The 66183-nt window shown below is 68.1% G+C and overlaps 2 protein-coding genes and 1 long non-coding RNA gene across 3 annotated transcripts; 2 read left to right on the top strand and 1 right to left on the bottom strand.

Moving 5' to 3' along the window:
* Positions 1-11702: 11702 nt before the first annotated feature.
* HIF3A (hypoxia inducible factor 3 subunit alpha) lies at positions 11703-46681 on the bottom strand. The gene is given in 15 exon segments (XM_086769146.1): positions 11703-11730; positions 21896-21970; positions 22261-22434; positions 23109-23236; positions 24490-24637; positions 25941-26047; positions 27301-27485; positions 28226-28335; positions 41152-41212; positions 41214-41237; positions 41769-41792; positions 41794-41829; positions 41831-41906; positions 46204-46366; positions 46369-46681. Coding segments are annotated over 14 exon segments (1563 nt in total). The 3' UTR covers positions 11703-11730; positions 21896-21956.
* A 9163-nt stretch (positions 46682-55844) lies between these two features.
* SNRPD2 (small nuclear ribonucleoprotein D2 polypeptide) lies at positions 55845-58919 on the top strand. Its single transcript, XM_086769167.1, has 3 exons — positions 55845-55981; positions 57589-57768; positions 58522-58919. Coding segments are annotated over exons 1-3 (357 nt in total). The 5' UTR covers positions 55845-55979; the 3' UTR covers positions 58697-58919.
* Positions 58920-59702: 783 nt separating this feature from the next.
* On the top strand, positions 59703-60382 carry LOC147596926 (uncharacterized). Its single transcript, XR_015261295.1, has 2 exons — positions 59703-59786; positions 59819-60382. It is a non-coding gene; the product is annotated as an uncharacterized LOC147596926 (long non-coding RNA).
* The last annotated feature ends 5801 nt before the right edge of the window (positions 60383-66183 follow it).

Consider the following 66183-nt stretch of genomic DNA (forward strand, 5'->3'; position numbering starts at 1 on the left):
TGTTAACTTTAAATGACATGTTTCTTTAGAAATCCATTGTTTCTGTTTTGGAGGCTGTGCTTCTTGACTCTCAAATAATGAATCCAAGAATCAATATCTTCAAATTTAGGGGCTGTATATATTGCTAGAAGCACCTGATATGGTTCTTTCCATTCTTATTGAAGAGTTTCTGATTCCCAAATTTTCAGGTACACGTAATCTCCTGCTTAAAAATGATGAACTGGGGAATCTAAAGAAAGAGGCTCTGTGGCAGTTCCATATCCATATCAGAGTTCTTCCAAGGGATATCAAATACAATTCCATTTCATTATCCCCAGTAGCAGTCACATTTTGAACAAGGGTTAGAGTCTGATAAGATTTTCCATACATTAACATATGGACTAATTTTAGTCCTAGATCTGGATTGAATCTTGATTCTCGGAAGTGCTTAAGGAAGAGCATGAGGCCATTTTAAAGATATTTTCTGACAAATTTTACTTGTCTATTAGATTGTGGCCTTCAAGGAGTGTGTAAATTCAATTTGATTCCCAGAATTTTCCTCAATATTTGAATAATTTCAGACACAAAATGAGGACCTCTATTTGATTATATTCTTTTGGGGATTCCAAACCACGATATTATTTCTTTTAACATATTTTTAGCCACTTCTCTTGCCTATTGGTGCGACAGGAAAAAAAAATCTTTTGGTCATATTTACTAATACCAATAGATATCTATATCCATTTTGTTGTGGCAATTCTGAAAAATCAATCTGCCAATAATTTTCAGGCAAGTTTCCCATATATATGGTTCCTGGAGGTGGTTATTTAATATTTCTCGGGTTATTCTTTAAACAAGTTTCACACTTTTTGTTACTGATTTTATTAGCTTTATCATCCTAACACTAATCACCTGTCTTCTTAAATCACTGATCATTGCCTCTGTTTCCCAATGAATTTTTCTATGCTTTTAGCTTTGATTGTGGTGAGACCACAACTTGATTTTTAGGACTAATGATCATTTTTCATATTTATTTGAATTGATTTAGCTAATTCCAAATCAACCTTACTGTAATTTGGGGTTTGTTGCTCAAATTTCACTTCTTTAACTAGTATTATTGTCATGATGCCTTTTTCTGCTCTCTTCTTTGCCTTTTTATTGACTAATTTATTTCCAATATTCACTGGGAAATTCCCAAATTGGTGGGCTTTGCAGTGCATTATTGCAACTTCTTTGTGTTTCTGCACCACTTGGAGCAATTGCAGAATTTCTTCTTGGTGTTTAATGGATGTTCCTTGTGCTGTCAGCATTCCTCTTTCTTTCCATGTGGCTCCATGGGCATGTACTACTCCAAAAGCATACTTTAAATCAGTCCATATATTCACTTTTTATGTTCTGTCCATTTTAGGGCTTTTATGAGGGCTAGTTATCAATTCCGCCTTTTGTGCTGAGGTGTTCACTGAGAGCGGCTTTGCATCAATAACAGAGTTTGTTATTGTATATCCAGCCAATCTTCTTCCATTTCTCATGAGGCTGCTTCCATCAGTACATATCTCGAATTCTGGGTCAGGTATGTTCACTCTTCTGTTACTTCTGCTGGAATAAACTTGTTTGATGGTCTGTAGACAGTCATGACTTAGAACTTCTTCTTCTATTGAACTTAAAAAGATGGCAGGATTTATTGTTGTAGTTGTTTTTGATTTGACATCATCTTGTTCCAACAGGACAATGTGATGTTTGAGCATCCTGCTTGGGGATAACCAGTGTCCTCCTTTCTGTTCCAGAACAGAAAGTACCATATGCGGTACATAAGCTGTTCTTGGGTGTCCCGTTGTCAGCTTACAAGCTTCTTAAGTCAGGAGGACAGTTGCTGCTACAGCCCATAGACAACCTGGTCATCCTTAGCTAACATTGTCCAATTGTTTGGAGAAATAACCAACCGGTCTTCTTCATTCTCCATTTTTCTGAGAAAGCATTCTTCTGAGGGCCGAATGTTGTCTTTCATGAACAAACAGTTCAAAGGGTTTGGTTAAATCGGGCAACCCTAGAGCAGGAGTGAACATCAGAGCTACCTTTACATTCTGGAATGCCTTTCGAGCTTCAGGTTCTCACACAAGGGGTCCCTCCTTCAATTCCTTTAATCCACAGGTGACACCAGCCAGCCATTCCCAGAAACGTTTGCAGCTCCTTAGCTCCTTTTGGCTCCGGCATTTGGCAAATTGCCTCTTTTCTCTCATTTCCCAGTTGTCTTTGTCCCTGTGTGATTTCAGATCCCAAATACATGACAGTCTCTTTTCCAATCTGTGCTTTCTTCTTGGAAAATCTGTTATCACTTTGGCCCAAGAAATTTAGCAGGTTAGTAGTCAAGTTGAAATATTCTTCTCTGGTTTCTGTGGCTATTAAAATATCATCTACATATTGCAACACCAGTCTTTCAGGATAAATTATTTTGCATGTTTCTAATTCCTTAGCCAATTGATTTCCAAAGATCATTGGGCTATTTTTAAATCCTTGAGGTAGCACTGCCCAGGTGAGCTGAGTCTTCTGCCTAGTTGTGGGATTTTGCAGTTCAAAGGCAAAATATGCCTGACTATTTTTGTCAAGAAGAATACAGAAAAAGGCATCCTATAAGTTCAATACAGTGAACCACTTGTGATTTTCTTTTAAAGCTGTCAACAAGGATACAGGTTTGCCGCTAAGGGGTGAATATCTTGAACTATTAAATTTATTGCTATTAAAATCTTGTACTAACCTATATTCCTCACTTTCTGGCTTTTTCACAGGTAAAATGGGAGTATTGAATTCTGATTCACATTCGACTAATAGTCGATATTTTTTTAAAAAATTTTCAATCATTTTCTCAAGGCCTCTTCTAGCTTCTAATTTTAAAGGGTACTGGTTTTGTCTTACCAGTTTGGTGCTCTCCTTTAGAAAAATCTTTACCGGTTCTGCTGCTTTTGAATGTCCGGGAACTTCGCCAGCCCACACCAAAGGGTTACTGCATTGTCCACTTCTTGAGGGATTTCATATGGCTCTGAAGTTGTCTGCAACATAAAAATTCTTGCCTCTCTGGCTTTTGATTAGGGTATATTTAATTGAATGTCACAGTTTTAAAAATTAATTTGTGCTTTCAATTTGCTCAATAAATCTCTCCCCACTAAGGCAACAGGACACTCTGGCATGTATAAAAATTAGCCAGTTCCCCATTTTTACCCACCTTAAAGTTAAGGATTGAATGAAAAAATTATTTTCAGCTTTCCCTGTGGCACCAATTTTGTCTACATGCTTTTTACTCAATTTTCTTCTACCAGTACTTAAAATGAATAGCTCCAGTATCAAAATAGAAAATCCATGGTTTGGGTCCCCAGCTGGATTGTAACCAGGGGTTCTGCTGGGGAATTCTCCCCCAGTCCTCTTTGCACCTCTGACAAAGGCATCTGCTGTGCTGCCAGTTTTTTGTTTCTTTTTCAGAATAAGGACACGCATTTTTCCAGTGCCACCATGCTTCACACTTTGCACACCGATATTCCCAATCTCTCTCCTATTGCAGTTATTTTATCCATTCCTCTACCACACCCCGATCTCATCCCCGGTTTGTTCCCCTACTGCTTGTCGAAGTGGTAGGGGGGGCAAGGCTTGAGCCGCTCCTTGTTCTATCTGGTCTTGTCAGCTTCCAGTTCTCCCTGCAATAGGACTGAAACCCTCATAATTCAGCTGTCCCACTCTACAGCTCCCACCAGGGGTTCGGTGTTCTGGCCCCTTTTTCTACTGTTTCATTTGTTAAACCTGCATCAACACTTCCAGACCACACATAAAGATAATACAGAAATTTAACACATGAATTCTATGCTTTCCTCTTCAGTTCCACATTTTAAACATCACTTTCTATACTACAAGCCAGGATCTTTTCAACCTTTTTCCTTTTTTTTTTTTTTTTTTTTTTTTTTTTTTAAATGCCAAAACCATCGGATCCTTGGGGACGTATCTGCAATCTTTCTGCCACTTGGGATGATTTCCCAAAGTAAAGAACAAATCAACATCGGGGACCACATCTCACTTTCCTTCCCTTCTACAAGATAACATCAACTGTAAAATATTGTATCAATTTTTTTTTTTTCTAGTTACTGGGTCTCCCCTTATATCCTCCCAATGTTTAAGAACACATCCCAGTGGAGACTTCATTAATATTTCCCCTACCATTGAGGTAGACATAGAAGATATGTGTTTTCCCATATTTTACAAAGGAGTTTTTGGTACCAAAAAGACAATAACACTGTTCTACAAACAAAGTCAATCCCGTCACCAAGAAAAGTTTAAAACCCCAAATGCAATACTGTATATCATTCAAGTCCCTACACTGCAACACATGCATACAGACTTAAAAAAACCAAACCAAAACAAAAAAAAAACGCACTGAAGCAACAATTAGCAGCTTGTAAATCACTTCTAAAACACCCTGGGGCCCCTTTCCAAGCTATGTACAAATCTTACCAATACTCCCCATACTCTTACTCTTAAACAATTTAGACTAAATGCCAAATACCAGATAAATGCAAATGACAATTGTCCCAAATACAAAAACCAAACAAATGCAAATGACAATTGTCCCAAATACACAAATATCCAACCCAGCAATAGCTTTCGCTTATGACTTACGGGCAGACGCCTAGGCTTCCAAACCAAACGGGTACCCTCTAAGCCCCAACCCTGCGAAGCTTTCGCCGCGCCTTACGGGCAGGCTATCCAGAGCAGACAGATTTCAAAGAAGAAGTGCCTTACCCTTTTCTCCAGGGAACGTTGCGAGGAGCTTTGTGAGTCGAGAGCGATGGGTCTCCCCGAGAATACCTCGGTGCCGGCTGGAGTTCGATCAACACTCGATCTCGTTCAGTCTCACTCGCAAGGTCCCATCTGGGTCGCCAAAACTGTTACCGAAATCCGGAATAAAACTCCTTAACAGCAACGAGAAGTTAAGAAGCAGGCACTTCTTTATTGCAGCGCTGGGCACACGGGGGATCGCTCCACCTAGCGTGCGCACCCATTTGATCAACAGCACGGGTTAAATACACATTAATTATACATATTCATTAAATTCCAAGAAATAATATGCATAAACATAAGTTTTCTGAGAAACCATTACATCATTTCCCTACCCACTCGCGCATGCCCAGTCTTTTGAGTCGAGGGTCTTTTGGTGGTCTTGGTGGTCGTCAAAACGCCCCCTCCTCAGATTCGCTGGTCAAACTCCTCCTTGAAATCTCCATATCTGGTCTTGAGAACAGGTCGCGGTGCTGCTTGATTTTCCTGGCTCCAAAGTGATGGCTCAGGGCCTATTTCTGCAGGTGGTGTTTGGGGGTGTTTGGGACTTACCATTGTATTAAAGATATGCTAGGCTAGCTTCTAACAAATGCGCATTATAAGATCTCTAGGGTCCCACTCCCTTTAGGAACAAACGAATTTTATGAAGATTTAACCTATGTGACTACAGTTCTATAGTTAGCAAGAATCACCTCATATTGATATTTAATTTTCAATGTTTATGTCATGTAACAGGGGGATGAGGATGCAGAAGAGGGATGAAACAACGCTGCTGGTCCAGGACCCATTGCTTCTCCTGCTCTCAGATCTGCTGCGAGAATTTGACGGTTTGGATGAGTTTTTCTCTCTCTCTCACCCCACCCTCCCTTCCTCCTCTGTACCTCTGGTCACTTCACTGTCATCCACTTAAGAGAACAGATTGGCGTCTTACACTCTTACAGTAGGAGGCTTTGAGGACACACAGCCTCACGCGCACACACGTGCCTGTCCTGCGCTTTCGGTTGCATACAGACCCTGCGGTGCATGTTGCCAGTCTGGCCTGCCGCCGGCTACGAAGAGGAATTCTTCCTCACCTGGAGAGGGAGGCTCCCTCTGGGCTGCAGCAGGAGGCCGATACCAGTCAGACGGCATTTGTTTTTTTCTTCCTTACCTTTCACCAGCCTCTCCAGCTTCCCGCTGCAGCAGCTCCTGTCCACAGCCAGTAAGTCCTCCCATGGCTCGCACTGGCCCCTCCACGGCCACCCGGGGCAGGGCAGCACCAGCCCCTCCAGCAGCACCCACCCCTTTACAGGGAGGGGCCGTCTCCACCACCCTCACTGCCCGCACCTGGGGCTCCTCCAGCCCCAGCCCACAGCTGGAGCCCGGCAGGAACTGGGGGCCATCGCCTGACCCCCACACTGCATCACCTCCTCCCCTGGGCTCCTCACCTCCCATGGCCCCGGGCAAAGGGAGCAGAAACGCAGCCATGAAGTCAAAGGAGACAGCGAGTGTTTATTCAGTCACGCACATAAGTCCGAGCAGCGAGTCTGCTCTGGAGCTTGCAGCCTCCGATCCCCTCTCCGTGTCACTGGAACGACTGCCAAGTCATTCCAGGAGCCACGCTCGTTGGTTCGGCAGGGAACGTACGGTGGGTCGGCTGCGTCCTGGAGCACCGGGCTGCCGGGCAGACTTGGAGGCTGCTAAAAACAAAGAGCAGGGCACGGAACACCACAAGAGAAGAGAAGAGAGGCAGCTTGCAAGACAGAGGGGCGTAGCGAGAAAGCACGAGGCAGGAAACAGGATAGCGAGAGAAGGATGGGGACAGAGAAGGACAGGGAGCCTGACAGAGGTGGGCAAAGCAGCAGTGGAGAGAGGAAGAGAGGCAGCAGAAAGAGGGAGAGGGAGCGGGACAGAGACCAGCAAAGAAGGATGGGGAGCAGGATGGAGATGCAGGAAAAACCTGAGCTGGTGTCCTGGTTTTGGCAGGGATGGAGTTAATTTTCCCTCTCAGTAGCTGGTATGTTTTGGATTTTGTGTGTGAAGAATGTTCATAAACACCCTGATGATATCAGTTGTTGTGAATGAGACCAAGGACACCGTCCTGCTTTCCAAGTCTCGCTAATTTGCAGATGCAGGAAGCTGGGAGAAAGACAGACAGCATAATTGATCCAAACTGGCCAAAGAGAGTATTCCATGCCATAAACGTCATGCTCAGTATATAAGTGGGGGCAGGCGAGGGTGGGTATCTGCCTTCCTGGCATCCATCCTTCCTCCTCGTTTTGCTGGCATCGTTCCCCCTACCTTGCTGGCTCCCTTTTGCTCCTTTGCTTGCTGCTCGGGTTTGTTTCCGTGATCGCTGCTCGGGACGGGCTGTGTCGGTCACTGGGACATCGGGTGGTGAGAAAACACATATTGTTCACTTTGTACATTTTTAATATCCTTATATTCTGTTATTATTGTAGTTTTCCCTTTTATTTTAGTAAATTGTCTTCATCTCAACCCAGGAGTTCTCCTTCCTTCCCAATTCTCTCCCCCATCCCCCTGGGGAGGGGGAGAGTGAGCGAGAAACTGTGTGGTGATTTGGGCTAAACCATCACAGCGGGTCCTGAGGGAACTGGCGGATGAAGTTGCCAAGCCACTGGCCATCATATTTGAGAAGCTGTGGCGGTGTGGTGAGGTCCCCGATGACTGGAAGAGAGGGAACATAACCCCAATTTTTAAAAAGGGGAACAAGGAGGACCCAGGTAACTCCAGGCCGGTCAGCCTCAGCTCTGTGCCTGGCAAGGTCATGGAGCAGATTCTCCTGGAAACCACGCTCAGGCACATGGAGAGCAAGGAGGTGGTTGGTGACAGCCAACATGGCTTCACCAAGGGCAGAGCGTGCCTGACCAGTTTGGTGGCCTTCTATGACGGGGTGACGGCATCGGTGGACAAGGGATGAGCAACTGACATCATCTACCTGGACTTGTGCAAAGCTTTTGACACTGTCCCGCACGGCGTCCTTCTCTCTAAACTGGAGAGACATGGGTTTGATGGACGGACCACTCGGTGGATAAGGAGTTGGCTGGATGGCCGCACTCAGAGAGTGGTGGCCAACGGCTCGATGTCCATGTGGAGACCGGTCACGAGTGGCGTCCCTCAGGGGTCCGTGCTGGGCCCGGCCCTGTTCAACATCTTTGTCAGCGACATGGACAGTGGGACAGAGTGCACCCTCAGCAAGTTCGCCGACGACACCAAGCTGTGTGGTGCCGTCGACACGCTGGAAGGGAGGGATGCCATCCAGAGGGACCTGGACAGGCTGGAGAGGTGGGCCCGTGCCAACCTCATGAAGTTCAACCAGGCCAAGTGCAAGGTCCTGCTCCTGGGCCGTGGCAATCCCAGGCACAAATCCAGGCTGGGTGGGGAATGGATTGAGAGCAGCCCTGAGGAGAAGGACTTGGGGGTGCTGGTGGATGAGAAGCTCAACATGAGCAGGCAATGCGCCCTTGCGGCCCAGAAGGCCAACCGCATCCTGGGCTGCATCAGGAGGAGCGTGGCCAGCAGGTCGAGGGAGGGGATTCTGCCCCTCTGCTCTGCTCTTGTGATATATTTTTCATGATGAGGGTGGTGGGACCCTGGCCCAGGTTGCCCAGAGAGGCGGTGGATGCCCCATCCCTGGAAACGTTCCAGGCCAGGTTGGCCGGGGCTCTGAGCAACCGGATCCGGTTGGAGATGTCCCTGCTCCGTGCGGGGGGTGGGGCTGGGTGGGCTTTGGAGGTCCCTTCCCACCCCAACCAGTCTGTGATTCTGTGGTTCTATAGAGACAGGCAGGAGGACCTGGAGGATCATAGAGACGGGCCAAGACGTACCAGAGCGGCCACCATGCAGCCCGCGGCCTACGCCGTGTCCTCCAAGCCTCGGGGGTCCCCACGGCCACTCGTGGCCCCCGCCACATGTCCCCCCGTGTCCCCACACCCCCGTGTCCCCCCCAGGCAGAGGCAGAGCCCTCGGTGGGTTCAGCGCAGGTTTAATGGGGGGGGGCAGGGTGGGGCTGTGCGCGGTGGGGGGAGGGGGTGGGTGACACTGTCCCCATGCGACACCCCCGCGGGGGTGCGTGTGCGTGGGTCTGCGCGTGAGACACCTCCCCGCCACGTGGGCTGCACACAAGCACGTGCGAGTGCACGGGGAGGGGGAGGCAGCAGTGTGGGGGGGTGGTACAGGACCCCCCAAAGCAGCGTTTCAGGGGGGCAGTGGGGGGGGGGGGGCCATGCTTGACCTCGCACGAGGGGCCAGGGGTGTGCGTGTGGGTCCCAGCGGCTCTGGACAGCGGCGTCCGGCCCCCCCCCCTCCTCGTGCGAGGGCCTTCGTGCAAGGCCCAGGCCCCTCGTGCAAGCTCACCCCCTCCCCGGCTTAGGCACAAGAGGCGAGTGAGGGCATTTTGGGGGAGGCACGTGGGCTCGTGCACGAGGGCAGCTCTCGCACGAGGGCGGCTCACCCCCAAGGCTTTTGCACGAGGCCCTCGTACAAGGCTCTTGCACAAGGGCGGCCCTCACAGAATGGCTCTCACACCAGGCTCTTGCACAAGGTCTTCACATGAGGCTTTTGCACAAGAATGGCTCCTGCACAAGGTCCTCGCACAAGTCTCCTGCATGAGGATGGCTCTCACACGAGGCTCTTGCATTACGATGGCTGGCATACAAGGCTCTTGCACGAGTGGCTTTTGCACAAGGCTCTTGCACAGGAATGGCTCTCGCACGAGGCTGTTGCACAAGGTCCATGCCACGAGCCTCTTCCACAAGCGCGGCTCTCGCACGAGCCCCAGGCACAAGGTCCTTGAAAGAGGCTCTTGCGGGAAGACGGCTCTCGCATAAGGCTCTCGCACGAGGGTGGCTCTCGCACAAGGTCCTTGCACGAGGCTGTGGCACAGGGCAGCTCTCGCACGAGGCTCTCGCACGAGGGTGGCTCTCGCACAAGGTCCTCGCACGAGGCTGTGGCACAGGGCAGCTCTCGCACGAGGCTCTCGCACGAGGGTGGCTCTCGCACAAGGTCCTCGCACGAGGCTGTGGCACAGGGTAGCTCTCGCACGAGGCTCTTGCACGAGGGTCTCTCTGGAGCCCTGGGGCTGCGCAGGGCGGAGCAGTACAAAATGGGGGTCCCCGGGGGGGGAGGGTGCTGCCCTGGTGGTCCCAGATTTGGGAGGGGGGGGCAAGGTCCCCCCCAAAGGGGCATTTTCAGCCCAGCACCAAATGGGGGGGGGATGCCCCCCCGGCCCCCCTGGGGGGGGCCAGGCCGAGGTAGGATGGGGGGACCCGTGGTTGGGGGGGCTTGGGCGGCCCCAAAAGTGGGGGCTGGGTGGGAGGATTTGGCGGGGGGGGTTGGGGGGGTCCCAAACTGGGGGGGTGCAGGGATTTCAGGTGGGTCCCCGAGGAGGGGGATGGGGGAAGTGTCCCCCTTGTCAGGGGGGCATTCAAGCCCCCAGGGCTGGGGGGGACGGGAGAAATGGGGGGAGGTGGGGGGACTGGGGGGCCCCGAGGGGGTGGGGACACTGGGGGTACCCCAGGGCCGGAAGGAGGGGTCATGGCTTTCGGTGGCCCCCCCGGGGATGTGGGGGGGCCCATTTGTAGGGGGGGGGTTGAGGGGGGGTGGGTTTTTTTCGGGTCCCCCACTGAGCATCACGGGGTTGGTGTTTCAGCCCACCCCCTTGGATTTTGGGGGGGGAGGTGTTTTGGGGTCCCCATCAAGGCTGGGGGGGGGGGGGTCGGCGTTTTAGACCCGCTGCTGGGCTTTTTTGGGGGGGTGGGGCCCTTCCGCACGCATTCCCCCCCCCTCAGTTGGTCTCCAGGCGGGGGGGGGTCGCTCTCCTCCAGGGTGGCCGGGGGGGGCTCCGGCAGGGCCAGGCCCTCTGGGGGGGGCACACACGACACATTATTGGGGTGTCACATCCCCCCCGAAACTGTCCCCCTCCCGCAGCACCCCTGGTTGTGCCCCTCCCCCCCCATTTCACCCCTCTTATCCCCCCCCCGTTACGGCCCCTCCCTGTTACTGGGCCTCCCTCCCATTATTGGGGACCCTCCCTCATTATCGGGGCCCCCCCCGCTACTGGAGCCCCCCCTCACCGAGGGGCTGCTCCTGCCCCAGGCGGGGGCTCGGTCCCGGGGGCTCCTCCCCACTCAGCCGCAGCCCCTGCGGGGGGCACGAGTGGGGCGGGGGGCGACACCAGTGGGGGGCGACACAAGGTACCCCCCGCGTCCCCTGCCCCCACTCTCAAGCCCCCCCACGTCCCCCTGCCCCTCTCTCGCCCCGCCCCCCGTGTCCCTGCGCCCCCTCCTCCCCCTTCGTCCGTCCCCCCAGTGACCCCACACCCCGTCCCCCCGCGCGCGGGTCCCTCCCCCACCCCCACGCCCCCCCCCGCGTCCCCCCGTACCAGGCCGAGGCGGGGCATCAGGTGGGGGTCGAGCTCGGGGCGCTTCAGGGGGGCCCCCGCGTCCTCCCCGCTCGGCTCCCGCGCCCTGCACGGCACCGTCACGTCGGGCCCACGGCCACGCCCCCCCGCCGCGGCCACGCCCGCGCCCCGCCCACACAACGCGCTCACAGGCGAGAAGCCCCGCCCCAGCCCTCCTTAGCCCCGCCCCTTCGCCCCAAGCCCCGCCCCGCCAGCCCCTCCCGCCTCTTAGCCCCGCCCCTCCACCCTCCCGAACGGCTCGGCCCCGCCCACCTCTTCCTGGCGGGGCGCGGCGTCGGGGCGGGGCCCAGGGCGGGGTCGCTGGCCCAGCGCGGGAGGGCGGGGCCGGGGCGGGAGGGGGCGGGGCCACGGCCCGGGAAGCTGCGGGCGCGAGGCCGAGGAGGCGGGGCCTCGGCCGAGGAGGCGGGGCCAAGAGGGCGCGGGCCACGCCCCCGCGGCGGCTCAGCCCCGCCCAGCTGGAAGTCGCCGTCCATGGGGATGTAGGGGGCCAGCATGGCCAGGTCCAGGGGGGCCGCCTGGGAGGGCAAGGGACGGGGTCACGCACAGCCCCTCCCCCTGGCATGGCCACGGCCCAGGGGTCGGGAGGAGGGCACGAGGGGACAGGGGCACGGGGGGGTCAGGGGCTCGGGGGGGGACAGGGGCTCAGGGGGACAGGGGCACGGGGGGGACAGGGGATCGGGGGGGACGGGGGCTCGGAGGGGGGACAGGGGCACGGGGGGGACAGGGGTACGGGGGGCACAGGGGATCGAGGGGGGCACAGGGGCACGGGGGGGGACAGGGACTCGGGGGGGACAGGGTCTCGGGGGGGGGAAAGGGCCACGGGGGGGACAGGGGCTCCGGGGGGGACAGGGACTCGGGGGGGACAGGGGCGCGGGTGGGGACAGGGGCACAGGGGGGACAGGGGCACGGGAGGACAGGGACACGGGGGGCACAGGGGCTCGGGGGTGACAGGGGCTCGGGGGGGACAGGTGCTCGGGGGGGACGGGGCACGGGGGGTAGAGTGGCTCGGGGGGGGAGAGGGGCACGGGGGGACAGGGGCACGTGGGGGGACAGTGGCACGGGAGGACAGGGGCTCGGAGGGGGACAGGGGCACGTGGGGACAGGGGCTCGGGGGGGACAGGGGCACGGGTTGGAAAGGGGCTCGGGGGGGACAGGGTCACGGGGGGGGACAGGGGCACGGGGGGACAGGGGCTCGGGGGGACAGGGGCACGGGTTGGAAAGGGGCAAGGGGGGGACAGGGTCACGGGGGGGGACAGGGGCACGGGGGGACAGAGGCTCGGGGGGGGACAGGGGCACGGGGGGGGACAGGGGCTCGGGGGGGACAGGGGCTCTGGGGGGACAGGGGCACGGGGGGGACGGGGGGCACGGGGGGGACAGGGACTCGGCGGGGACAGGGGCTCGGGGGGACAGGGGCACGGGGGGACAGAGGCTCGGGGGGGGACAGGGGCACGGGGGGGGTCAGGGGCACGGGGGGACAGGGACTCGGCGGGGACAGGGGCTCGGGGGGGACGGGGGCACGGGGGGGACAGGGACTCGGCGGGGACAGGGGCTCGGGGGGACAGGGGCACGGGGGGACAGAGGCTCGGGGGGGGACAGGGGCACGGGGGGGGACAGGGGCACGGGGGGACAGAGGCTCGGGGGGGGACAGGGGCACGGGGCGGGACAGGGGCACGGGGGGACCGGGCAAGGGGGGGACAGGGGCACGGGGGGGACAGGGGCACGGGGGGGGTCAGGGGCACGGGGGGGACAGGGGCACGGGGGGACAGAGGCTCGGGGGGGGACAGGGGCACGGGGGGGGACAGGGGCACGGGGGGACGGGGCACGGGGGGGGACAGGGGCACGGGGGGACAGGGCAAGGGGGGTACAGGGGCTCGGGGGGGACAGGGGCACAGGGGGGGACAGGGGCACGGGTGGGACGGGCTCGGGGGCGTCGAGGCACGGGGGGGACAGGGGCACGGGGGGGACAGGGGCTCGGGGGGGGAAAGGGGCACGGGGGGGACAGGGCCTCGGGGGGGGACAGGGGCTCGGGGGGGAACAGGGTCTCCGGGGGACAGGGGCTCGGGGCGGGACAGGGGCACGTGGGGACAGGGGCTCGGGGGGTCAGGGGCACGGGGGGGGACAGGGGCACGGGTGGGACGGGCTCGGGGGGGTCGAGGCACGGGGGGGACAGGGGCACGGGGGGGACAGGGGCTCAGAGAGGGACAGGGGCACGGGGGGGACAGGGGCTCGGGGTGGACAGGGGCACGGGGGGGACAGGGGCACGGGGGGACGGGGCACGGGGGGGGACAGGGGCACGGGGGGACAGGGCAAGGGGGGTACAGGGGCTCGGGGGGGACAGGGGCACAGGGGGGGACAGGGGCACGGGTGGGACGGGCTCGGGGGCGTCGAGGCACGGGGGGGAAAGGGGCACGGGGGGGACAGGGCCTCGGGGGGGGACAGGGTCTCCGGGGGACAGGGGCTCGGGGCGGGACAGGGGCACGTGGGGACAGGGGCTCGGGGAAACAGGGGCACGGGGGGGACAGGGGCACGGGGGGGACAGGGGCTCAGAGAGGGACAGGGGCACGGGGGGGACAGGGGCTCGGGGTGGACAGAGGCTCGAGGGGGGACAGGGGCACGGGGGGGGACAGGGGCACGGGGGGACAGGGCAAGGGGGGGACAGGGGCACGGGGGGGACAGGGGCACGGGGGGGACAGGGGCTCCGGGGGGACAGGGGCACGGGGGGGACAGGGGCTCAGAGAGGGACAGGGGCACGGGGGGGACAGGGGCTCGGGGTGGACAGAGGCTCGGGGGGGGACAGGGGCACGGGGGGGGACAGGGGCACGGGGGGACAGGGCAAGGGGGGGACAGGGGCTCGGGGGGGACAGGGGCACGGGTGGGACGGGCTCGGGGGCGTCGAGGCACGGGGGGGACAGGGGCACGGGGGGGACAGGGGCTCGGGGGGGGAAAGGGGCACGGGGGGGACAGGGTCTCGGGGGGGGACAGGGGCTCGGGGGGGAACAGGGTCTCCGGGGGACAGGGGCTCGGGGCGGGACAGGGGCACGTGGGGACAGGGGCTCGGGGGGACAGGGGCACGGGGGGAGACAGGGGCTCGGGGGGACAGGGGCACGGGGGGGACAGGGGCTCGGGGGGACAGGGGCTCCGGGGGGACAGGGGCACGGGGGGGACAGGGGCACGGGGGGGAACAGCGGCACGGGGGGGACGGGGGCACAAGGGGGTCAGGGGCACGGGCGGGACAGGGGCACGGGGGGGACAGGGGCTCGGGGGGGGACAGGGGCTCCTGGGGGACAGGGGCACGGGGGGGACAGGGGCTCGGGGGGGACAGGGGCACGGGGGGGAACAGCGGCACGGGGGGGACGGGGGCACGGGGGGGTCAGGGGCGCGGGGGGGACAGGGGCTCGGGGGGACAGGGGCACGGGCGGACAGGGGCTCCTGGGGGACAGGGGCACGGGGGGGACAGGGGCTCGGGGGGGACAGGGGCACGGGGGGGACAGGGGCTCGGGGGGGGACAGGGGCACGGGGGGACAGGGGCTCGGGGGGACAGGGGCACGGGGGGGGACAGGGGCTCGGGGGGACACGGGCTCGGGGGGGACAGGGGCACGGGGGGACAGGGGCACGGGGGGGGACAGGGGTTCCGGGGGGACAGGGGCACGGGGGGGACAGGGGCTCGGGGGGGACAGGGGCTCGGGGGGACACGGGCTCGGGGGGGGACAGGGGTTCCGGGGGGCCAGGGGCACGGGGGGGACAGGGGCTCGGGGGGTACAGGGGCTCGGAGGGGGACAGGGGCACGGGGGGACAGGGGCTCGGAGGGGGACGGGGGCACGGGGGGGACAGGGGCACGGGGGGACAGGGGCTCGGGGGGGGACAGGGGTTCCGGGGGGACGGGGGCTCGGGGGGGACAGGGGCACGGGGGGGGACAGGGGCACGGGGGGACAGAGGCTCGGGGGTGGACAGGGGCACGGGGCGGGACAGGGGCACGGGGGGACCGGGCAAGGGGGGGACAGGGGCTCGGGGGGGACAGGGGCACGGGTGGGATGGGCTCGGGGGGGTCGAGGCACGGGGGGGACAGGGGCACGGGGGGGACAGGGTCTCGGGGGGGGACAGGGGCACGTAGGGACATGGCTCGGCGGGGGACAGGGGCACGGGGGGGACAGGGGCTCGGGGGGGGACAGGGGCACGGGGGGGACAGGGGCACGGGGGGACAGAGGCTCGGGGGGGGACAGGGGCACGGGGGGGGACAGGGGCACGGGGGGACGGGGCAAGGGGGGGACAGGGGCTCGGGGGGTCAGGGGCACGGGGGGGGACAGGGGCACGGGTGGGACGGGCTCGGGGGGGTCGAGGCACGGGGGGGACAGGGGCTCAGAGAGGGACAGGGGCTCGGGGGGGGAAAGGGGCACGGGGGGGACAGGGTCTCGGGGGGGGACAGGGGCTCGGGGGGGAACAGGGTCTCGGGGGGGGGAAAGGGCCACGGGGGGGACAGGGGCTCCGGGGGGGACAGGGACTCGGGGGGGACAGGGGCGCGGGTGGGGACAGGGGCACAGGGGGGACAGGGGCACGGGAGGACAGGGACATGGGGGGCACAGGGGCTCGGGGGTGACAGGGGCACGGGGTGGACAGGTGCTCGGGGGGGACGGGGCACGGGGGGTAGAGTGGCTCGGGGGGGGACAGGGGCACGGGGGGACAGGGGCACGTGGGGGGACAGTGGCACGGGAGGACAGGGGCTCGGAGGGGGACAGGGTCACGGGGGGGGACAGGGGCACGGGGGGACAGGGGCTCGGGGGGACAGGGGCACGGGTTGGAAAGGGGCTCGGGGGGGACAGGGTCACGGGGGGGACAGGGGCACGGGGGGACAGAGGCTCGGGGGGGGACAGGGGCACGGGGGGGGACAGGGGCTCGGGGGGGACAGGGGCACGGGGGGGACAGGGGCTCTGGGGGGACAGGGGCACGGGGGGGACGGGGGCACGGGGGGGACAGGGACTCGGCGGGGACAGGGGCTCGGGGGGACAGGGGCACGGGGGGACAGAGGCTCGGGGGGGGACAGGGGCACGGGGGGGGTCAGGGGCACGGGGGGACAGGGGCACGGGTTGGAAAGGGGCTCGGGGGGGACAGGGTCACGGGGGGGGACAGGGGCACGGGGGGACAGAGGCTCGGGGGGGGACAGGGGCACGGGGGGGGACAGGGGCACGGGGGGACGGGGGCTCGGGGTGGACAGGGGCACGGGGGGGGACAGGGGCACGGTGGGGACAGGGGCACGGTGGGGACAGGGGCTCGGGGGGGACAGGGGCACGGGGGGACAGGGGCTCGGGGGGGCACAGGGGCAAGGGGGGGACAGGGTCTCCGGGGGACAGGGGCACGGGGGGACAGGGGCACGGGGGGGGACAGGGGCACGGGGGGGACAGGGGCACGGGGGGGACAGGGGCTCTGGGGGGACAGGGGCACGGGGGGGACGGGGGCACGGGGGGGACAGGGACTCGGCGGGGACAGGGGCTCGGGGGGACAGGGGCACGGGGGGGACAGGGGCACGGGGGGGACAGGGGCTCCGGGGGGGACAGGGGCACGGGGGGGGACAGAGGCTCGGGGGGGGACAGGGGCACGGGGGGGGACAGGGGCACGGGGGGACAGAGGCTCGGGGGGGGACAGGGGCTCGGGGGGGGACAGGGGCACGGGGGGGGACAGGGGTTCCGGGGGGACGGGGGCTCGGGGTGGACAGGGGCACGTGGGGGGACAGGGGCACGGGGGGACAGAGGCTCGGGGGGGGACAGGGGCACGGGGCGGGACAGGGGCACGGGGGGACCGGGCAAGGGGGGGACAGGGGCTCGGGGGGGACAGGGGCACGGGGGGGGACAGGGGCACGGGTGGGATGGGCTCGGGGGGGTCGAGGCACGGGGGGGACAGGGGCACGGGGGGGACAGGGTCTCGGGGGGGGACAGGGGCACGTGGGGACATGGCTCGGCGGGGGACAGGGGCACGGGGGGGACAGGGGCTCGGGGGGGGACAGGGGCACGGGGGGGACAGGGGCACGGGGGGACAGAGGCTCGGGGGGGGACAGGGGCACGGGGGGGGACAGGGGCACGGGGGGACGGGGCAAGGGGGGGACAGGGGCTCAGAGAGGGACAGGGGCACGGGGGGGACAGGGGCTCGGGGTGGACAGGGGCACGGGGGGGGACAGGGGCACGGGGGGGGACAGGGGCACGGGGGGACGGGGCACGGGGGGGGACAGGGGCACGGGGGGACAGGGCAAGGGGGGGACAGGGGCTCGGGGGGGACAGGGGCACGGGGGGGGACAGGGGCACGGGTGGGACGGGCTCGGGGGCGTCGAGGCACGGGGGGGACAGGGGCACGGGGGGGACAGGGGCTCGGGGGGGGAAAGGGGCACGGGGGGGACAGGGTCTCGGGGGGGGACAGGGGCTCGGGGGGGAACAGGGTCTCCGGGGGACAGGGGCTCGGGGCGGGACAGGGACACGTGGGGACAGGGGCTCGGGGGGACAGGGGCACGGGGGGGACAGGGGCTCCGGGGGGACAGGGGCACGGGGGGGACAGGGGCACGGGGGGGACAGGGGCTCGGGGGGACAGGGGCTCCGGGGGAGACAGGGGCACGGTGGGGACAGGGGCTCGGGGGGACAGGGGCTCCGGGGGGGACAGGGGCACGGGGGGGACAGGGGCTCGGGGGGGACAGGGGCTCGGGGGGACAGGGGCTCCGGGGGGGACAGGGGCACGGTGGGGACAGGGGCTCCGGGGGGGGACAGGGGCACGGGGGGGAACAGCGGCACGGGGGGGACAGGGGCACGGGGTGGACAGGTGCTCGGGGGGGACGGGGCACGGGGGGTAGAGTGGCTCGGGGGGGGACAGGGGCACGGGGGGACAGGGGCACGTGGGGGGACAGTGGCACGGGAGGACAGGGGCTCGGAGGGGGACAGGGTCACGGGGGGGGACAGGGGCACGGGGGGACAGGGGCTCGGGGGGACAGGGGCACGGGTTGGAAAGGGGCTCGGGGGGGACAGGGTCACGGGGGGGACAGGGGCACGGGGGGACAGAGGCTCGGGGGGGGACAGGGGCACGGGGGGGGACAGGGGCTCGGGGGGGACAGGGGCACGGGGGGGACAGGGGCTCTGGGGGGACAGGGGCACGGGGGGGACGGGGGCACGGGGGGGACAGGGACTCGGCGGGGACAGGGGCTCGGGGGGACAGGGGCACGGGGGGACAGAGGCTCGGGGGGGGACAGGGGCACGGGGGGGGTCAGGGGCACGGGGGGACAGGGGCACGGGTTGGAAAGGGGCTCGGGGGGGACAGGGTCACGGGGGGGGACAGGGGCACGGGGGGACAGAGGCTCGGGGGGGGACAGGGGCACGGGGGGGGACAGGGGCACGGGGGGACGGGGGCTCGGGGTGGACAGGGGCACGGGGGGGGACAGGGGCACGGTGGGGACAGGGGCACGGTGGGGACAGGGGCTCGGGGGGGACAGGGGCACGGGGGGACAGGGGCTCGGGGGGGCACAGGGGCAAGGGGGGGACAGGGTCTCCGGGGGACAGGGGCACGGGGGGACAGGGGCACGGGGGGGGACAGGGGCACGGGGGGGACAGGGGCACGGGGGGGACAGGGGCTCTGGGGGGACAGGGGCACGGGGGGGACGGGGGCACGGGGGGGACAGGGACTCGGCGGGGACAGGGGCTCGGGGGGACAGGGGCACGGGGGGGACAGGGGCACGGGGGGGACAGGGGCTCCGGGGGGGACAGGGGCACGGGGGGGGACAGAGGCTCGGGGGGGGACAGGGGCACGGGGGGGGACAGGGGCACGGGGGGACAGAGGCTCGGGGGGGGACAGGGGCTCGGGGGGGGACAGGGGCACGGGGGGGGACAGGGGTTCCGGGGGGACGGGGGCTCGGGGTGGACAGGGGCACGGGGGGGGACAGGGGCACGGGGGGACAGAGGCTCGGGGGGGGACAGGGGCACGGGGCGGGACAGGGGCACGGGGGGACCGGGCAAGGGGGGGACAGGGGCTCGGGGGGGACAGGGGCACGGGGGGGGACAGGGGCACGGGTGGGATGGGCTCGGGGGGGTCGAGGCACGGGGGGGACAGGGGCACGGGGGGGACAGGGTCTCGGGGGGGGACAGGGGCACGTGGGGACATGGCTCGGCGGGGGACAGGGGCACGGGGGGGACAGGGGCTCGGGGGGGGACAGGGGCACGGGGGGGACAGGGGCACGGGGGGACAGAGGCTCGGGGGGGGACAGGGGCACGGGGGGGGACAGGGGCACGGGGGGACGGGGCAAGGGGGGGACAGGGGCTCAGAGAGGGACAGGGGCACGGGGGGGACAGGGGCTCGGGGTGGACAGGGGCACGGGGGGGGGACAGGGGCACGGGGGGGGACAGGGGCACGGGGGGACGGGGCACGGGGGGGGACAGGGGCACGGGGGGACAGGGCAAGGGGGGGACAGGGGCTCGGGGGGGACAGGGGCACGGGGGGGGACAGGGGCACGGGCTCGGGGGGGGAAAGGGGCACGGGGGGGACAGGGTCTCGGGGGGGGACAGGGGCTCGGGGGGGAACAGGGTCTCCGGGGGACAGGGGCTCGGGGCGGGACAGGGACACGTGGGGACAGGGGCTCGGGGGGACAGGGGCACGGGGGGGACAGGGGCTCCGGGGGGACAGGGGCACGGGGGGGACAGGGGCACGGGGGGGACAGGGGCTCGGGGGGACAGGGGCTCCGGGGGAGACAGGGGCACGGTGGGGACAGGGGCTCGGGGGGACAGGGGCTCCGGGGGGGACAGGGGCACGGGGGGGACAGGGGCTCGGGGGGGACAGGGGCTCGGGGGGACAGGGGCTCCGGGGGGGACAGGGGCACGGTGGGGACAGGGGCTCCGGGGGGGGACAGGGGCACGGGGGGGAACAGCGGCACGGGGGGGACAGGGGCTCCGGGGGGGACAGGGGCACGGGGGGGACAGGGGCTCGGGGGGGACAGGGGCTCGGGGGGACAGGGGCTCCGGGGGGGACAGGGGCACGGTGGGGACAGGGGCTCGGGGGGGACAGGGGCACGGGGGGGACGGGGGCACGGGGGGACAGGGGCTCGGGGGGGACAGGGGCACGGGGGGGAACAGCGGCACGGCGGGGACGGGGGCACGGGGGGGTCAGGGGCACGGGGGGGACAGGGGCACGGGGGGGACAGGGGCTCGGGGGGGGACAGGGGCACGGGGGGACAGGGGCTCGGGGGGACAGGGGCACGGGGGGGGACAGGGGCTCGGGGGGACACGGGCTCGGGGGGGACAGGGGCACGGGGGGACAGGGGCACGGGGGGGGACAGGGGTTCCGGGGGGACAGGGGCACGGGGGGGACAGGGGCTCGGGGGGTACAGGGGCTCGGGGGGGACAGGGGCACGGGGGGGAACAGCGGCACGGGGGGGACGGGGGCACGGGGGGGTCAGGGGCACGGGGGGGACAGGGGCACGGGGGGGACAGGGGCTCGGGGGGGGACAGGGGCACGGGGGGACAGGGGCTCGGGGGGACAGGGGCACGGGGGGGGACAGGGGCTCGGGGGGACACGGGCTCGGGGGGGACAGGGGCACGGGGGGACAGGGGCTCGGGGGGACAGGGGCACGGGGGGGGACAGGGGCTCGGGGGGACACGGGCTCGGGGGGGACAGGGGCACGGGGGGACAGGGGCACGGGGGGGGACAGGGGTTCCGGGGGGACAGGGGCACGGGGGGGACAGGGGCTCGGGGGGGACAGGGGCTCGGGGGGACAGGGGCACGGGGGGGACAGGGGTTCCGGGGGGACAGGGGCACGGGGGGGACAGGGGCTCGGGGGGGACAGGGGCTCGGGGGGACAGGGGCACGGGGGGGGACAGGGGTTCCGGGGGGACAGGGGCACGGGGGGGGACAGCGGCACGGGGGGACAGGGTCTCGGGGGGGACAGGGGCTCGGGGGGACACGGGCTCGGGGGGACAGGGGCACGGGGGGACAGGGGCACGGGGGGGGGGACAGGGGTTCCGGGGGGACAGGGGCACGGGGGGGACAGGGGCTCGGGGAGTACAAGGGGCTCGGAGGGGGACAGGGGCTCGGGGGGGACAGGGGCACGGGGGGGACAGGGGCTCGGGGGGGACAGGGGCACGGGGGGGGTCAGGGGCTCGGGGGGGGACGGGGCACGGGTGGGGTCAGGGGCTCGGGGGGGACAGGGGCTCGGGGGGTCAGGGGCTCGGGTGGGGTCAGGGGCTCGGGGGGGACAGGGGCTCGGGGGGGGGACAGGGGCACGGGGGGGACAGGGGCACGGGGGGGGACAGGGGCTCGGAGGGGGACAGAGGCTCGGGGGGGGACAGGGGCACGGGGGGGGTCAGGGGCTCGGGGGGGGACGGGGCACGGGGGGGGACAGGGGCACGGGGGGGGACAGGGGCACGGGGGGACAGGGGCACTGGGGGACAGGGGCTCGGGGGACGCGAGGGGGGACAGGGGCTGGGGGGGGACAGGTGCACGGGGGGGGTCAGGGGCTCGGTTGGGACAGGGGCTCGGGGGGGACAGGGCCTCGGGGGGGACGGGGGCTCGGGGGGGACAGGGGCTCGGGGGACGCGGGGGGGGACAGTGGGATAGGGGGACGGGGGCGGGACGGGGTCACACACAGCCCCCCGGCATGGCCAGGGGATGAGGGGGGCGGGCGATGGGGGGGACGGGGACAGGGGGGGCCCCCCACGCCCCCCGTACCTGCAGGGCCGTGCCGGGTCCCGGGCTCCCCCCGAAAAGCGTTTGCACCTCCAACAGCACCTCATCCCGGGGGGCCTGGGGGGGGGAGGCGCAGCCATGGACCTCCGGACCCCCCCCCACCCCAGCCAGGACCCCCCCAGTGGCCCCGCCCCCCACCCAAACTGGTCCCCCTGCATCCTTTCAAGATCCCCCTTCTCCCACAGTCCTGGCCGGGACCCCCCCAGGGGACGCCCCCAAACCCCGAGGCCCCCCCTATTTTTCCACACCCCCCTCAAGCCCCCATAGCCAGGCTGGGACCTCCGAAGGCCTCTCGGGGACATCACCCCCCCGCCCCCCCCCCCCAAAAACCCGCAAGCCGGACTCACCGGGGAGGGGCTGCGGGGGCGGCGCCGGGGGGTGGGCGCCGGGGGGGGGGTCGAAGATGGGGGCCAGCAGGCGCGCGAGCTCGGGGGAGCAGAAGCGGCGGGGGTCCCGCTGCAGCGCCGCCTCGGGGACGTGGGCCGGGCGCACGAAAGCCAGCACGCGTGGGCCCCCCACTCCTGCCCACAGCGTCACGTGGGGGGGGACCAGCGACCCCCCGGGGTCACCCCAGGGACCCCCCCCCGAGACACCCCCGGGGACCACAGAGCAGCTGCAGGGACCCCCCAGGGACCCCAGAGACCCCCTAGGGACCCACCCGAGACCCCTCCAGACCCCCATCCACTAAGCACCCCCATCTCCCCCCTCCCAGTGCTCCCAGTGACCCCCATCACCTCCCAGCGCCCCCTCCCAGTGCTCTCAGTTACCCCATCACCCCCTCCCAGTGCACCCGATTACCTCCCAGCTCCCCCTCCCCAGTGCTCCCAGTTACCCCCATGCACCTTCCACAGCCCTCTCCCAGTGCTGTACCCCGATTACATCCCAGCGTCCTCCCCCCAGTGCTCCCCATCTCCCTCCCAGTGCTCCCAGTGCCCCCCCATCACCCCCAGTGCCCCATCTCCCCCCTCCCAGTGCTCCCAGTGCCCCCTCACCTCCCAGTGCCCCCCCAGTGCCCATCTCCCTCTCCCAGTGCTCCCAGTTCCCCCCCTCACCTCCCAGTGCCCCCCCAGTGCCCCATCTCCCTCTCCCAGTGCTCCCAGTGACCCCCCATCACCCCCCAGTGCCCCCTCCCAGTGCTCCCAGTGACCCCCATCACCCCCCAGTGCCCCCTCCCAGTTGCCCCCCCAGTGCCCACCGAGGCTGAGGTTCAGGACGGCGTCGGCGGTGTCGGGGTTGGGGGGGGCGGGGGGGGGCAGGCGGCGCCCCTCCCCCCGCCGTTGGGTCTGCTCCAGCGACAGCACCACCCCACGCTGCTCCACGCGGCTGGGGGGGCGGGGCGTGAGCCCCCCCCGTGGGATGGGGACCCCCCCCGGGCAGCGACCCCCCGCCAGTGATCCCCCCGGTGTCCCCCGTCCGTGTCCCCCCCCCGTGTCCTGCTGCAGGTGTTCCTCTCGTGAGTGTGTCCCCCCGTGGGTGTCCCCACGTCCCCCGCCCGTGTCCCCCTGTGGGTATCCCCCCTCGTGACCGCTGTCCCCCCCCCGTGTGTGTGTCCCCTCCCCGTGTCCCCCCGTGTCATCCTGTGTCCCCGCCTCGTGTCCCCCCGTGGACGTGTGTCCCCCGTGAGGGTCCTCACGTGGGTCTACCCCCTCGTGTCCCCCCCCGTCCCCTCAAGGCTGTCCCCTCCCGTGTCCCTCCGTGGATGCCCCCCCCCGTCCCCCTGTGAGTGTGTCCTCCCCTGTGTCCCCCCGTGTCACCCCCGTGGACGTCCCCCATGAGTGTCCCCTCATGTCCCTCCGTGGGTGTGTCTCCCTGTGGGTGTCTCCCGGTGTCCCCCCGTGGGTGTGTCCCCCCATGTCCCCCCGTGGGTGTGTCCCCCCATCTCCCCTCGTGGGTGTCCCCTCCCCACATCCCCCCATCTCCCCCCGTGGGTGTCCCCTCCCCACATCCCCCATCTCCCCTCGTGGGTGTCCCCCCGTGGGTGTCCCCTCATGTCCCCCCATCTCCTTCGTGGGTGTCCCCCCGTGGGTGTGTCCCCCATCTCCCCCCGTGGGTGTCCCCTCCCCACATCCCCCCGTGTCCCCCCGTGGGTGTCCCCTCCCCACATCCCCCATCTCCCCCGTGGGTGTCCCCTCCCCACATCCCCCCGTGTCCCCCCGTGGGTGTCCCCTCCCCACATCCCCCCATCTCCCCTCGTGGGTGTCCCCTCCCCACATCCCCCCGTGTCCCCCCGTGGGTGTCCCCTCCCCACATCCCCCCATCTCCCCTCGTGGGTGTCCCCTCCCCACATCCCCGATCTTCCCCCGTGGGTGTCCCCTCCCCATATCCCCCCATCTCCCCCCGTGGGTGTCCCCTCCCCACATCCCCCATCTCCCCCCGTGGGTGTCCCCTCCCCACATCCCCCCGTGTCCCCTCGTGGGTGTCCCCTCCCCACATCCCCCCATCTCCCCTCGTGGGTGTCCCCTCCCCACATCCCCGATCTTCCCCCGTGGGTGTCCCCTCCCCATATCCCCCCACATCCCCCCGTGGGTGTCCCCCGCGTCCCCCCGCGGGTGCGTCCCGCGTGGGCGCGCCCCCACCTCAGGACGAAATGCAGGCAGACGATGCCCTCGGGCTGGGCGCTGCGGCTGCCGGCGATGACGGTGGCCTGGGTCTGCGCCCACAGGAAGCCCCCGCGCTTGGCCAGGAACCGGTACTGGCTCGTCACCGCCTGCCCCTTGCTCAGCACTGCGGGGGCACCACCCCACGCGTGACACGGCGTGGGGGGCAGCGCGGGGCTGGGCGCCTCCGCGGAGGGCGCCCGCAGGGGTTTTGGGGTGCCCGGGAGTGCCGCGGGGGGATGTTGGGGTGGCCAGGGGGATTTTGGGGTGAGCAAGGGTGCAGGGGTTTCAGGTGCAGGGTTTGCGGGGTGCAGGGGGCTGTGCGGTGCAGGGTTCGGGGTGCAGGGTTGGGGGTGCAGGGTTGGGGGTGCAGGGGGCTGTGGGGTGCAGGGGTTCGGGGTGCAGGGTTGGGGGTGCAGGGGTTTGGGGTGCAGGGGGTTTCAGGTGCAGGGTTGGGGGTGCAGGGGTGGGGGTGCAGGGGGCTGTGGGGTGCAGGGTTGGGGGTGCAGGGGTTTGGGGTGCAGGGGTTTCAGGTGGCAGGGTTGGGGGTGCAGGGGGCTGTGGGGTGCAGGGTTGGGGGTGCAGGGGTTTGGGGTGCAGGGGGTTTCAGGTGCAGGGTTGGGGGTGCAGGGGGCTGTGGGGTGCAGGGTTGGGGGTGCAGGGGTGGGGCTGCAGGGGGCTGTGGGGTGCAGGGTTTGGGGTGCAGGGTTCTGGGTGCAGGGGGCTGTGGGGTACAGGGTTGGGGTGCAGGGGTTTGGGGTGCAGGGTTGGGGGGTGCAGGGTTTGTGGGGTGCAGGGTTTGGGGTGCAGGGGGTTTCAGGTGCAGGGTTGGGGGTGCAGGGGGGCTGTGGGGTGCAGGGTTCGGGGTGCAGGGCTGGGGGTGCAGGGTTTGCGGGGTGCAGGGTTGGGGGTGCAGGGGTTCGGGGTGCAGGGTTCGCGGGGTGCAGGGTTGGGGGTGCAGGGTTGGGGGTGCAGGGGTTCGGGGTGCAGGGTTCGCGGGGTGCAGGGGTTCGGGGTGCAGGGTTGGGGGTGCAGGGTTGGGGTGCAGGGTTGGGGGTGCAGGGGTTCGGGGTGCAGGGGGCTGTGGGGTGCAGGGGTGGGGGTGCAGGGGTTTGGGTGCAGGGTTGGGGTGCAGGGTTCAGGGTGCAGGGTTTGCGGGATGCAGGGTTGGGGGTGCAGGGGTTCGGGGTGCAGGGTTGGGGGTGCAGGGTTGGGGGTGCAGAGGGCTGTGGGGTACAGGGTTGGGGGTGCAGGTGTTCGGGGTGCAGGGGGCTGTGGGGTGCAGGGTTGGGGGTGCAGGGGTGGGGGTGCAGGGGGCTGTGGGGTGCAGGGGGCTGTGGGGTGCAGGGGTTGGGGGTGCAGGGTTCGCGGGGTGCAGGGTTGGGGGTGCAGGGTTGGGGTGCAGGGTTCGGGTGCCGGGGGGCACTCACGCGTGTGCACGCTCCTGCTGAGGGTGCCGGAGTCGAGCGCGTGCACGTACTCGTAGAGCGAGCAGCCCAGCAGCTCCTCGGGGGCGTAGCCCGCCACCTCCCCGATCCTGCGCACCCCACCTCAGCGGGGCCGGGGGGCGCCGGGGCGGGGGGCAAGGGGGGGCTGGGGGGCAAGGGGGGCCGGGGGAGGGGGCTGAGGGGGCTGGGCGGGCCAAAGGGGGGGCTGCAGGGGCTGGGGTGTGGCAAGGGGGGGTCCTGAGTGGGTACGGGGGGACTGGGGGGGCAAGGGAGGACTGGGGGGGCACAGGGGGGCTCGGGGGGGTCCTGGGGGGCTGGTGGGGTGTCAGTTTTGGTATGCAGGATTTTGGGGTGCCACGGCTGGGGCTCAGTTCTGGGGTGCAGGGCTGGGGCTCAGTTCTGGGTGCAGGGCCGGGGGCTCAGTTCCGGGGGTGCCGCGGTGGGGCTCAGTTTCGAGGTGCTGCAGCTGGGGCTCAGTTCCGGGGTGCAGGGCCAGGGCTCAGTTGTGGGGCGCAGGGCCGGGGCTCAGTTTCGGGGTGCTGCGGTGGGGCTCAGTTTTGGGGTGCAGGGGCCGGGGCTCAGTTGCGGGGCCGGGGCTCAGTTTCGGGGCACAGGGCCGGGGCTCAGTTTTGGGGCTCAGTTTTGGGGCTCAGTTTTGGGGCGCAGGGCCGGGGCTCAGTTTTGGGGCTCAGTTTTGGGGCTCAGTTCCGGGGCTCAGTTGCGGGGCTCAGTTGCGGGGCTCAGCGGCGGGGCGCAGGGCCGGGGCTCAGTTTTGGGGCGCAGGGCCGGGGGCTCAGTTTTGGGGCTCAGTTCCGGGGCTCAGTTTCGGGGCTCAGTTCTGGGGCTCAGCGGCGGGGCGCAGGGCCGGGCTCAGTTTTGGGGTGCAGGGCCGGGGCTCAGTTTTGGGGCTCAGTTTTGGGGCTCAGTTCCGGGGCTCAGTTGCGGGGCTCAGTTGCGGGGCTCAGCGGCGGGGCGCAGGGCCGGGGCTCAGTTTTGGGGCGCAGGGCCGGGGCTCAGTTTTGGGGCTCAGTTTTGGGGCTCAGTTTTGGGGTGCAGGGCCGGGGCTCAGTTTTGGGGCTCAGTTTTGGGGCTCAGTTCCGGGGCTCAGTTGCGGGGCTCAGTTGCGGGGCTCAGCGGCGGGGCGCAGGGCCGGGCTCAGTTTTGGGGTGCAGGGCCGGGGCTCAGTTTTGGGGCTCAGTTTTGGGGCTCAGTTTTGGGGCGCAGGGCCGGGGCTCAGTTTTGGGGCTCAGTTTTGGGGCTCAGTTCCGGGGCTCAGTTGCGGGGCTCAGTTGCGGGGCTCAGCGGCGGGGCGCAGGGCCGGGGGGTGCAGCCGGGGTCCCACCTGTCGTCGCAGTAGGTGAAGCGCATGTCCATGGAGTGGCGGCTGAGGACGGCGCCCGAGCCCAGCGGGGTCTCGATGGCCCCCGGGTGCGGGATGGCCTCGCAGATCAGCACCAGGCAGCGCAGCGGGGGGTCGCCGCCCCCGGCCCCCGCGTACGAGCGCATGTGCCCCGCGCAGTGCAGCACCTGCGGGCGCCGCGGTCACGGGGGGGCGGCCCGCCCCCCTGCGGACCCCCGTCAGGGCCCCCCTCACGGTGCTGGGCCCCCCCCGTCACTCGGGCCCCCGGTATCACCGCCCCCCGCACCGCCCCCGCGTCCTCCCCCCCCCCGCCCCGACTCTTCTTGTCCCCACGTCCCTCGATGTCCCCATGTGCCCCCATCCCCCCACGGCCCCCCACGGCCCCACGGCCCCCCACGGCCCCCTATGTCCTCACAGCCCCCCACGGCCCCCACGTCCCCCTATGTCCCCACAGCCCCCCACGTCCCCTATGTCCCCACAGCCCCCACGGCCCCACGGCCCCCCACGTCCCCCTGTGTCCCCACGGTCCCCCACGTCCCCCCATCCTCCCACGACCCCCACATCCCCCACGTCCGGTCCCCCCACCCCGAGTCTCTCTGTCCCCACGTCCCCACGTCCCCCTGTGTCCCCCACGGCCCCCCACGGCCCCACGTCCCGCCATGTCCCCCTGTGTCCCCACGGCCCCCCCATGTCCCCCTGTGTCCCCACGGCCCCCCACAGCCCCCCACGGCCCCCCATGTTCCCCTGTGTCCCCACAGCCCCCCACGTCCCCACATCCCCCTGTGTCCCCACAGCCCCCACGGCCCCACGGCCCCCTGTGTCCCCACGGCCCCCCACGGCCCCCCACGGCCCCCACCATCTCCACGTCTCCCCACGCCCCCCCATTGCCCCACGTCCCGCCCCCCACCTTCCAGGAGGCCGCTTTGAGGTTGAGGCAGCGCCCGCGCCCCGTCAGGGTGCTCTTCATCCGCAGGGAGAAGCTGCGCCCCGAGCGCTCCCCCCGCCGCCGGGGCACCGCTGGGGGGGCGGGGTCAGGGGCGCGGGGTCCCAGGGGTGGGGGGGGCTCACAGGGGTGCTGGGGGTCCCGGGGCTGTCGGGGTGCTGGGCGGGCTCAGGAGTGTTGGGGGGGGTCGGGGTGCTGGGGGTCCCAGGGCTGTCAGGGTGCTGGGGGGGCTCAGGAGTGTGGGGGGGGGTCGGGGTGCTGGGGGTCACGGGGCTGTCAGGGTGCTGGGGGGGCTCAGGAGTGTTGGGGGTGGGTCAGGGTGCTGGGGGTCCCGGGGGTGTCGGGGTGCTGGGGGGGCTCAGGAGTGTTGGGGGTGGGTCAGGGTGCTGGGGGTCCCGGGGGTGTCGGGGTGCTGGGGGGCTCAGGAGTGTTGGGGGGGTCGGGTGCTGGGGGTCCGGGGGTGTCGGGGTGCTGGGGGGGCTCAGGAGTGTTGGGGGGGTCGGGGTGCTGGGGGTCCGGGGGTGTCGGGGTGCTGGGGGGGCTCAGGAGTGTTGGGGGGGTCGGGGTGCTGGGGGGTCCGGGGGTGTCGGGGTGCTGGGGGGGCTCAGGAGTGTTGGGGGGGGTCAGGGTGCTGGGGGTCCCGGGGTGTGAGGGTGCTGGGGGGGCTCAGGAGTGTTGGGGGTGGGTCAGGGTGCTGGGGGTCCCGGGGGTGTCAGGGTGCTGGGGGGGCTCAGGAGTGTTGGGGGGGGTCGGGGTGCTGGGGGGGCTCAGGAGTGTTGGGGGGGTCGGGGTGCTGGGGGTCCCGGGGTGTCGGGGTGCTGGGGGGGCTCAGGAGTGTTGGGGGTGGGTCAGGGTGCTGGGGGTCCCGGGGGGTGTCAGGGTGCTGGGGGGGCTCAGGAGTGTTGGGGGGGTCGGGGGTGCTGGGGGTCCCGGGGTGTCGGGGTGCTGGGGGGGCTCAGGAGTGTTGGGGGTGGGTCAGGGTGCTGGGGGTCCCGGGGCTGTCGGGGTGCCGGGGGGGCTCAGGAGTGTTGGGGGTGTCGGGGTGCTGGGGGGGCTCAGAAGTGTTGGGGGGGTCGGGGTGCTGGGGGTCCCGGGGGTGTCAGGGTGCTGGGGGGGCTCAGGAGTGTTGGGGGGGTCGGGGGTGCTGGGGGGTCCGGGGGTGTCGGGGTGCTGGGGGGGCTCAGGAGTGTTGGGGGGGTCGGGGTGCTGAGGGTCCCGGGGGTGTCGGGGTGCTGAGGGGGCTCAGGAGTGTTGGGGGGGGTCGGGGTGCTGGGGGTCCCGGGGGTGTCGGGGTGCTGGGGGGGCTCAGGAGTGTTGGGGGGGTCGGGGTGCTGGGGGTCCGGGGGTGTCGGGGTGCTGGGGGGGCTCAGGAGTGTTGGGGGGGTCGGGGTGCTGGGGGTCCCGGGGTGTCGGGGTGCTGGGGGGGCTCAGGAGTGTTGGGGGTGGGTCAGGGTGCTGGGGGTCCCGGGGCTGTCAGGGTGCTGGGGGGGGGCTCAGGAGTGTGGGGGGGGGGTCGGGGTGCTGGGGGTCCCGGGGCTGTCGGGGTGCTGGGGGGGCTCAGGAGTGTTGGGGGTCGGGGCTGGGTCCCGGGTGTCGCTGGGGGCCGGGTGTGGGGGTGCTGGGGGGGCTCAGGAGTGTTGGGGGGGGGGTCAGGGTGCTGGGGGTCCGGGGCTGTCGGGGTGCTGGGGGGGCTCAGGAGTGTTGGGGGGGGCCAGGGTGCTGGGGGTCCCGGGGTGTCGGGGTGCTGGGGGGGCTCAGGAGTGTTGGGGGGGGGTCAGGGTGCTGGGGGGTCCCGGGGCTGTCGGGGTGCTGGGGGGGCTCAGGAGTGTTGGGGGGGGCCAGGGTGCTGGGGGTCCGGGGGTGTCGGGGTGCTGGGGGGGCTCAGGAGTGTTGGGGGGGGTCAGGGTGCTGGGGGTCCCGGGGTGTGAGGGTGCTGGGGGGGCTCAGGAGTGTTGGGGGTGGGTCAGGGTGCTGGGGGTCCCCGGGGGTGTCAGGGTGCTGGGGGGGCTCAGGAGTGTTGGGGGGGGTCGGGGTGCTGGGGGGGCTCAGGAGTGTTGGGGGGGTCGGGGTGCTGGGGGTCCGGGGTGTCGGGGTGCTGGGGGGGCTCAGGAGTGTTGGGGGTGGTCAGGGTGCTGGGGGTCCCGGGGGTGTCAGGGTGCTGGGGGGGCTCAGGAGTGTTGGGGGGGTCGGGGTGCTGGGGGTCCCGGGGTGTCGGGGTGCTGGGGGGGCTCAGGAGTGTTGGGGGTGGGTCAGGGTGCTGGGGGTCCCGGGGCTGTCGGGGTGCCGGGGGGGCTCAGGAGTGTTGGGGGTGTCGGGGTGCTGGGGGGGCTCAGAAGTGTTGGGGGGGGTCGGGGTGCTGGGGGGTCCCGGGGTGTCAGGGTGCTGGGGGGGCTCAGGAGTGTTGGGGGGGTCGGGGTGCTGGGGGTCCGGGGGTGTCGGGGTGCTGGGGGGGCTCAGGAGTGTTGGGGGGGTCGGGGTGCTGAGGGTCCCGGGGGTGTCGGGGTGCTGAGGGGGCTCAGGAGTGTTGGGGGGGGTCGGGGTGCTGGGGGGTCCCGGGGGTGTCGGGGTGCTGGGGGGGCTCAGGAGTGTTGGGGGGGTCGGGGTGCTGGGGGTCCGGGGGTGTCGGGGTGCTGGGGGGGCTCAGGAGTGTTGGGGGGGTCGGGGTGCTGGGGGTCCCGGGGTGTCGGGGGTGCTGGGGGGGCTCAGGAGTGTTGGGGGTGGGTCAGGGTGCTGGGGGTCCCGGGGGCTGTCAGGGTGCTGGGGGGGGCTCAGGAGTGTGGGGGGGGGTCGGGGTGCTGGGGGTCCCGGGGCTGTCGGGGTGCTGGGGGGGCTCAGGAGTGTTGGGGGGGGTCGGGGTGCTGGGGGTCCCGGGGTGTCGGGGTGCTGGGGGGGCTCAGGAGTGTTGGGGGGGGGTCAGGGTGCTGGGGGTCCCGGGGCTGTCGGGGTGCCTGGGGGGCTCAGGAGTGTTGGGGGGTCAGGGTGCTGGGGGTCCCGGGGTGTCAGGGTGCTGGGGGGGCTCAGGAGTGTTGAGGGGGTCGGGGTGCTGGGGGGGCTCAGGAGTGTTGGGGGGGGTCAGGGTGCTGGGGGTCCCGGGGTGTCAGGGTGCCTGGGGGCTCAGGAGTGTTGGGGGGGTCAGGGTGCTGGGGGTCCCGGGGTGTCAGGGTGCTGGGGGGGCTCAGGAGTGTTGGGGGCGTCAGGGTGCTGGGGGTCCGGGGTGTCAGGGTGCTGGGGGGGCTCAGGAGTGTTGGGGGGGGGTCGGGGTGCTGGGGGTCCCAGGGCTGTCAGGGTGCTGGGGGGGCTCAGGAGTGTGGGGGGGGGTCGGGGTGCTGGGGGTCCCAGGGCTGTCAGGGTGCTGAGGGGGCTCAGGAGTGTTGGGGGGGGTCGGGGTGCTGGGGGTCCCGGGGGTGTCGGGGTGCTGGGGGGGCTCAGGAGTGTTGGGGGGGTCGGGGTGCTGGGGGTCCCAGGGCTGTCAGGGTGCTGGGGGGGCTCAGGAGTGTTGGGGGGGGTCAGGGTGCTGGGGGTCCCGGGGCTGTCGGGGTGCTGGGGGGGCTCAGGAGTGTTGGGGGGGTCGGGGGTGCTGGGGGTCCCGGGGGTGTCGGGGTGCTGGGGGGCTCAGGAGTGTTGGGGGGTCGGGGGTGCTGGGGGTCCGGGGGTGTCGGGGTGCTGGGGGGGCTCAGGAGTGTTTGGGGGGGTCGGGGTGCTGGGGGTCCCGGGGTGTCGGGGTGCTGGGGGGGCTCAGGAGTGTTGGGGGTGGGTCAGGGTGCTGGGGGTCCCGGGGGTGTCAGGGTGCTGGGGGGGCTCAGGAGTGTTGGGGGGGTCGGGGTGCTGGGGGTCCCGGGGTGTCGGGGTGCTGGGGGGGCTCAGGAGTGTTGGGGGGGGCCAGGGTGCTGGGGGTCCCGGGGTGTCAGGGTGCTGGGGGGGCTCAGAGGTGTTGGGGGGGGTCAGGGTGCTGGGGGTCCCGGGGCTGTCAGGGTGCTGGGGGGGCTCAGGAGTGTGGGGGGGGGTCGGGGTGCTGGGGGCCCGGGGCTGTCGGGGTGCTGGGGGGCTCAGGAGTGTTGGGGGGTCGGGGTGCTGGGGGGGCTCAGGAGTGTTGGGGGGGGTCAGGGTGCTGGGGGTCCCGGGGCTGTCGGGGTGCTGGGGGGGCTCAGGAGTGTTGGGGGGGGCCAGGGTGCTGGGGGTCCCGGGGTGTCAGGGTGCTGGGGGGGCTCAGGAGTGTTGGGGGGGGCCAGGGTGCTGGGGGTCCCGGGGTGTCAGGGTGCCTGGGGGCTCAGAAGTGTTGGGGGGGGTCAGGTGCTGGGGTCCCGGGGGTGTCAGGGTGCTGGGGGGGCTCAGGAGTGTGTGGGGGGGTCGGGGTGCTGGGGTCCCGGGCTGTCGGGGTGCTGGGGGGGCTCAGGAGTGTTGGGGGGGTCGGGGTGCTGGGGGGCTCAGGAGTGTTGGGGGGGGTCGGGGTGCTGGGGGTCCCGGGGGTGTCGGGGTGCTGGGGGGGGCTCAGGAGTGTTGGGGGGGGTCGGGGTGCTGGGGGTCCGGGGGTGTCGGGGTGCTGGGGGGGCTCAGGAGTGTTGGGGGGGTCGGGGTGCTGGGGGTCCCGGGGTGTCGGGGTGCTGGGGGGCTCAGGAGTGTTGGGGGTGGGTCAGGGTGCTGGGGGTCCCGGGGGTGTCGGAGTGCTGGGGGGGCTCAGGAGTGTTGGGGGGTCGGGGTGCTGGGGGTCCCGGGTGTCGGGGTGCTGGGGGGGCTCAGGAGTGTTGGGGGGGGCCAGGGTGCTGGGGGTCCCGGGGTGTCAGGGTGCTGGGGGGGCTCAGAGGTGTTGGGGGGGGTCAGGGTGCTGGGGGTCCCGGGGTGTCAGGGTGCCTGGGGGGCTCAGAAGTGTTGGGGGGGGTCAGGGTGCTGGGGGTCCCGGGGGTGTCAGGGTGCCTGGGGGGGCTCAGGAGTGTTGGGGGGGGTCAGGGTGCTGGGGGGTCCCGGGGTGTCAGGGTGCTGGGGGGGCTCAGAAGTGTTGGGGGGGTCAGGGTGCTGGGGGTCCCGGGGTGTCAGGGTGCTGGGGGGGCTCAGGAGTGTGTGGGGGGGTCGGGGTGCTGGGGGTCCCGGGGCTGTCGGGGTGCTGGGGGGGCTCAGGAGTGTTGGGGGGGTCGGGGTGCTGGGGGGGCTCAGGAGTGTGTGGGGGGGTCGGGGTGCTGGGGGTCCCGGGGTGTCAGGGTGCCTGGGGGGCTCAGGAGTGTTGGGGGGGTCAGGGTGCTGGGGGGTCCCGGGGGTGTCAGGGTGCCTGGGGGGCTCAGGAGTGTTGGGGGCGTCAGGGTGCTGGGGGTCCCGGGGGTGTCAGGGTGCTGGGGGGGCTCAGGAGTGTTGGGGGGGGTCAGGGTGCTGGGGGTCCCGGGGCTGTCGGGGTGCTGGGGGGGCTCAGGAGTGTTGGGGGGGGTCAGGGTGCTGGGGGTCCCGGGGCTGTCAGGGTGCCTGGGGGGGCTCAGGAGTGTTGGGGGCTGTCAGGGTGCTGGGGGGGCTCAGGAGTGTTGGGGGGGTCAGGGTGCTGGGGGTCCCGGGGTGTCAGGGGTGCTGGGGGGCTCAGGAGTGTTGGGGGGGTCGGGGTGCTGGGGGGGCTCAGGAGTGTTGGGAGGGGTCAGGGTGCTGGGGGTCCCGGGGTGTCAGGGTGCTGAGGGGGCTCAGGAGTGTTGGGGGGGGTCGGGGTGCTGGGGGTCCTGGGGTGTCGGGGTGCTGGGGGGGCTCAGGAGTGTTGGGGGTGGGTCAGGGTGCTGGGGGGTCCCGGGGGTGTCGGGGTGCTGGGGGGGCTCAGGAGTGTTGGGGGGGTCGGGGTGCTGGGGGTCCCGGGGGTGTCGGGGTGCTGGGGGGGCTCAGGAGTGTTGGGGGGGGCCAGGGTGCTGGGGGTCCCGGGGTGTCAGGGGTGCTGGGGGGGCTCAGAGGTGTTGGGGGGGTCAGGGTGCTGGGGGTCCCGGGGCTGTCAGGGTGCTGGGGGGGCTCAGGAGTGTGGGGGGGGGTCGGGGTGCTGGGGGTCCCGGGGCTGTCGGGGTGCTGGGGGGGCTCAGGAGTGTTGGGGGGGTCGGGGTGCTGGGGGGGCTCAGGAGTGTTGGGGGGGGTCAGGGTGCTGGGGGTCCCGGGGCTGTCGGGGTGCTGGGGGGGCTCAGGAGTGTTGGGGGGGGCCAGGGTGCTGGGGGTCCCGGGGTGTCAGGGTGCTGGGGGGGCTCAGGAGTGTTGGGGGGGGCCAGGGTGCTGGGGGTCCCGGGGGTGTCAGGGTGCCTGGGGGGCTCAGAAGTGTTGGGGGGGGTCAGGGTGCTGGGGGTCCCGGGGGTGTCAGGGTGCTGGGGGGGCTCAGGAGTGTGTGGGGGGGTCGGGGTGCTGGGGGTCCCGGGCTGTCGGGGTGCTGGGGGGGCTCAGGAGTGTTGGGGGGGTCGGGGTGCTGGGGGGGCTCAGGAGTGTTGGGGGGGTCGGGGTGCTGGGGTCCCGGGGGTGTCGGGGTGCTGGGGGGCTCAGGAGTGTTGGGGGGGTCGGGTGCTGGGGGTCCGGGGGTGTCGGGGTGCTGGGGGGGCTCAGGAGTGTTGGGGGGGTCGGGGTGCTGGGGGTCCGGGGTGTCGGGGTGCTGGGGGGGGCTCAGGAGTGTTGGGGGTGGGTCAGGGTGCTGGGGGTCCCGGGGGTGTCGGAGTGCTGGGGGGGCTCAGGAGTGTTGGGGGGGTCGGGGTGCTGGGGGTCCCGGGGTGTCGGGGTGCTGGGGGGGCTCAGGAGTGTTGGGGGGGGTCAGGGTGCTGGGGGTCCCGGGGGTGTCAGGGTGCCTGGGGGGCTCAGGAGTGTTGGGGGGGGTCAGGGTGCTGGGGGTCCCGGGGTGTCAGGGTGCTGGGGGGCTCAGAAGTGTTGGGGGGTCAGGGTGCTGGGGGTCCCGGGGTGTCAGGGTGCTGGGGGGGCTCAGGAGTGTTGGGGGGGGTCAGGGTGCTGGGGGTCCCGGGGTGTCAGGGTACCTGGGGGGCTCAGAAGTGTTGGGGGGGTCAGGGTGCTGGGGGTCCCCGGGGGTGTCAGGGTGCCTGGGGGGCTCAGGAGTGTTGGGGGGGGTCAGGGTGCTGGGGGTCCCGGGGGTGTCAGGGTGCTGGGGGGCTCAGAAGTGTTGGGGGGGTCAGGGTGCTGGGGGTCCCGGGGTGTCAGGGTGCTGGGGGGGCTCAGGAGTGTGTGGGGGGTCGGGGTGCTGGGGGTCCCGGGGCTGTCGGGTGCTGGGGGGGCTCAGGAGTGTTGGGGGGGTCGGGGTGCTGGGGGGGGCTCAGGAGTGTGTGGGGGGGTCGGGGTGCTGGGGGTCCCGGGGTGTCAGGGTGCCTGGGGGCTCAGGAGTGTTGGGGGGTCAGGGTGCTGGGGGTCCGGGGGTGTCAGGGTGCCTGGGGGGCTCAGGAGTGTTGGGGGCGTCAGGGTGCTGGGGGTCCGGGGGTTGTCAGGGTGCTGGGGGGGCTCAGGAGTGTTGGGGGGGTCAGGGTGCTGGGGGTCCGGGGGCTGTCGGGGTGCTGGGGGGGCTCAGGAGTGTTGGGGGGGTCAGGGTGCTGGGGGTCCCGGGGCTGTCAGGGTGCCTGGGGGGCTCAGGAGTGTTGGGGGCTGTCAGGGTGCTGGGGGGGCTCAGGAGTGTTGGGGGGGTCGGGGTGCTGGGGGGGCTCAGGAGTGTTGGGGGGGGTCAGGGTGCTGGGGGTCCCGGGGTGTCAGGGTGCCTGGGGGGCTCAGGAGTGTTGGGGGGGTCAGGGTGCTGGGGGTCCCGGGGTGTCAGGGTGCTGGGGGGGCTCAGGAGTGTTGGGGGGGGGTCGGGGTGCTGGGGGTCCCAGGGCTGTCAGGGTGCTGGGGGGGCTCAGGAGTGTGGGGGGGGGTCGGGGTGCTGGGGGTCCCGGGGTGTCGGGGTGCTGGGGGGGCTCAGAGTGTTGGGGGTGGGTCAGGGTGCTGGGGGTCCCGGGGTGTCGGGGTGCTGGGGGGGCTCAGGAGTGTTGGGGGGGTCGGGGTGCTGGGGGTCCGGGGGTGTCGGGGTGCTGGGGGGGTCGGGGTGCTGGGGGTCCCGGGGTGTCGGGGTGCTGGGGGGGCTCAGGAGTGTTGGGGGGGGCCAGGGTGCTGGGGGTCCCGGGGTGTCAGGGTGCTGGGGGGGCTCAGAAGTGTTGGGGGGGTCAGGGTGCTGGGGGTCCCGGGGTGTCAGGGTGCTGGGTGGGCTCAGGAGTGTTGGGGGGGGTCGGGGTGCTGGGGGTCCCGGGGCTGTCGGGGTGCTGGGGGGGCTCAGGAGTGTTGGGGGTGTCAGGGTGCTGGGGGGGCTCAGGAGTGTTGGGGGGGGGTCGGGGTGCTGGGGGTCCCGGGGTGTCAGGGTGCCTGGGGGGCTCAGGAGTGTTGGGGGGGTCAGGGTGCTGGGGGTCCCGGGGGTGTCAGCGTGCCTGGGGGGCTCAGGAGTGTTGGGGGTGGGTCAGGGTGCTGGGGGTCCCGGGGTGTCAGGGTGCTGGGGGGGCTCAGGAGTGTTGGGGGGGGTCAGGGTGCTGGGGGTCCCGGGGCTGTCGGGGTGCTGGGGGGGCTCAGGAGTGTTGGGGGGGGGTCAGGGTGCTGGGGGTCCCGGGGCTGTCAGGGTGCCTGGGGGGCTCAGGAGTGTTGGGGGCTGTCAGGGTGCTGGGGGGGCTCAGGAGTGTTGGGGGGGTCAGGGTGCTGGGGGTCCCGGGGTGTCAGGGTGCTGGGGGGGCTCAGGAGTGTTGGGGGGGTCGGGGTGCTGGGGGAGCTCAGGAGTGTTGGGGGGGGTCAGGGTGCTGGGGGGTCCCGGGGTGTCAGGGTGCCTGGGGGCTCAGGAGTGTTGGGGGGGTCAGGGTGCTGGGGGTCCCGGGGTGTCAGGGGTGCTGGGGGGGCTCAGGAGTGTTGGGGGGGGGTCGGGGTGCTGGGGGTCCCAGGGCTGTCAGGGTGCTGGGGGGCTCAGGAGTGTGGGGGGGGGTCGGGGTGCTGGGGGTCCCGGGGTGTCGGGGTGCTGGGGGGGCTCAGGAGTGTTGGGGGTGGGTCAGGGTGCTGGGGGTCCCGGGGTGTCAGGGTGCTGGGGGGGCTCAGAGGTGTTGGGGGGGGTCAGGGTGCTGGGGGTCCCGGGGCTGTCAGGGTGCTGGGGGGGCTCAGGAGTGTGGGGGGGGGTCGGGGTGCTGGGGGTCCCGGGGCTGTCGGGGTGCTGGGGGGGCTCAGGATGTGTTGGGGGGGTCGGGGTGCTGGGGGGCTCAGGAGTGTTGGGGGGGTCAGGGTGCTGGGGGTCCCCGGGGCTGTCGGGGTGCTGGGGGGCTCAGGAGTGTTGGGGGGGGGCCAGGGTGCTGGGGTCCCGGGGTGTCAGGGTGCTGGGGGGCTCAGGAGTGTTGGGGGGGCCAGGGTGCTGGGGGTCCCGGGGGTGTCAGGGTGCTGGGGGGGCTCAGGGGTGTGTGGGGGGGGTCGGGGTGCTGGGGGTCCGGGGCTGTCGGGGTGCTGGGGGGGCTCAGGAGTGTTGGGGGGGTCGGGGTGCTGGGGGGGCTCAGGAGTGTGTGGGGGGGTCGGGGTGCTGGGGGTCCCGGGGTGTCAGGGTGCCTGGGGGGCTCAGGAGTGTTGGGGGGGTCAGGGTGCTGGGGGTCCGGGGTGTCAGGGTGCCTGGGGGGCTCAGGAGTGTTGGGGGCGTCAGGGTGCTGGGGGGTCCGGGGCTGTCAGGGTGCCTGGGGGGCTCAGGAGTGTTGGGGGGGGGTCAGGGTGCTGGGGGTCCCGGGGGCTGTCAGGGTGCCTGGGGGGCTCAGGAGTGTTGGGGGCTGTCAGGGTGCTGGGGGGGCTCAGGAGTGTTGGGGGGGGTCAGGGTGCTGGGGGTCCCGGGGTGTCAGGGTGCTGGGGGGGCTCAGGAGTGTTGGGGGGGTCGGGGTGCTGGGGGTCCCGGGGTGTCGGGGTGCTGGGGGGGCTCAGGAGTGTTGGGGGTGGGTCAGGGTGCTGGGGGTCCCGGGGGTGTCGGGGTGCTGGGGGGGCTCAGGAGTGTTGGGGGGTCGGGGTGCTGGGGGTCCGGGGTGTCGGGGTGCTGGGGGGGCTCAGGAGTGTTGGGGGGGTCGGGGTGCTGGGGGTCCCGGGGTGTCGGGGTGCTGGGGGGGCTCAGGAGTGTTGGGGGGGGTCAGGGTGCTGGGGGTCCCGGGGCTGTCGGGGTGCTGGGGGGGCTCAGGAGTGTTGGGGGGGGCCAGGGTGCTGGGGTCCCGGGGTGTCAGGGTGCTGGGGGGCTCAGGAGTGTTGGGGGGGGCCAGGGTGCTGGGGGTCCCGGGGTGTCAGGGTGCTGGGGGGGCTCAGGAGTGTGTGGGGGGGTCGGGGTGCTGGGGGTCCGGGGTGTCAGGGTGCCTGGGGGCTCAGGAGTGTTGGGGGGTCAGGGTGCTGGGGGTCCCGGGGGTGTCAGGGTGCCTGGGGGCTCAGGAGTGTTGGGGGCGTCAGGGTGCTGGGGGTCCCGGGGGTGTCAGGGTGCTGGGGGGGCTCAGGAGTGTGTGGGGGGGTCGGGGTGCTGGGGGTCCCGGGGCTGTCGGGTGCTGGGGGGGCTCAGGAGTGTTGGGGGGGTCGGGGTGCTGGGGGGCTCAGGAGTGTGTGGGGGGGTCGGGGTGCTGGGGGTCCCGGGGTGTCAGGGTGCCTGGGGGGCTCAGGAGTGTTGGGGGCTGTCAGGGTGCTGGGGGGGCTCAGGAGTGTTGGGGGGGTCAGGGTGCTGGGGGGTCCCGGGGTGTCAGGGTGCTGGGGGGGCTCAGGAGTGTGGGGGGGGGTCAGGGTGCTGGGGGTCCCGGGCTGTCGGGGTGCTGGGGGGGCTCAGGAGTGTGGGGGGGGGTCAGGGTGCTGGGGGGTCCCGGGGCTGTCAGGGTGCCTGGGGGGCTCAGGAGTGTTGGGGGCTGTCAGGGTGCTGGGGGGGCTCAGGAGTGTTGGGGGGGTCAGGGTGCTGGGGGTCCCGGGGTGTCAGGGTGCTGGGGGGGCTCAGGAGTGTTGGGGGCGTCAGGGTGCTGGGGGGTCCCGGGTGTCAGGGTGCTGGGGGGGCTCAGGAGTGTTGGGGGGGGGTCGGGGTGCTGGGGGTCCCAGGGCTGTCAGGGTGCTGGGGGGGCTCAGGAGTGTGGGGGGGGGTCGGGGGTGCTGGGGTCCGGGGTGTCGGGGTGCTGGGGGGGCTCAGGAGTGTTGGGGGTGGGTCAGGGTGCTGGGGGTCCCGGGGGTGTCGGGGTGCTGGGGGGGCTCAGGAGTGTTGGGGGGGTCAGGGTGCTGGGGGTCCGGGGGGTGTCGGGGTGCTGGGGGGGCTCAGGAGTGTTGGGGGGGTCGGGGGTGCTGGGGGTCCGGGGTGTCGGGGGTGCTGGGGGGGCTCAGGAGTGTTGGGGGGGGCCAGGGTGCTGGGGGTCCGGGGTGTCAGGGTGCTGGGGGGCTCAGAGGTGTTGGGGGGGGTCAGGGTGCTGGGGTCCCGGGGCTGTCAGGGTGCTGGGGGGGCTCAGGAGTGTGGGGGGGGTCGGGGTGCTGGGGGTCCCGGGGCTGTCAGGGTGCTGGGGGGGCTCAGGAGTGTTGGGGGGGTCGGGTGCTGGGGGGGCTCAGGAGTGTTGGGGGGGGTCAGGGTGCTGGGGGTCCGGGGCTGTCGGGGTGCTGGGGGGGCTCAGGAGTGTTGGGGGGGTCAGGGTGCTGGGGGTCCCGGGGTGTCAGGGTGCTGGGGGGGCTCAGGAGTGTTGGGGGGGGCCAGGGTGCTGGGGGTCCCGGGGTGTCAGGGTGCCTGGGGGGCTCAGAAGTGTTGGGGGGGGTCAGGGTGCTGGGGGTCCGGGGGTGTCAGGGTGCTGGGGGGGCTCAGGAGTGTGTGGGGGGGTCGGGGTGCTGGGGGTCCCGGGGCTGTCGGGGTGCTGGGGGGGCTCAGGAGTGTTGGGGGGGTCGGGGTGCTGGGGGGGCTCAGGAGTGTGTGGGGGGGGTCGGGGTGCTGGGGGTCCGGGGTGTCAGGGTGCCTGGGGGGCTCAGGAGTGTTGGGGCGTCAGGGTGCTGGGGTCCCGGGCTGTCAGGGTGCTGGGGGCTCAGGAGTGTTGGGGGGGTCAGGGTGCTGGGGGTCCCGGGGCTGTCAGGGTGCCTGGGGGGCTCAGGAGTGTTGGGGGGGGTCAGGGTGCTGGGGGTCCGGGGCTGTCAGGGTGCCTGGGGGGCTCAGGAGTGTTGGGGGCTGTCAGGGTGCTGGGGGGGCTCAGGAGTGTTGGGGGGGTCAGGGTGCTGGGGGGTCCCGGGGTGTCAGGGTGCTGGGGGGCTCAGGAGTGTTGGGGGGGTCGGGTGCTGGGGGGCTCAGGAGTGTTGGGGGGTCAGGGTGCTGGGGGTCCCGGGGTGTCAGGTGCCTGGGGGGCTCAGGAGTGTTGGGGGGGGTCGGGGTGCTGGGGGTCCCGGGGTGTCAGGGTGCTGGGGGGGCTCAGGAGTGTTGGGGGCGTCAGGGTGCTGGGGGTCCGGGGGTGTCAGGGTGCTGGGGGGGCTCAGGAGTGTTGGGGGAGGTCAGGTGCTGGGGGTCCCGGGGTGTCAGGGTGCTGGGGGGGCTCAGGAGTGTTGGGGGGGGGTCAGGGTGCTGGCGGGGTCCCGAGGGGTGTCGGGATGTTGGAGGGGGCTCCCGGGGTGCTGGGGGGGTCGGGGTGCTGGGGGTCTCAGGGGGGTCCTGGGGGGAGTCAGGAGTGTTGGGGGGGTCCCGGGGGTGTCAGGGTGCTGGGGGGGGGGCTCTGGAGTGTTGGGGGGGGGTCAGGGTGCTGGGGGGTCCCGGGGGTGTCAGGGTGCCTGGGGGCTCAGGAGTGTTGGGGGGGTCAGGGTGCTGGGGGGTCCCGGGGCTGTCAGGGTGCTGGGGGGGCTCAGGAGTGTGGGGGGGGGTCAGGGTGCTGGGGGTCCCGGGGGTGTCAGGGTGCCTGGGGGGGGCTCAGGAGTGTTGGGGGGGGTCAGGGTGCTGGGGGTCCCGGGGGTCTCACCCTGCCGGGGGCTGAGCACGTCCTGCAGCTCCTCGTGGTCGCAGGGGTGCACGAAGTCGAAAGACGCTGTGGCCGATCAGCTCCAGCTTGGGGGGGACGATGGGGGAGGGGGGTCGCACGCCTCGCACGAGCCCCCTCGCACGAGCCCGCCCGCGGGAGCACCCTGGCACCAGGCCTTGCACCAGCACCCTCGCACCAGCACCCTTGCACGAGCACCCTTGCACAGGGCCTTGCACGAGCACTCTCGCACGGGACCTTGCACGAGCACTCTCGCACGGGACCTTGCACCAGCACCCTCGCACCAGCACCCTCGCACCAGCACCTTTGCACCGGCACCCCTCGCACCAGCACCCTCGCACCAGCACCCTTGCACGAGCACCCTTGCACAGGGCCTTGCACGAGCACTCTCGCACGGGACCTTGCACCAGCACCCTCGCACCAGCACCTTTGCACCCACACCCTCGCAGGAGCACCGTCGCACCAGCACCCTCGCCCTCCTCCCCCAAGCAGCGGCCTGCCCCCCGCCCCAGCACCCACGGGTGCCCGGGGACCCCCTGGCAGGCAGAGTTGTGGGGTGCCCCCAGCCCCCCCCCGCCAGCACCCACGGGTGCCCCCACCTGGCTGAGCCCCAGGAGCCGGTTTGACGTTCTCGGAGAGGAAGATCATGTCCCCCCGCCTCGCTCAGCACCATCACGAAGCCGCTCAGCGCCTTCAGGTAGCACCCGTCCACCTCCTCCGCCGCCGCCGCCCAGCGCCTGGGGGGTCGGGGCATCACCGCGCGGGGGCGTCCCCAGGTGCTGGGGTGGGGGGAGCTGGGGGGGTCAGGGGTCCCCAGGGTGCTGGGGGTGGGGGAGCTGGGGGGGTCAGGGGGGCTCCGGGGTGCTGGGGTGGGGGGAGCTGGGGGGGTCAGGGGGGGCTCCGGGGTGCTGGGGTGGGGGGAGCTGGGGGGGTCAGGGGGTCCCCAGGGTGCTGGGGTGGGGGGGAGCTGGGGGAGGTCAGGGGGGCTCCGGGGTGCTGGGGTGGGGGGGAGCTGGGGGGGTCAGGGGGTCCCCGGGGTGTTGGGGTGGGGGGGAGCTGGGGGGGTCAGGGGGTCCCCGGGGTGCTGGGGTGGGGGGAGCTGGGGGAGGTCAGGGGTCCCCAGGGTGCTGGGGTGGGGGGGAGCTGGGGGAGGTCGGGGGGGCTCCGGGGTGTTGGGGTGGGGGGAGCTGGGGGAGGTCAGGGGGGCTCTGGGGTGCTGGGGGGGGGAGCTGGGGGAGGTCAGGGGGTCCCCGGGGTGCTGGGGTGGGGGGGAGCTGGGGGAGGTCGGGGGGCTCCGGGGTGTTGGGGTGGGGGAGCTGGGGAGGTCAGGGGGGCTCCGGGGTGCTGGGGTGGGGGGGAGCTGGGGGAGGTCAGGGGGTCCCCAGGGTGCTGGGGTGGGGGGGAGCTGGGGGAGGTCGGGGGGGGCTCCGGGGTGTTGGGGTGGGGGAGCTGGGGGAGGTCGGGGGGGCTCCGGGGTGTTGGGGTGGGGGGAGCTGGGGGAGGTCAGGGGGTCCCCGGGGTGCTGGGGTGGGGGGGGAGCTGGGGAGGTCAGGGGGCTCCGGGGTGTTGGGGTGGGGGGAGCTGGGGGAGGTCAGGGGGTCCCCGGGGTGTTGGGGTTGGGGGGAGCTGGGGGAGGTCAAGGGGTCCCCGAGGTGCTGGGGTGGGGGGAGCTGGGGGAGGTCAGGGGGGCTCCGGGGGTGTTGGGGTGGGGGGAGCTGGGGAGGTCAGGGGGTCCCCGGGGTGTTGGGGTGGGGGGGAGCTGTGTCAAGGGGGTCCCCGAGGTGCTGGGTGGGGGGGGAGCTGGGGGAGGTCAGGGGGTCCCCGGGGTGCTGGGGGTGGGGGGAGCTGGGGGGGTCAGGGGGGCTCCGGGGTGCTGGGGTGGGGGGAGCTGGGGGGGTCAGGGGGGCTCCGGGGTGCTGGGTGGGGGGGAGCTGGGGGGTCAGGGGGTCCCCCAGGGTGCTGGGTGGGGGGGAGCTGGGGGAGGTCAGGGGGGCTCCGGGGTGCTGGGGTGGGGGGGAGCTGGGGGGGTCAGGGGGTCCCCGGGGTGTTGGGGTGGGGGGAGCTGGGGGAGGTCAGGGGGTCCCCGGGGTGCTGGGGTGGGGGGGAGCTGGGGGAGGTCAGGGGGTCCCAGGGTGCTGGGGTGGGGGGAGCTGGGGGGGTCATGGGGGCTCGGTGGTGCTGGGGTGGGGGGAGCTGGGGGGGTCAGGGGGTCCCCGGGGTGTTGGGGTGGGGGGGAGCTGGGGGGGTCAGGGGGGTCCCCAGGGTGCTGGGGTGGGGGGGAGCTGGGGGAGGTCAGGGGGTCCCAGGGTGCTGGGGTGGGGGGAGCTGGGGGAGGTCGGGGGGGCTCCGGGGTGTTGGGGTGGGGGGGAGCTGGGGGAGGTCAGGGGGGCTCTGGGGGTGCTGGGGGGGGGAGCTGGGGAGGTCAGGGGGTCCCCGGGGTGCTGGGGTGGGGGGAGCTGGGGGAGGTCAGGGGGGCTCCGGGGTGCTGGGGTGGGGGGGAGCTGGGGGAGGTCAGGGGGTCCCCAGGGTGCTGGGGTGGGGGGGAGCTGGGGGAGGTCGGGGGGGCTCCGGGGTGTTGGGGTGGGGGGAGCTGGGGGAGGTCGGGGGGGCTCCGGGGTGTTGGGGTGGGGGGAGCTGGGGGAGGTCGGGGGGGCTCCGGGTGTTGGGGTGGGGGGAGCTGGGGGAGGTCAGGGGGTCCCCGGGGTGCTGGGGTGGGGGGGAGCTGGGGGAGGTCAGGGGGGCTCCGGGTGTTGGGGTGGGGGGAGCTGGGGGAGGTCAGGGGGTCCCCGGGGTGTTGGGGTGGGGGGGAGCTGGGGGAGGTCAAGGGGTCCCCGAGGTGCTGGGGTGGGGGGGAGCTGGGGGAGGTCAGGGGGGCTCCGGGGTGTTGGGGTGGGGGGAGCTGGGGGAGGTCAGGGGGTCCCCGGGGTGTTGGGGTGGGGGGAGCTGGGGGAGGTCAAGGGGTCCCCGAGGTGCTGGGGTGGGGGGGAGCTGGGGGAGGTCAGGGGGTCCCCGGGGTGCTGGGTGGGGGGAGCTGGGGGGGTCAGGGGGGCTCTGGGGTGCTGGGGTGGGGGGGAGCTGGGGAGGTCAGGGGGGCTCTGGGGTGCTGGGGGGGGGAGCTGGGGGAGGTCAGGGGTCCCCGGGGTGTTGGGGTGGGGGGAGCTGGGGGGAGGTCAGGGGGGCTCCGGGTGCTGGGGTGGGGGGGAGCTGGGGAGGTCAGGGGGGCTCCGGGGTGCTGGGGGGGGGGGAGCTGGGGGAGGTCAGGGGGTCCCCCAGGGTGCTGGGGTGGGGGGAGCTGGGGGAGGTCAGGGGGGTCCCCGGGGTGTTGGGGTGGGGGGGAGCTGGGGGAGGTCAGGGGGTCCCCGGGGTGCTGGGGTGGGGGGAGCTGGGGGAGGTCAGGGGGGCTCTGGGGTGCTGGGGGGGGGGGCAGCTGGGGGAGATCGGGGGGGCTCCGGGGTGTTGGGGGTGGGGGGGAGCTGGGGGAGCTCAGAGTGCTGGGGCGGGGGGTTGGGCTGGGGTACGTGGTGGGGGTGTCTGTGGGTGCTTGGGGGTCCCCAGGGTGCTGGGGGGTGGGAGGGGGCTGTGGGTGTGTGAGGAGAGGGGGCTGGGGGTGCTCAGGGGGTCCCCGGGGTGCTGGGGGGGTCTGGCCTGGTTGGAGGAGGTCTGAAGTACTTGGGGGGGGGTCTGTGGGTGCTTGGGCATCCCAGGAGGTCTGAGAGTGTTCCTTGGATTTTGGGCACCCAGGAGGTCCCACGGGCGCCTGGGGGTTCCCTGGAGGTCCCACGGGTGCCCGGATGGTCCAGGAGGTCCCATGGGTGCCTGGGGTTCCCGGGAGGTCCCACGGGGTACCACGGGCGCCCGGTGGTCCCAGGAGGTCCCAGGGGTGTTTGGGGTTCCCAGGAGGTCCCACGGGTTTTGGGGTTCCCAGGAGCTCCCAGGAGGTCCCACGGTGTTTTGGGGTTCCCAGGAGGTCCCAGGAGGTCCCATGGGTGTTTGGGGTTCCCAGGAGGTCCCAGGAGGGTCCCATGGGTTCCCGGGAGGTCCCACGGGGTCCCACGGGCGCCCGGTGGTCCAGGAGGTCCCAGGGGTGTTTGGGGTTCCCAGGAGGTCCCACGGGTGTTTGGGGTTCCCAGATGGTCCCAGGAGGGTCCCATGGGTGTTTGGGGTTCCCAGGAGGTCCAGGAGGTCCCATGGTTTCCCGGGAGGTCCCACGGGGTCCAACGGGCGCCCGGTGGTCCCAGGAGGTCCCAGGGGTGTTTGGGGTTCCCAGGAGGTCCCACGGGTGTTTGGGGTTCCCAGGAAGTCCCAGGAGGTCCCATGGGTGTTTGGGGTTCCCAGGAGGTCCCAGGGAGGTCCCATGGGTTCCCGGGAGGTCCCACGGGGTCCCACGGGTGCCCGGTGGGTCCCAGGAGGTCCCATGGGTGTTTGGGGTTTCCAGGAGGTCCCAGGAGGTCCCACGGGTGCCCGGAGGTCCCAGGAGGTCCCATGGGTGCCTGGGGTTCCCGGGAGGTCCCACGGGGTCCACGGGTGCCCGGTGGTCCCAGGATGTCCCAGGGGTGTTTGGGGTTCCCAGGAGGTCCAGGATGGTCCCATGGGTGCCTGGGGTTCCCGGGAGGTCCACGGGTGCCCGGTGGTCCCAGGAGGTCCCACGGGTGTTTGGGGTTCCCGGGAGGTCCCAGGAGGTCCCACGGGGTCCCACGGGTGCCTGGGGTTCCCTGGAGGTCCCACGGGTGTTTGGGAGTTCCCGGTAGATCCCAGGAGGTCCCACGGGTGTTTGGGGTTCCCAGGAGCTCCCCAGGAGGTCCACGGGTGCCTGGGTTCCCAGGAGGTCCCAGGAGGTCCCACGGGTGCCCGGTGGTCCCAGGAGGTCCCATGGGGTCCCACGGGTGTTTGGGGTTCCCAGGAGCTCCAGGAGGTCCCATGGGTGCCTGGGGTTCCCAGGAGGTCCCACGGGTGTTTGGGGTTCCCGGGAGGTCCCAGGAGGTCCCACGGGCGCCCGGTGGTCCCGGGAGGCCCCCGGGGTGGCGGGGCGGGCGCGGGGGCTCACCGGCGGCGAGCAGGCGGTGCACGCGCAGGTAGCTGATGGTGAGGCGCATGATGGAGGCCTTGTCCAGGTGGGTGCTGACGGCGCGGGCGAAGGGCAGGGCGCGCGCCAGCTGGCAGAAGACCTCGCTCTCCCGGCTGCGCCGACACCGCGCGCGTCCCGCGAGCGCTCCCGCCGCAGCTCGGGCGTCGACCTGGGCACCCGCCGGCCGCGTGGGTGCTCCCGGGCCTCAGCCCTGCGCCCCCGGGCACCGCTGCGCCCGCTGCGCCCCTTGCACCCGCTGCGCCCGCTGCGCCCGCTGTGCCGCTGCGCCCCTTGCACCCGCTGCGCCCGCTGCGCCCGCTGCGCCCGCTGTGCCCATTGCACCCGGCTGCGCCCGCTGCGCCCACTGTGCCCGCTGCGCCCATTGCACCCGCTGCGCCCGCTGTGCCCGCTGCGCCCGCTGCGCCCATTGCACCCGCTGCGGCCCATTGCACCCGCTGCGCCCGCTGCGCCCGCTGTGCCCGCTGCGCCCATTGCACCCGCTGCGCCCGCTGTGCCCGCTGCGCCCGCTGCGCCCACTGTGCCCGCTGCGCCCATTGCACCCGCTGCGCCCGCTGTGCCCGCTGCGCCCGCTGCGCCCATTGCACCCGCTGTGCCCGCTGCGCCCACTGCACCCATTGCACCTCTGCACCCACCCTGCGACCGCTGCACCCACCCTGCACCACTGCACCCGCTGCACCAACCCTGCACCCGCTGCACCCGCTGTGCCCGCTGCGCCCACCATGCACCTGCTGCACCCACCCTGCACCCGCTGCACCCACCCTAGCACCAACTGCACCTGCTGCGCCCGCTGTGCCCGCTGCACCCATTGCACCCTCTGCGACCCACCCTGCAACCGCTGCACCCGACCCTGCACCAACTGCACCCGCTGCACCCATTGCACCCTCTGCACCCATTGCACCCGCTGCGCCCGCTGCACCCGCTGCACCCACCCTGCACCTGCTGGCACCTGCTGCACCTGCTGCGCCGCTGCACCCACCCTGCATCCACTGCACCTGCTGCACCCGCTGCACCCATTGCACCCACCCTGCACCCGCTGCACCTGCTGCACCCATTGCACCTGCTGCGCCCGCTGCACCCACCCTGCACCAACTGCACCATTGCATCCTCTGCACCTGCTGTGCCCGCTGCACCCACCCTGCACCCGCTGCACCCTCTGCACCCCGGGGACCCGCGCTGCACCCACCCTGCACCCGCTGCACCCTCTGCACCCACCCTGCACCCGCTGCACCCTCTGCACCCCGGGGACCCGCGCTGCACCCACGGGTGCTCGCAGGCACCCACAGCCCAGCGCTGGCGCCGCAGCCACAAGGACCCCCCAGCGTCGCCGTGGGGCGCTGCTGGGACACGGGGGGACACCGCACCTGCGGGTGGCGAGGGGGGGCCTCAGGGTGCGTGTGGGCGTGTGTGGGCGTGCACCCGGGGCGTGCACATGGTGTGTGCACAGGCATGTGTGGGGTTGCGCCCGGGCGTGCGCGGGTTGTGCGCGGGTGTGTGAGGGCATGTGGTGCGCGCAGGGGGTGTGAGTGTGCATGGGTGTGCATACATGTGTGCACACGTGTGTGGTGCACACCAGCATGTGAGTGTGCCCTGGTGTGTGCACACGCGTGTGCACAGGTGCGTGCGGGTGCACACAGGTGTGTGTGTTCATGTGTGTGTATCTGTGTCCATGTCCGTGTGTCCCTGTGTCCGTATGTCTGTGTGTCCATGTCCATGTGTCCGTATTTCCGTGTCTGTGTGTCCATGTCCATGTGTCCATGTGTGTCCATGTGTCCCCGTGTCCGTGTGTCTGTGTGTCCATGCCTGTGTGTCCGTGTGTCCGTGTCCGTGTGTCCATGTGTGTCCGTGTGTGTCCATGTGTGTCCGCGTGTGTCCGCGTGTGTCCGTGTGTCCATGTGTGTCCGTGTGTCCGTGTGTGTCTGCGTGTGTCCATGTGTGTCCGTGTGTGTCCGTGTGGTTTCCCCGTGTGTCCGTGTGTGTCCGCGTGTGTCCGTGTGTGTCTGCGTGTGTCCATGTGTGTCCATGTGTGTCGTGTGTTTCCCCGTGTGTCCGTGTGTGTCCATGTGTGTCCGTGTGTGTCTGCGTGTGTCCATGTGTGTCCGTGTGTGTCCAGTGTGTTTCCCCGTGTGTCCGTGTGTGTCCATGTGTGTCCGTGTGTGTCTGCGTGTGTCCATGTGTGTCCGTGTGTGTCCGTGTGTTTCCCCGTGTGTCCCGTGTGTGTCCGCGTGTGTCCGTGTGTCCATGTGTGTCCATGTGTGTCCATGTGTCCATGTGTGTCCGTGTGTCCCCGTGTGTCCCCGTGTGTCCATGTGTCCATGTGTCCCCGTGTGTCCATGTGTGTCCGTGTTTCCCCGTGTTGTCCGTGTGTGTCCATGTGTCCGTGTGTGTCCGTGTGTGTCCACGTGTGTCCACGTGTGTCCACGTGTGTCCGTGTGTGTCCGTGTGTCCGTGTGTCCCCGTGTCCATGTGTGTCCGTGTGTGTCCGTGTGTGTCCACGTGTGTCATGTGTGTCCGTGTGTGTCCGTGTGTCCATGTGTCTGTGTGTGTCCCGTGTGTCTGTGTGTGTCCATGTGGTGTCCGTGTGTGTCCGTGTGTGTCCATGTGTGTCCGTGTGGTCCGTGTGTGTCCGTGTGTCCATGTGTCTGTGTGTGTCCGTGTGTGTCTGTGTGTGTCCATGTGTGTCCATGTGTCCATGTGTGTCCGTGTGTGTCCATGTGTGTCCATGTGTGTCCATGTGTGTCCGTGTGTCCATGTGTGTCCATGTGTGTCCATGTGTATCCCTGTGTCCGTGTGTGTCCATGTGTGTCCGGTGTGTCCATGTGTGTCCATGTGTGTCCATGTGTCCGTGTGTGTCCGTGTTTCCCCGTGTGTCCGTGTGTCCATGTGTGTCCATGTGTGTCCGTGTGTCCGTGTGTGTCCGTGTGTGTCCGTGTGTGTCCGTGTTTCCCCGTGTGTCCGTGTGTCCGTGTGTCCGTGTGTCCATGTGTGTCCGTGTGTCCGTGTGTGTCCGTGTGTCCATGTGTGTCCGTGGTGTCCGTGTGTGTCCCATGTGTGTCCATGTGTGTCCGTGTGTCCGTGTGTCCATGTGTGTCCATGTGTGTCCGTGTGTCCGTGTGTGTCCGTGTGTCCGTGTGTCCATGTGTGTCCGTGTGTCCGTGTGTGTCCGTGTGTCCATGTGTCCGTTCTTTGTGTCCATGTGTCTGTGTCCATGTGTGTCCGTGTGTCCGTGTGTGTCCGTGTGTCCGTGTGTCCATGTGTGTCCGTGTGTCCGTGTGTGTCCGGTGTGTCCATGTGTGTCCATGTGTGTCCGTGTGTCCGTGTGTGTCCGTGTGCTGTCCGTGTGTGTCCGTGTGTCCGTGTGTGTCCGTGTGTGTCCATGTGTGTCCGTGTCTGTGGTCCGTGGTGGTGTGTCCATGTGTGTCCGTGTGTGTCCGTGTGTGTCCGTGTGTCCATGTGTCTGTGTGTGTCCGTGTGTGTCTGTGTGTGTCCATGTGTGTCCATGTGTCCATGTGTGTCCGTGTGTGTCCATGTGTCTCCATGTGTGTCCATGTGTGTCCGTGTGTCCATGTGTATCCCTGTGTCCGTGTGTGTCCATGTGTGTCCGTGTGTGTCTGTGTGTGTCCATGTGTGTCCATGTGTCCATGTGTGTCCGTGTGTGTCCATGTGTGTCCGTGTGTGTCCATGTGTGTCCATGTGTCCATGTGTGTCCGTGTGTGTCCATGTGTGTCCGTGTGTGTCCATGTGTGTCCATGGTGTGTCCATGTGGTATCCCTGTGTCGTGTGTGTCCATGTGTGTCCGTGTGTGTCCATGTGTGTCCATGTGTGTCCATGTGTCCGTGTGTGTCCGTGTTTCCCCGTGTGTCCGTGTGTCCATGTGTGTCCATGTGTGTCCGTGTGTCCGTGTGTGTCCGTGTGTCCGTGTGTGTCCGTGTTTCCCCGTGTGTCCGTGTGTCCGTGTGTCCGTGTGTCCGTGTGTCCATGTGTGTCCGTGTGTCCGTGTGTGTCCGTGTGTCCATGTGTGTCCGTGTGTCCGTGTGTGTCCATGTGTGTCCATGTGTGTCCGTGTGTCCGTGTGTCCATGTGTGTCCGTGTGTCCGTGTGTGTCCGTGTGTCCATGTGTGTCCGTGTGTCCGTGTGTGTCCGTGTGTGTCCATGTGTGTCCGTGTGTCCATGTGTGTCCATGTGTGTCCGTGTGTCCGTGTGTGGTCCGTGTGTCCGTGTGTCCGTGTGTGTCCGTGTTTCCCCGTGTGTCCGTGTGTCCGTGTGTGTCCGTGTGTCCGTGTGTCCATGTGTGTCCATGTGTGTCCGTGTGTGTCCATGTGTGTCCGTGTGTGTCCGTGTGTCCATGTGTGTCCATGTGTGTCCGTGTGTCCGTGTGTGTCCGTGTGTCCGTGTGTCCGTGTGTGTCCGTGTTTTCCCCGTGTGTCCGTGTGTCCGTGTGTGTCCGTGTGTCCGTGTGTCCATGTGTGTCCATGTGTGTCCGTGTGTGTCCGTGTGTGTCCGTGTGTCCGTGTGTGTCCGTGTGTCCGGTGTCCGTGTGTCCGTGTGTGTCCGTGTGTCCGTGTGTCCATGTGTGTCCGTGTGTGTCCGTGTGTGTCCGTGTGTCCGTGTGTGGTCCGTGTGTCCGTGTGTCCGTGTGTGTCCGTGTGTGTCCATGTGTGTCCCGTGTGTCCGTGTGTCCGTGTGTGTCCGTGTGTGTCCGTGTGTCCGTGTGTCCGTGTGTGTCCGTGTGTCCATGTGTGTCCATGTGTGTCCGTGTGTCCATGTGTCCGTGTGTCCGTGTGTCCGTGTGTGTCCGTGTGTCCGTGTGTGTCCGTGTGTCCGTGTGTCCATGTGTGTCCATGTGTGTCCATGTGTCCGTGTGTGTCCGTGTGTCCGTGTGTCCATGTGTGTCCGTGTGTCCGTGTGTGTCCATGTGTGTCCGTGTGTCCGTGTGTCCATGTGTGTCCGTGTGTCCGTGTGTGTCCGTGTATCCATGTGTGTCCATGTGTGTCCATGTGTCCGTGTGTGTCCATGTGTCCGTGTGTCCGTGTGTCCGTGTGTCCATGTGTGTCCATGTGTGTCCATGTGTCCGTGTGTGTCCGTGTATCCATGTGTGTCCATGTGTGTCCATGTGTCCGTGTGTGTCCGTGTGTCCGTGTGTCCATGTGTGTCCATGTGTGTCCCGTGTGTCCGTGTGTGTCCATGTGTCCGTGTGTCCATGTGTGTCCGTGTGTCCGTGTGTGTCCGTGTGTCCATGTGTGTCCATGTGTGTCCATGTGTCCGTGTGTGTCCGTGTGTCCATGTGTGTCCGTGTGTCCGTGTGTGTCCGTGTGTCCGTGTGTGTCCGTGTGTGTCCGTGTGTGTCCGTGTGTCCGTGTGTGTCCATGTGTGTCCGTGTGTGTCCGTGTGTCCGTGTGTGTCCATGTGTGTCCGTGTGTGTCCGTGTGTGTCCGTGTGTGTCCGTGTGTCCGTGTGTGTCCATGTGTGTCCGTGTGTGTCCGTGTGTGTCCATGTGTGTCCATGTGTCCATGTGTGTCCGTGTGTGTCCGTGTGTGTCCATGTGTGTCCGTGTGTGTCCGTGTGTGTCCGTGTATCCATGTGTGTCCATGTGTGTCCATGTGTCCGTGTGTGTCCATGTGTCCGTGTGTCCGTGTGTCCGTGTGTCCATGTGTGTCCATGTGTGTCCGTGTGTCCGTGTGTGTCCGTGTATCCATGTGTGTCCATGTGTGTCCATGTGTCCGTGTGTGTCCGTGTGTCCGTGTGTCCATGTGTGTCCATGTGTGTCCGTGTGTCCGTGTGTGTCCATGTGTCCGTGTGTCCATGTGTGTCCGTGTGTCCGTGTGTGTCCGTGTGTCCATGTGTGTCCATGTGTGTCCATGTGTCCGTGTGTGTCCGTGTGTCCATGTGTGTCCGTGTGTCCGTGTGTGTCCGTGTGTCCGTTTGTGTCCGTGTGTGTCCGTGTGTGTCCGTGTGTCGTGTGTGTCCGTGTGTGTCCATGTGTGTCCGTGTGTGTCCGTGTGTGTCCGTGTGTCCGTGTGTGTCCGTGTGTCCGTGTGTGTCCGTGTGTGTCCGTGTGTGTCCGTGTGTCCGTGTGTGTCCATGTGTGTCCGTGTGTGTCCGTGTGTCCGTGTGTGTCCATGTGTGTCCGTGTGTGTCCGTGTGTGTCCGTGTGTGTCCGTGTGTCCGTGTGTCCGTGTGTCCGTGTGTCCGTGTGTCCGTGTGTCCGTGTGTCCGTGTGTGTCCGTGTGTCCGTGTGTCCGTGTGTCCGTGTCCCCGCGCGTGCCCGCGTGTCCCCGTGCGTGCAGCCGCGCGCGCCGCGTGCCGCGTGCCGGGACGGGCTGTTCCTGGCGCGGTGCCCGGGGGCCGCAGGCGGGGGCCGCGGGGGGGGGCGGGGCCAGGCGGATGTATGCAAATGGGGGGGCAGCCCGCACGTGCGCTGGCAGCCCCCCTCGGGACAGCCGGGGGCCCCCTCCCCGCCCCTCGCGTTGGACTGGGGAAACTGGGAGAAACGGGAGGAACCGGGCACGGACTGGGAGCAGAACCGAGCAAACTGGGACCAGCACCAGCTGCGAACTGGGAACAGCACCAGACTCTAACGGGGACCAGCACCAGCTGCGAACTGGGACCGGAACCGGGCTCTAACTGGGACCAGCACCAGACTCTAACGGGGACCAGCACCAGCTGCGAACTGGGACCAGCACCAGCTGCTAACTGGGAACAGCACCAGACTCTAACGGGGACCAGAACCAGCTGCTAACTGGGACCAGAACTGGGCTCTAACTGGGACCAGCACCAGACTCTAACGGGGACCAGAACCAGCTGCTAACTGGGACCAGAACCGGGCTCTAACTGGGACCAGCACCAGACTCTAACGGGGACCAGAACCAGCTGCGAACTGGGACCAGCACCAGCTGCTAACTGGGAACAGCACCAGACTCTAACGGGGACCAGAACCAGCTGCTAACTGGGACCAGAACTGGGCTCTAACTGGGACCAGCATGAACCACTAACTGGGACCAGAACCAGCTGCTAACTGGGACCAGAACCGGGCTCTAACTGGGACCAGCACCAGACTCTAACGGGGACCAGAACCAGCTGTGAACTGGGACCAGCACCAGCTGCTAACTGGGACCAGCACCAGACTCTAACGGGGACCAGAACCAGCTGCTAACTGGGACTAGAACCGGGCTCTAACTGGGACCAGCATGAACCGCTAATTAGGACCAGCACCAGGTGCTAACTGGGACCAGAACCGAGCACTAACTGGGACCAGAACCCACACTAGCTGCAACCAGCGCTGACCACTAACTGGGACCAGAACCAGCCAGAAACTGGGACCAGAACCGGGCTCTAACTGGGACCAGCACGAACCACTAACTGGGACCAGCACCAGCTGCTAACTGGGACTAGAACCGAGCACTAACTGGGACCAGAACCAGCCAGAAAATGGGACCGGCACCAGCTGCTAACTCAGACCAGCACCAGCCAGAGCCTGGAAACAGCACTGGCCACTAACTGGGACCAGAATCCGCCGCTCACTGGGACCAGCACCGGGCCGGGGGGACGCCCAGGTCCCTTTCGCAGCCCCCCCGGGGACTCCAGAGGCCGGGGAGGGGACGCAGGCGTGCGGGTGCCAGGGCTGGACACACACACACACACACACGCGCGCGACAGACGCACCCGGCCACGTCACGCCAAGGCCACGCATGATGTACGCACACGCGCACGAGGCCCCCGCCCCCCCAGGGCGAGCCGCGCCGCAAGTCCTCGCACACGCGTGTGCACCGGGCAGGGTTTCGGTGTCATGGCACATCACCCCGTCACGCCCCCCTCCCAGCATCCTCAGGTTGGCACAGGCCCCGTGCTGCTCCCTGCTGCCGCACGGCTCGCACGAGGACGCACGAGGAGGCACACGGCTCGCACGAGGACGCACGAGGAGGCACATGAGGAGGCACAAGGAGGCACACGGCTCGCACGAGGACGCACGAGGAGGCACACGGCTCGCACGAGGACGCACGAGGAGGCACATGAGGAGGCACAAGGAGGCACACGGCTCGCACGAGGACGCACGAGGAGGCACACGGCTCGCACGAGGACGCACGAGGAGGCACATGAGGAGGCACAAGGAGGCACATGGCTCGCACGAGGACGCACGAGGAAGCACACGGCTTGCACGAGGACGCACGAGGAGGCACATGAGGAGGCACAAGGAGGCACATGGCTCGCACGAGGACGCACGAGGAGGCACACGGCTCGCACGAGGACGCACGAGGAGGCACATGGCTCGCACAAGGACGCACGAGGAAGCACATGGCTCGCACGAGGACGCACGAGGAGGCACATGAGGAGGCACAAGGAGGCACGTGGCTCACACCAGGCTGGCACGAGGCTCGCACGCGCACGCACGAGGCTCGCACGAGGCCACGCCCGCTTTTACACAGCTTGCACGAGGACGCTTGCGAGCACCCGCAGCTGCTCCCCGTCACACCAGGACCACCCCCCCCCCCCCCGCTCACCAGTGGGCGCCCCCCGCGCCAGCAACCGCCCCCGCGACTCCCCCCGGGGGCCCGATCCTGCCCCCCCCGGGGGTCCCCACTGGGGGACACGCCCCCGGGGGCCCGATCCTGCCCCCACTCGGTGGTCTTTGCCCCTGGGGCCCAATCCTGAGCTCTCCAGGGGTCTCTGTCCCGGGACACGCCCCCCGGGGGCCCGATCCTGCGCCTCTCGGGGACCCTGCCCAGGGACCCCCCTCACCCCCATGGGCCCGATCCTGCCCCCCTTCGGGGGTCTCTGTCCCGGGACACGCCCCCAGGGGCCCGATCCTGCCCCCCCCCCCCGGGGTCTCTGCCCCGGGACCTCCCACTCCCAGGGGCCCGATCCTGCTCCCCTGGGGGTCTTTGCCGCTGGGGCCCGATCCTGGGTCCCCCGGGGGTCTCTGTCCCGGGACACGCCCCCGGGGGCCCGATCCTGCGCCCCTCGACGACCCTGCCCAGGGACCCCCTCACCCCAGGGGCTCGATCCTGCCCCCCCGGGGTCCTTACCCCAGGTCGCCCCCGCCCGGTGGGCCCGATCCCGGCCCCCCCCTACCTCGCCCCGGGCCGCCCGTCCATGGCCGCCGCCGCCACCGCCCTCTGCGCGCCCGCACCCACCGCGCCGAGCCCCCTTCCCCGGCCACGCCCCCTCTCCGCGGCCACGCCCCCTCCCGGGCGGCCGGCCAGAGCCCCTCACCCCGGCCCCGCCCCCTCACGCCTTGGCCCCGCCCCTGGCCGCGGCCAGGCCGCGCCCACTGCCCCCCGCCCCATTGGGCCTCAGGCCCACACACCCCGCGCCCCGGCCTCAGCTCCGCCCCCTCCAGCCTAAACTCCGCCCCCGCCGCTCTGCCAGGCCCCGCCCCTTCCCGAGGGGGCGGGGGGGCCCCCAGGGCGGAGCCCCTGCCGCCCCAGCGCCCCCCCCCAGCCCCGATCCCCTCTGAGCTCTCCTGCCCTTCCTGGCCCGGGGGGGGGGGGGTCCCAAAACCGCTCTCCCCACTAAATTTGTTCCCCTCCCGCCCCCGTATCCTGCCGCCGTGGCCGTGCCTCGGCCCCGCCCCCTCTTTCGCCCCGCCCCCTTTCCGCTTCGCCCCCTCCGCGGCGGCGCCGTGACCCGGAAGTGAAGCTGCGGCGGCGGCGTGACCCGGAAGCGGGACGGGGCGGGAGCGCGCTGGGCGCGCGGACGAGGGGAGCCGCGGGACCGGAGCGGAGCCGCCATGTGAGGGGGGAACCGGGCCCGGGGGGGGGTCCGCTCCCCGCATTCGCCACCCCCAGGGCCCCCCCGTCCCCTCCGCCGCCCCGCTGCTCCCGGAGCCCCCGGTTCCCGGCCCGGTGTCCCCCTCCAGCCCCTCCCGTGTCCCTGCGCGCCCCCCGCTCCCTGTCCGGGTGTCCCCTGCGAACCCCGCTGTGTCCAGGCGGCCCTTGGGCCCCCCCGGTGTCCCCTGCCCCCCCCGGTGTCCCCTGCCCCCCCCCGGTTCCCCACCTCCAGTGTCCCCTGCCCCCCCCCCCGGTGTCCCCTGCCCCCCCCGGTTCCCCACCTCCAGTGTCCCCTGCCCCCCCCCCGGTGTCCCCTGCCCCCCCCGGTGCCCCGTCCTGCTGTCCCCTGCCGGCCCCAGGTGTCCCCTGCCCCCCCCCCCCCCGGTGTCCCCTGCCCCCCCCCCCCGGTGTCACCTGCCCCCCCCCGGTGCCCCGTCCTGCTGTCCCCTGCCCCCCCCCCGGTGTCCCCTGCCCCCCCCGGTGCCCCCTGCCCCCCCCGGTGTCCCCTGCCCCCCCCGGTGTCCCCTGCCCCCCCCGGTGCCCCGTCCTGCTGTCCCCTGCCCCCCCCCCAGTGTCCCCTGCCCCCCCCGGTGTCCCCTGCCCCCCCCGGTGCCCCGTCCTGCTGTCCCCTGCCGGCCCCAGGTGTCCCCTGCCCCCCCCCCGGTGTCCCCTGCCCCCCCCCCCCGGTGTCACCTGCCCCCCCCGGTGCCCCGTCCTGCTGTCCCCTGCCCCCCCCCGGTGTCCCCTGCCCCCCCCGGTGTCCCCTGCCCCCCCCCGGTGCCCCCCCCGGTGTCCCCTGCCCCCCCCCGGTGCCCCCCCCGGTGTCCCCTGCCCCCCCCGGTGTCCCCTGCCCCCCCCGGTGCCCCGTCCTGCTGTCCCCTGCCCCCCCCCGGTGTCCCCTGCCCCCCCCCCAGTGTCCCCTGCCCCCCCCCGGTGTCCCCTGCCCCCCCGGTGCCCCGTCCTGCTGTCCCCTGCCCCCCCCCGGTGTCACCTGCCCCCCCCCCGGTGCCCCGTCCTGCTGTCCCCTGCCCCCCCGGTGTCCCCTGCCCCCCCCCCGGTGTCCCCTGCCCCCCCCGGTGTCCCGTCCTGCTGTCCCCTGCCCCCCCGGTGTCCCCTGCCCCCCCCGGTGCCCCGTCCTGCTGTCCCCTGCCCCCCCCCCGGTGTCCCCTGCCCCCCCCGGTGCCCCGTCCTGCTGTCCCCTGCCCCCCCCCCGGTGTCCCCTGCCCCCCCCCCCGGTGTCCCCTGCCCCCCCGGTGTCCCGTCCTGCTGTCCCCTGCCCCCCCGGTGTCCCCTGCCCCCCCGGTGTCCCCTGCCCCCCCCGGTGTCCCCTGCCCCCCCGGTGCCCCGTCCTGCTGTCCCCTGCCCCCCCCCCGGTGTCCCCTGCCCCCCCTGGTGTCCCCTGCCCCCCCGGTGCCCCGTCCTGCTGTCCCCTGCCCCCCCCCCGGTGTCCCCTGCCCCCCCCGGTGTCCCCTGCCCCCCCGGTGCCCCGTCCTGCTGTCCCCTGCCCCCCCGGCGCCCCCCTTGCCGCGTCCCCGTCTGAGCGCCCCTCCCCGGCCCGGCCCCGCGCAGGAGCCTGCTGAACAAGCCCAAGAGCGAGATGACGCCAGAGGAGCTGCAGAAGCGGGAGGAAGAGGAGTTCAACACGGGGCCGCTCTCCGTCCTCACCCAGTCCGTCAAAAACAACACCCAGGTCCTCATCAACTGCCGCAACAACAAGAAGCTCCTGGGACGCGTCAAGGCCTTCGACAGGTCCGCGGCGTTGTCCCCAGAGCGTCCCCGAGGGGGCTCCGGGGCCCTTGGCGTGCCGCAGGGGCTCGTCGGGGCGGCCTGCGGCGTCCCGCTGTGCCCAGGGGCTCCCCGGCCCCGCTCTCCGTCGCCTCCAGGGCTTACGGCTGTCCCCCGGGGTCCTCCTGGGTCACCCCGCGGTCCCCGGTGCCCCCCCGGGTTATGCCAGGACCCCCAAAATGCGCTCTGGGACCTCTCTGGTGCCCAGCATCCCCCCCAGTCACCCCAGGGTCCCCGAAGTGACCTCCCGCGGCGTCACCCTTGTGTTCCCCTGGTGCCGCTCGTTCTCCGCGGGGTCCCCAGCGTCCCCCTGCGGCACCTCGCGGTCCCCAGCGTCCCCGTCGGTCAGCCCCACAGAGCCCCCAGGGTCCCCCTGGGGTCCTGCCCCCTTGTGACCCAACGTCCCCCTGAGCCCGCGTCTTCCCCTCCTGGTCCCCACCGTCCCTTTGAGACCCCCGAGGTCCCCAGATTCCCCGGAGGACCCTTCTGGGGTGCCCCCGTGTCGCTTTGCTGCTGCAGACTCGGCAGGACGATCTCGCGGAGCTCCCCCTGCTCCCGCTCCATCCCTTCGCCCCCCCGCCCCCAATTTCTCTTGGTCTCGCTCCATCTCCTCCCCGTGTTCCCCCAGCCCCTCCGCGTCCCCTCCCCAGCTCCGACAGGATGAGGGGAGCCCCAAAAGCATGGGGGTGGCTTTATTTTCGTCCCGCCCCGCGGCAGGCACTGCAACATGGTGCTGGAGAACGTGAAGGAGATGTGGACGGAGGTGCCCAAGAGCGGGAAGGGGAAGAAAAAATCCAAGCCGGTGAACAAGGACCGTTACATCTCCAAGATGTTCCTCCGCGGCGACTCCGTCATCGTCGTTCTGCGCAACCCCCTCATCGCTGGGAAGTAGGGGGAGTCACCCCCGCCCCGCCCCAGCCTCCTCCCGGCGCCTCGGGGTGCCGTTGGCGTCGCCTCGAGCCCCCGCGCGCTGTCCTCGGGCCGGGCCCCCCGCAGGCTCTCGCACAGTGACTCCCCCACCCCAGCAGGGTATTTGGGGGTGGGGGGGTGCTGTGTGTCCCCCCCTCAGGCGCTGTGCTTTGCCCCCCCGGGACAATAAAGCGGTTTTGTTACGAGCTGGTGTCGCTCTCTGCGCCCCCCGGGCGGATTTCCGCCGTGTCACCCCTCTGCGTCCCCCCCCAGGCGTCCTGGCTGCTGCAGGAGCTGGCGGAGGTGACGCCGCGGCCCTGCGATGCGGGGGGGCTGGGGGGGGCAGGGTGCTGGAGGGAACGGGCTGGGGGGTGTCCTGGAGTGAGGGGGGCTGCCTGAGGGGCTGGGCTGTGGGTGCTGGGGGGGTCAGGGTGCCGGGGGGAGGTGGGGGGTGGTCCTAGGTCTCGGGGGGGGGGTCAGGGTGCCAGGGGAGGTGGGGGGTGGTCCTAGGTCTCGGGGGGGTCAGGGTGCCGGGGGGAGGTGGGGGGTGGTCCTAGGTCTCGGGGGGGTCAGGGTGCCGGGGGGAGGTGGGGGGTGGTCCTAGGTCTCGGGGGGGTCAGGGTGCCGGGGGGAGGTGGGGGGTGGTCCTAGGTCTCGGGGGGGTCAGGGTGCCGGGGGGAGGTGGGGGGTGGTCCTAGGTCTCGGGGGGGGGTCAGGGTGCCGGGGGGAGGTGGGGGGTGGTCCTAGGTCTCGGGGGGGTCAGGGTGCCGGGGGGAGGTGGGGGGTGGCCCTAGGTCTCGGGGGGGTCAGGGTGCCGGGGGGAGGTGGGGGGGTGGTCCTAGGTCTCGGGGGGGTCAGGGTGCCGGGGGGAGGTGGGGGGTGGCCCTAGGTCTCGGGGGGGTCAGGGTGCCGGGGGGAGGTGGGGGGTGGTCCTAGGTCTCGGGGGGGTCAGGGTGCCGGGGGGAGGTGGGGGGTGGCCCTAGGTCTCGGGGGGGTCAGGGTGCCGGGGGGATCTGGTGTCCGCTGTTCCCCGTTCTGCCGTCCTGTGCCACCCCCAGCTCCCCGTCCCTGGTGTCCCCTGCCACCCCCGACTCCCCATCCGCAGCGTCCCCTGCCACCCCCGGACCCTGTCCCCGTGTCCCCTGCCACCCCAATTCCCCATCTTGGAGGCCCCTGCCACCCTCCGGTGCCCCCTGTGTCGCGATACGCCAGGAAAATCGCCGGCTGTGGTTTCGAGGAAGCGACAAACACAAAAGCCGAGTGATTTCCAGCGTCTCCGGTGACATCAGCGGACGTGGAATCGCTCAGAGTTCTCGGGCACCACCACCCTTCTCGGCACAGACCAGTATCGCTCCGGGATTTTCGTCAGGATGGATTTCAAACTGGCAAATGTTTCGTTTGCTACCAAGACAAACGTCGTGAGCTCTGCGGTCGTTCCTCTCGCAAGTGAATCCTTGGTGTCCTACGCGACGTGCTCTTACGTCAGCAGTTTGCCGTTTGTCGGTATTTTCTGGGCTCGTACTCCACGGTCCGAGGGATGGAGTTCCGCTGCGGCTCGGTCCCAACGCAGTGACTGGGAATGCTGCGTACGCAGAAGCGTTGTACGTGGCTGGCACAAAACCCGTGGCCGTGCTGGTGGTGCAGTCAGAAGGAAAATTTACTGAACGCCGCCAGGACTGGGATTTCTTTTCAGAGTCAGTGCGGCAGAGCTCCCTTCGAGAGCGGCAGAGCTACGGCTGTTCCCTCTGCTCGGGCCGGTGGAGACCGGAGCAGCTATTTTCCGGAGGGAACTTCTATTTGCAGTGGTTTTTCCCCGCAGCTCATGTAGCCGTGTCTGTAGGGCCGAGGCAGGTTTCCCATCCCACTTCCAGCGCGGCCGATTCCCTCGGGAACGGGATTCCTCTCTCCGTGGTGGCGCGTTTGCCTGGGTGACTGTGACATCTCCCTTGGAGGGATCTCTTCCCTTCGTGCCCAACAGGAGTCACTTCCAGAGGCTGCGAGCTTGTGCCCCTCTTCCAATCGCTTTGTGGATGCCCCCTTCCCTGGAGAGACATCCCAGCTCTTGGGCTCCCGAACCCTCTGATTCCAGGCTGCCGGCACCGCCGTCCCGGCACCGCAGCAGCCGGCTGACAAGGTGCTTGTGTGGACGCCGGTGTCGTAGCTCAGCCCCACTCGGGCCCAGACTACGCAGTCGCTCTCTCACTCCCCCGCCGCCGAGGGAACGGGAGAGCTCACGTGAGGAAAAGGCTGGAGCTCTGAGATCAGGACAGGAGAGATCCCTACAGCTGCCGTCACAGGCAAACCAGCCTCGACCCGTGGCCAACTCTCTGCTTGTTACTGAAACCAAAGCGGGAGAGTGAGACAGGGAACACGAGAACCTCCCCCACCCCTCCCGAAATGGGGGTTTCGGTCAGTTCAACACTTGTCGCTTTACGCCGCTCGTTCCTCGGGGGAACAACTCCTCACGTTCCTCCCCTGCTCCAGCGTGGGGTCCCTCCCACGGGGCACAGTCCTCTGTGAAACTGCTCCAGTGTGGGTCATCTCTTCCACGGGGTGCAGTCCCTCTAGAGCAGCTGTCCCAGCGGGCCCTCCACGGGCCACAGCCTCCTTCAGGCCTCCACCTCCCCCGATATGGGGTCCTCCACGGGCTGCAGGTGGATCTCTGCCCCTCCGTGGACCTCCATGGGCTGCAGGGGGACAACCCGCTCCACCATGGTCGTCACCACGAGTTGCAGAGGAATCTTGGCCAGGAGCCGCATTACTCCTCCCCCTCCTCCTTCACTGACCTTGGCGTCTGCAGCCGTTCCTCACAACAGGCTGGCAGACGCCTCTCAGGATCCTTTTTACATCTTATTCACTTCTCATCTCCTCTCCACTTCTTGCAGCCAGGCCGGGCCGAGTTGGGCCCAGTCGGCTGCCCGGCGGGAGGCCAGAGGGTGAGGCCTGCAAGGCCCACGAGGCTCGCGCTTCCCCCTCTCTGCCCCCCGCTCAGCTGCTTCACATCTTCTCTTTTCTCTTTTTTCTGTTTTCCCCTTCTTAAATACCTCTCTTGCCTATTGGTGCGACAGGGAACAACTTCTGGCCGTATCTACTGATACCGGTAGATCTCTGTTTCCATTTTGTCGTGGCGATTCTGAAAAATCAGTCTGCCAATAATTTCCAGGCGGCTTTTCTTTATATGTGGTTCCCCGTGGTGGTTGTTTAATATTTCTAGGGTTATTCTTTAAACAAATCTCACACTTTTTCTTGCTGATTTTAACTTTGTCATCCTAACACTGATCACCCGTCTGCTTAAATCGCTGAACATTGCCTCTGTTTCCCAGGGAACTTCTCTATGTTTCTAGCATCATAGAATCATAGAATCATAGAATAGTTAGAGTTGGAAGGGACCTTCAAAGGTCATCTAGTCCAACCCCCCTGCAAGGAGCAGGGACATCCCTGACTAGACCAGGTTGCTCAGAGCCTCATCCAGCCTGGCCTTGAACGTTTCCAGGGATGGGGCCTCCACCACCTTTCTGGGAAACCTGTTCCAGTGTTCTATAACTTGCATCGTAAAAAATTTTTTCCTAATTTCCAATCTAAACCTACCCCCCTCTATTTTAAAACCATTACCTCTCGTCCTATCGCAACAGGCCCTACTAAACAGCCTCTCCCCATCTTTCTTGTAGGCCCCCTTGAGGTACTGGAAGACCGCTATCAGGTCTCCCCGGAGCCTCCTCTTCTCCAGGCTGAACAGCCCCAGCTCTCTCAGCCTGTCCTCATAAGAGAGGTGCTCCAGCCCTTTTATCATCTTCGTGGCCCTCCTCTGGACCCTCTCCAACTGGTCTATGTCCTTCTTGTGTTGGGGACTCCAGAACTGGACACAGTACTCCAGGTGGGGTCTCACCAGGGCAGAGTAGAGGGGCAGAATCACCTCCCTCGACCTGCTGGCCACGCTTCTCCTGATGCAGCCCAGGGTGCCGTTGGCCTTCTGGGCCGCAAGGGCACATTGCCTGCTCATGTTATGACAGATGGAACCCAAAGTCATGGACTAAATGAACTCAACAGACTTTGGAGGGATAGCCCATAGATTGAAGGAGTTACATCTATGTGTGTGTATATGTATACACATGACGTAGGTGGTATGGAATAAGGGGTGGATACTGTCCTGGTTTTGGCAGGGATGGAGTTAATTTTTCCTCTCAGTAGCTGGTATGTTTTGGATTTTGTGTGTGAAGAATGTTCATAAACACCCTGATGATACCAGTTGTTGTGAATGAGACCAAGGACACCGTCCTGCTCTCCAAGTCTCGCTAATGTGCAGATGCAGGAAGCTGGGAGAAAGACAGACAGCATAATTGAGCCAAACTAGCCAAAGAGAGTATTCCATGCCATAAACGTCATGCTCAGTATATAAGTGGGGGCAGGCGAGGGTGGGTATCTGCCTTCCTGGCATCCATCCTTCCTGCTTGTTTTTGCTGGCATCGTTCCCCCTACCTTGCTGGCTCCCTTTTGCTCCTTTGCTTGCTGCTCGGGTTTGTTTCCGTGATCGCTGCTCGGGACGGGCTGTGTCGGTCATTGGGACATCGGGTGGTGAGAAAACACATATTGTTCACTTTGTATATTTTTGATATCCTTATATTCTGTTATTATTGTAGTTTTCCCTTTTATTTTAGTAAATTGTCTTCATCTCAACCCAGGAGTTCTCCTTCCTTCCCAATTCTCTCCCCCATCCCCCTGGGGAGGGGGAGGGTGAGCGAGAAACTGTGTGGTGATTCGGGCTAATCCATCACGGAAGCCCATTCGTTTTCCTGTGCAATGACACAGTCCATTTTTGCATGAAGCCCGGAATAATGTATGGGGTGTGCACCCGAGGGACTTTGCAAACATTAGCTGTGACAAAGGAGGGAGGTTCGGTGAATCGCAGGAAGAGGAGCGTAGAATTGGAAGAAGATGCATTTTCAGACACGTGTGATGATAAAATTGCAGTCCCAGACTGGGACAATGCAGGGGGATTTTTCACTTTGATGTTCGCACCAGGCCTGGCTGCACAAAGGGTCACGTTAGCTTTGAAGAAGGTGACCTGTCACACATTGAAGACATCAAACCTCAAAAAGGCAACACTTGCCGACATGGAGAAGAGGTTTGGGCACACTCAGAAGGTGCTGGAGGCACATGCGAAGGCACTAGATTTGGCATTAGAGCTCCTGGGTCAAGGAGGCTGTGATGGAGCCGTTACACAAAATCCATCGTTGCCTCCATAACACAGATTATGAGAAGAGAGGAAGGAGGAATATATATTTAAAGAAGCTCGCAGATAACATAGCGGATAACGCAGACATAGTGCGTATAGATTTGGGTAAAGGTTGGAACACGGTATGGGAGTGGATTATGAGCTTCTTCAGTTGGGATTGGTTATACACAGTTCTGGTAGTTCTTGTGATTGTATTTGCAATGTTATGTTGCGGTTTACCTGTTTGTATGTTTTTCGGAAGATGGGTTATTGTTCGTTTACGCATATTAATGGATGATAGACATCAGCAAGTTATAGATCATTTGTTAAGGAATGCATGGTGAATAAAGTTGTGCCTTAAAGTTTATCATGGGGAGGGGGAGATGTAGGGAACGGCGCTCGGAAGATCTCGCGCTGTGACGGACAGATAGGCTGACCCCTCCCCTAGGAGTGCGCCGCCCACGAAGGTGGAGCCAGCCAGTATATAAGCGTGTGATGCAGCCTAATAAATCGCCATTCGCATTTCCACCATGGTGGTGTCAGGGTGCTTATTGGCCCCAGGGTGGGTGTCCCTGGACTCCGCATAGCTCCTTGTGGATGCAAATAGGCCATAAGGGGGAGGTCCGCCGCCGCCTACAGGCACCACCGATCCCGATCACGAAGACCGAAGCCAACAGTAATGGTTTTAAAATAGTGGGGGGTAGATTTAGATTAGAAATTAGGAAAAAATTTTTTACGATGCGAGTTATAGAACACTGGAACAGGTTTCCCAGAAAGGCGGTGGGGGCCCCATTCGTGGAAATGTTCAAGGCCAGGCTGGATGAGGCTCTGAGCAACCTGACCTAGTCAGGGATGTCCCTGCTTCTTGCAGGGGGGTTGGACTAGATGACCTTTGAAGGTCCCTTCCAACCCAAACCGTTCTATGATTCTATGATTCTATGATTCTAATTTCTCTGTTTGCACTGCCTGTCCCTTTCCACTTAAAGATCTTATAACTCAACGCTGCGCCTTGCACGCAACAATATCAACCTGGATGTGTCCCTTGTTCTGACGGGGTCGACCTGCGACACCGCACACACCCAAACACTCAGCTGTAGCACAAATAGAGATCAGCTGGAATAAGCTTACGTCCACACCAACAACGCCGAACAGTAACAAAAACATGACACCGTTGACACAAAGGACACACACACAAACACGCCACCTCTGTAACGAGGAAGCTCCAAAGACCGAAGGCTCCTTTTCTGGATCTATGGGACCTGGATCAAAGGGATTTTCCAGCTCGCTGTTAGTCTTTGTTTCCATGGACGGAGGAGCGGACGGGGTAACGGGTGCTGTCGGATCCCCCTTCTGTGTGTGATTCTTTAAGGCTTCAAACATTACACGCCACGCCGGTCATAACCTTTGAGCAGCAGGGTCACCCCGCGTTGCACAGGCCCACAGCTCAGCACCTACACTGTCCCAGGTGCCCACCGTGCAGATATGAGAGGTGTTAGCGCCTGCTACGTGAGCAGACACCCAAACCAACAAGCTCTTCAGGTCAGGGTTACTAAGAGCACGGTTCTGTTCCTCTAACACTTTTGTTAGAATCGTTAAAATTGATTTATGTTCCTTTGAAGCCGTGCTTCTCGTCGTTCCTAGCCACGTCGCCTCCCTTAGTCGAGGTAACGGATGCTGCGCAGACTTCCCCAGTTCGGCCAAGTTTCTTTTTGGAGCTGTGCCCTCCTCGTTCCTGGCCGCTTACCTCCCTTCCTCGAGGTAACGAACTTGCTGTGCAACCTTCCTACCAATCGGCCGGGTGTTCCCACCGGAATCACAATCTTCTGATCTTCACTACTTCTAACAAGTCCCTGTTCGGTCGCCATTTGTGGGAACGTAGTCACGGCCCCCCGCTGCATGCTAAGCGAAAATCATTTATTGTTACAGCTTGTGTGCTTAGCTACCCTCCGATCGTCCATCCACCACCAGGTGTCCTTTATTTTCTTTTCCTTCTCTCGGAAAGTCCCTTGTTTCTCATTCCCATGGCTTCTGATACTCATCGTCCCCACCACGCCTCCCCGGCAAGCCTGGCAGCAAGGACGAAATGGCACTGTTACATGACATAAAATGCTTAATCAGTATAATTTTAGAATAATACGATTTTTGAAAACGAAATATCAACATGAGGTGATTCTTGCTGACTCTAGAACCGATGTCACATAGGTTAAATTTTATACGAAATCTATTTGTCCTGAGAGGGAACGGGGAGTCTCAGAACC

This window comes from Chlamydotis macqueenii, chromosome 31 (assembly GCF_036417535.1).
Source record: "Chlamydotis macqueenii isolate bChlMac1 chromosome 31, bChlMac1.mat, whole genome shotgun sequence".
NCBI lineage: Eukaryota > Metazoa > Chordata > Aves > Otidiformes > Otididae > Chlamydotis > Chlamydotis macqueenii.

What these genes read in the sequence shown, in the direction of transcription:
- SNRPD2 (XM_086769167.1), top strand. An exon ending in CGCGTCAAGGCCTTCGACAG is followed by an intron (nt 57,769 to 58,521) that starts GTCCGCGGCGTT and finishes GCCCCGCGGCAG; the next exon opens with GCACTGCAACATGGTGCTGG.